Below are 53,659 nucleotides of genomic sequence, written 5' to 3'. Positions count from 1 at the left end.
ATCCAAGCTTTGAAGATTTCCTTAGATAGAGTCCTACAAGAATATGTAACAACCTTTTAGTAGAAAATAAACTCTATCAATACATGGAAATCAAATCATGATAATATCAAATTATATTTTATCAAATAATCACATTATCACGATATTATTTAAACTTTGGCAAATATATCTTTAACATATACGAGATATACATGGAATATTTACCAAATAATCTATCTTGTCTAGAATCTTCTAATTTCCAATTAATTGGGGCCGAAATATACAAGGAATAAAATTCCTTTCAATTTGGTTGTGGTCTTTGGTTGAGGGCCGATCGGACCTTGGGTTGAGGCCGTGAGCAGGGGCTCCGAAGCATGCGCAGGAATGGTTTCCTTAGGAGGGGCTTTCGGATCCTGTTTCTGGCCAAGTGGTTCGGTGAGTGCTGGCCCTGGTTTGGTGGCTCGATAAGGTCCCCAAGAGTCCTAGGTAGGTGGAGAAACGGGCTGGAAGAATGTCTGGCCGATGCTTCGTGGCTGTGTTGGTTGTTGGACAGGGGATGGAAGCGGCTCTTGGCCGAGCCTAGGTCTGTGCGGCTCAAGACAGGGGTCTGGGCTTAGGAGATCCGGCAGGATTTTGGGATGGTCCTGTCGGCGCGGCTCTGGTCATGGGTGGCCGGAGCTGGTTAGCCGAGATGGAGGAGCTGGTTAGCTTAGAGGGTGAGATTCTCGGGGGAGGAAATGGCGTCAGGTGAGTGAAGATGGGCTTGGGCAAGTTGGGTTAGAGTCCGGGCCAAGTCTGGGCTGGTTGGTGTTCGGGCTGGGTCAAATTTATTTAGGTCTCACGATATGGAGTATAAGTTTAAGTGTTTCTAAATCGGGCCAGGTAATTAGTTTAAGAGCCCGATTGTATAATAGGCTTTAAAATGGATATTTAGAATCGTGCATTATATTTCATTGGGCTTAAGTTTTTTTAAATAATTGGGCCAGACTTAGTTTAAGGGTTTAAGTTAAGGGGCAGCAACTCGAACCAGCCAAGACATAATCACAGTCTGTAAATATATATTTAATAGACGTATATGTAATATTTTGATATAAATATTATCTTTATAAAAAGAAATTAAATATATATTTACAGACAATGTTTTTTTAGGGAAAATAATATTTTTAATTCACGATTCATGCATATGTTTCACGTTAAATTGATGACATGTGCAGAAAAATAATTTTGGGATAATTGATGTGATTTGTGACAAACACGGGACTGGAGGTCGGGATACCGGGCCCGATGACCTTTTCACTTACGATTATTAGCCTATGGATCCCCAAAAGTTGGGTGAAGTGGCATAGGGCGTTAGGGGTTACACCCCACAGGCCGCCACCACGTACGATGGATTTAGATTGATCAATCGAATTAGGTTACACTTCACTGATATGACCCACAATAAAGATTTTATGATTATGACATGCCATATTTATGTTACGTAATTATGATATGATTATATTACGATTTATTATTACGCATATGATTTTACGTTCATGCATGCATTAAAATCCTCAGGTTATTTTTATATGTGTCACGTGCTTGCATGTGGTTTTATTTAGTAGTACTTGTTATGTATATTATAGAGCATGCTGGGCCTCTAGGCTCACTAGATCTAAATGGTGCAGGTGAGTTTGATTCCGTAGCTGATGTGGTCCCGACTGGCGGCGAGGACCTCTGAGCATCCACTGCTAGTTGGCGTGCCCGTGACCATTGCAGTATTTATTTCCGCACTTTTATGAGATTATTCTGAGGATTGTATTGAACTATTTACAGTGCATGTTTGCTATTTTACCACTCACGTTATGATTTGACTATGTTTTAGTATTTTTAAACTATGTATTTCCGCATTTTGCGTTATCGTATTTCGCGCGCTTGCATATCCTTTAATTTAATTAGGCGTCTTAAAATTTGCTAGAGATCAACCAATTTATTATATATTATATCACATGAAATAAAATTATTTTTAGTAAAGACGCATATATGTATGGGCATATATGTGGTATTTAAATTTATATTTTTTAAAAAAAAAAAAAACTTCCCTCGAGTTTTCGGTCGTTTCAATATCTTGCTAGAAGGTTGACAGAAAATGTTATATCTGGTCGAGTATAATTTGCAAGGTATGACAATGCACCAATTGCACTAAGATATGGTACTTCAGGACCAATGATATTTTCTCCATCTTCAAGTGGACGAAAAGGATCTTTATTAGTGTCAAGTGATCGTACGACCATTGGTGATACTAATGGATGTGATTTGTCCATGTAAAAGCGTTTTAATATTTTCTCTGTGTATGAAGATTGATGAACAAATATTCCTTCTGATAAATGTTCGATTTGCAATCCGAGACAAAACTTTGTTTTTCCCAAATCTTTCATCTCAAATTCACTTTTTAAATAATTGGCAGTTTTAGTGAGCTCTTCGGGAGTTCCTATAAGATTTAGATCATCGACATATACTGCCACGATTGCAAAACCCTCATCCGTCTTTTTTGTAAAAACGCATGGGCAAATAGCATTATTTGTGGCAGTTTTAGTGAGCTCTTCGGGAGTTCCTATAAGATTTAGATCATCGACATATACTGTCACGATTGCAAAACCCTCATCCGTCTTTTTTGTAAAAAATTCATGGGCAAATAACATTATTTGTGTAACCTTCTTGTAGTAAATATTTGCTAAGGCGATTGTACCACATTCGCCCATATTGCTTTAATCCATATAACGATTTTTGAAATTTAATTGAGAACATGGTCTTGGGATTTGTATCACTTGATTCTGATGGTTTAAATCCTTCAGGGATTTTCATGTATATGTCGCTATCAAGTGAACCATATAAATATACAGTGACCACATCCATAAGTCGCATATCCAAATTTTCTGATACAACCAAACTAATCAAGAATCGAAAAGTGGTGGTATCCATCACAGGTGAATATGTTTCCTCGTAATCTATTTCAGGTCTTTGAGAAAAACCTTGGGCTACAAGTCTGGCTTTGTATCTTACAATTTTGCCATTTTCATTTCTTTTTCGTACAAACACCCATTTGTATCCGGGGATTACATTTTTGGGTGTTTGAACTACGGGTCCAAATACTTTACGTTTTTCTAGAGAATCTAATTCAGCTTGTATAGATTCCTTCCATTTTGGCCAATCATTTATTTGTTGACAATCTTTAACAGATTGTGGTTCGGGATCATCAATACATTGCATGATATCAAGAGCCATGTTAAGTGCGAACACATTATCGATGTTCGTATTTCTGCGATCCCATATTTTACGAGATATCAAATAATTTGTTGAAGTCTCAATATTTTCATGTGGTTGTGATTCTTCATGGATCACATTATCCACATCTGTTTAATTTTGATGTAAGGTTTCTTCTTCTGGAGTTTTCAAACCTTGTTTTTCTTGTACCTTTCTTTTTTTGGATACTGTATCCTTTGAACCAATCGGTCGGCCATGCTTCTGGCGTATTTTAGATTCATTTTCGGTTAAAGTATTATATGGTCCTGCAGGGACATACTACTAGAAAAATTGGATATGGTGACACTTATGTGATGACATTTTTTATAAAGTGTTGTCAAAACTATCTTTTAATGACAATTGAGAAAAAATATTAATTTGATAAAATATAAATCATAATAAACCATCTATAGTGACATTTTTATCATAATGCCATTAAATATTAACTTTTTATTATCTCAATCCCTCCATTTTTTTCACATTTCCCACCATCTTTTCAATTCCCTCCATATTTTTATTTTCACATATTACACAATATCAATATATATCAATCATTATTAATTATACAAACTTAAGTCTTAACAGATGAAAAAAAAAAAGAAAGAAAACCCAACCCTAAGCCCCTTTTCCGTCGCCTCTCAATCCCAGCCATCTCCTATCTTTGGTTTTCACGGCGGCAGAGATGCCATCTAAGAGGATTTGACGATATCTGTTACAGAAACCCAAGCCTTAAAGCTTTCGATTATGTCCTAGATCGCAAGAAAGATGCTCGAATTTAGACCCTGTTTCGCGACTAAAGCTGCGCATATTCTTCCTCGAGATTTCGTCCACTTTGTTAACTTTTTTGAGAAGGTATCTCCTTTTATCCTTGTTTCTCTTACGCGCATAGATTGAGTTGGGTCTATGTATTCGGTTCTTCATATTTTCTGGGTTTTAACATTCACTCTCTGTATTGGTCTGTATAATCGATCATATGGAAATGAAGGAGTACAGGGTGGTAACTAACAAAATTGATTTCAAAGTTTCAACGTTTATGAAGTTTGAATATATGGTTAGCTTGAACTTAAGCATATCTTGGTCTACCCCAACACACATATCTTGAATGAGGCGTGTGCCTTGAGCTTACAGGGTGCACATCGGTGCACCTCAATGGCCAAGGCACGAATGGAATGCACCTTGAATGAAAGGATTATGCACTTTTATGTTTTAAGTTCAATTTTTACTCCAAGATTCTTCCCTATATTCCATGATGTACTATGATCTATCTTTGGCCTAGAAAATTAAAGGTTCGAGAATTTTACTTCTCCTAGAAAATCTGTTGGTTTCGAGGAGTTTTCAGGGGTCAGATCTTTTAAAACGAGCCTATAGCTAGCTAAAAGTTGAAAAAATACAGGATCGATCCATTTCTTCTTGATGATCGAAGTCTCTCCGATGCTAACTAGTGCTCCGTTTCTTGATTTTTGTTTTATAAAATTAGCTAGATGGGAATTAATAGTGTTTATATATAACATGAGTGTTCCAATCTGAAAATGAAGCATCATTGTATATATTTCTCAAAATAACTAGCTAGCTGCTTTTAGTAAATTAGCTTATATCTTTAACATGCAAAAGACAATTATTTTGATTGTATATAAACTATAGATTAAATAATAGACCCTTATAAATTTATAATGTCGTCTTTGGTGTGATATTTAGTATATGCACTCTTGCTATTTCTTAAGCACCAATGGCAGTTTGGTTTCCTAATTGTGATAGCTAGATATATATAATAGTCTTTTATCTCTGCTTGAATTTTTCCTATTATTTGTAACCTTCATACATCTATATTTCGAAATAGCATTGATGAGTGTGCTTCACTGAAGGTGCACACTTCAATTCTTTCATGATCCTCTTCTCTAGAGCATATATATGTGAACCTTAGTATGTGTGTTTTCTTATTAATTATGGTTAGCATTCTTGTCTATAATTCATGCTAATGGGGATTCTTCGATTTTGTACATTGATGAGGATTACCGATATGCTTTGGTTGGACAGCCTAGCAGGAATGATCTTTGGGTATGATTCTGAAAATCTTGTTTGTTATATGTTGTTTTTGCTTTGTTTGGTTTGACGGAAATAATCTTTAATGGAATTATGAGATTTTTTACTCTTGATTAAGTGTAGTTTAGGTTAATATTTGATTCTGAAGAAATATTAATTTTCATGTGTGCTGAATTTTTATGCTTTTGAAATAAGTGTTCTAATGTTCTCTCTCAGACATTTTTATGAAACATTCTGTTTTTAAATACCTATTTAAAGAATGTTGTTTTGAGCTTATGGAGTAAGAAGAAATGCTGACGTATTTGGAATTCGGCATCCAATTCCGATGGAATTCCTTTTGTCGATTGTGCAGAACCTGAATCTAGGACAACATCTGATAAGGAATCTGAATTCTCCAAAGATTCTTCTGGTCTAAATCAAACATTGATTTGTGCTGACAATAGCCTATTGTTCCTTTTGTATTTCAATTCTTGTTTTCATAGAATCGTCAAAATTTTATCTATATTGCAAGTTCGAATGGTAATTTTTACTTATATGTTTCAGGATGAAGTTGTTGTAGCTGCAGATTTGAAGAAAAAGTTCGGTGTTCACAAGCGACTTGACGAACTTTGTAAGTTGTTGTTGTGTTACTGCTACGTCCAATGTCTTAGTTAGGTTTTCTTTTTGATCATCCATTTCCATACCTTCAAAATTGTGCCAGATATTTTGAAGTTGTAAATTTCTAGAACCAACGAATAATGCTTTGAATTTATTTAGAGGTATTAGTTTATTTCATTCATGTTATTATTGTGCAGCACCATCATTGGGATTTTGGAATGATTTGTATTAATATTTGCTATGTTTTAGGACAGATGTCATTGTGTGTTATGTTTGCTTCGGATCATAACTATTATGAGTTGATATATTGTTTATCAAGTGTTGATTAGTTTTTTCAGTGTGATTTTGGGGTGATCTGTATTAATATTTGCTATGTTTTAGGACAGATGTCATTGTGTGTTATGTTTTCTTCGATAAGAACTATGATGAGTTGATATATTGTTTATCAAGTGGTGATCAGTTTTTTCAGTTGCATGAGCCAGTCATGGGTATTGACATATGTGAAATTGGTTTTCTGCAGCATCTGTCGTGGAGTTGGACCAGCAAGAACAAACTTCTTTGCTAAAGCCATATGAAAATGATTCTAATGTTAATGATTGTTAGGAATTTCAGGTGTGACCGCACAAGCTGAGAGACTTGTTTCCCCCGTCAAGGGCTGCCCTCCTGAAGAATCGATTTGCATACACGATCTTAAAGCTCAAGAAAAAACCCTTCGTCAGGTATCGTGCGGTGGATTTCTGCTAGTGTCTTTGATGTTTAACAATTTTGGTATTCTTAAAGTTACTTCATATCCGAAATTTTTGAGTCTGCTGCTTGCAGGAAGATAAAGGGGGATACTGAGAAAATTCGACGTGAAAGAGAAGAGCTCGAGATGCACAAAAAAGAGGTTAATAATCTATTTCTTGAAAAATATGTTGATAGATGAATTCAGAAGAAAATGAACTTGCAAGTTTTTACCATCAAATGACCAGATAAGGCTATTAGCCATGAATCTCATAATTTATTATTATTATATCATTTAATTTTAAACATATATCAATTATATTTAGAGTTGATGGTTGATAAGAATTTTATTATGTGTGTTTTACATAAATGATGATTTGTTCGATCAGTTATTACTTATTATGCACTTTAGATTTTTATTTTTCAGTTTTACATATGCAAATATGTAAATTGTGTTTGCAGGTAACAAGAAAAGAATATTAAATGTTTATAAGGACGCAATGTTTGAAGATGCTTTACGAGATGGCTGAAGATATTATACGGATCAGTTAACTGATTTTTTTCGCTAGGTTACACTTTGTTGCTGTTGTACTAAAACTAAATGGATTTGGTGCATAGCCACTTATATATAAGAATTTTGTAAGTTAGACAAATATGAATGATGTATTGTATATTGGTTTCAATGAAAGTTTTTACTTATATTTTACGTTAATTTGCTATTGACGATACTTGTGGTTATTTCATGATATGACAATTTTATTGGTGTTTTGATCGATGGAACATCAAAACTAATATGTATAGACATTACAACAAATATGTTAATTAACCACACTAAAAAGACAACGGTTTTGTATCAAAACTATTGTCGTTTGGTCTTTAACAACGGTTTTTACAAAATCCGTTGTCATTGGCCATATTTTAATTAAAAACGACAACGGTCTTCAAAAAACCGTTGTCTTATATATGTCAAAGACAACGGTTTTTAAAAACCGTTGTCTATGAGCGGGTTTTTCATGACCTAAGACAATGGTTTTAATTAATCGTTGTCTATGTGCGTGCTTTTTGGAGTCTAAGACAACACTTTTTTGTAATCCGTTGTCGTTGTTATTTTATATTTATTTTTATTTTTAAAATTAAAAAATATACAGATTACATAATAACCTACTACTATATTCTTGAGGCTTATTAAGTGAAGGAACGAGAAAAAAAAAACCAATCCCTAGCCCCCAACCCGTCGCCTCCTTCAACCCAGCTCTTCTCCGGTGCCGATCGATCGCCGGAAACTGGTCGTCCGACATCCTTGCAGCTATCCCAAGCTTTAGCAAGTCCAATCGTGTCTTCAATCTCGAGTTTACAGCTTGGATCAAAAAAATTATATACAGTTGTTCTCTCTGGGTTGAGAGAAGAGGAGAATCTCTGATGGGGTTAGGCAACAGCGGAATGCGCTCCAACCTATCTCCTCGGCCAGCTCCGGCCAAATTCAGGCGACGTTCCCACACCCACGCCCTCTCTTCCTTTATCATATGTGGCGCCTCCTCTTCTCTATCGCCGGACGAGGTATGTGATGTATTATTACGCTATATGACTGATGTGTTTCATTTTTGTCTTGTGGTTGTGTCTGTTTCCTTTTTTGCCTTGTTTAACCCCAAAACTGTATGATTTTTGTGCGTCTTGATGTGAACGATACGAATATTGTCCATTTTTTCGATTGATTTATGTAACATAACACGAGGAGATGTTTTGAGGAATATTTCCTGTCAGCTGAATTTTCTTTTGGAATGTTTAGTTTGTTATTTTGTCTGTGGAGGAATTCGCTATCAATAGGGAATGACCTAATTTCTCCACAAGGAGATCAAGAGAACAATCTTTCCAAGAGATTTATGATTTTTAACATGGATTTTTATTTTATAGGATATTAGTCTACCCTTAGCCGATATAATTTTAATGGCTCTTTAACCATTCTTTTGTAGTGATTGCTCGATATGGACTGCTCAACAGAAGCTTGGATGTTTTTTGGCCTCTGAATTTCGGAGAGAAATCTTTGGAGCTCTGCTTGGCTTTCAAATGATATAGCTTAGCATCTAGCTTATTCGATTATAATATATAGAATAATGTACCGGGAGATGTCAAGGTAGCCATTTGTATTTTTCTCATCTGAAGCTTCCACATTTGAATACACATAGGAGCTGGTATGATCTAGTGTTTATCCATACTTTCACTATGGTTCTTTTTCCAGCTGTTCTTTAAAACCTTTCACCTGAATGAACCTCTTCATACTAAAGGACTTGTATAAAATTTGTCAAAATCAGATAAGTGATCTTAGTTATCTTTTTTCTTTTCTTCCTTTAAGTAATTGCAACGATATACTTGAGAAATTGCTTCAAACACCCTCCGGCTGATTGGAATGCTTCAAAGAGGAAGCTTTCAATAGAAGATAGATACTTGAAAAGACTAAAAAATGGTTGGTTGCTTGGGATGAGGAATTGCTTGCTGGAGGAATATAATAAGGTCGGTTTTATAATGAATCTTTTATGTCTGAATGTTGGTTCATTACTTACATGTATTTCATACATAGGATGAAAATCGATAAAATCCTTGGAGAGGTACACATATTGTTCTAAAGCTTGCTGAAAAAGCTCATTCACTTGTCGATAAAATTTCAGGTACATGGTTTAATTTCCAAACTAGCAACTAATATAGTTGAAAAACTATGCTTAGTTGAAGGTCTTATGATAGAGCAGGTGATTACAATATGCTCAATGGTTTCTTATATTTGAGCATCAAATTATAAATGATGTTTCGATGGTTCAAACGATGATAATTTTTCATAAGTTTTTTTTTCTAAATGTGCTTTATTTTTTTTGACATTGTATTATGTTGTAATCCATAGTTTCTGTATTTTTTTTCTTTTGTTAGGTTGGTCTTATGTCCATGATTGTACAGTACTGTGACATAAAGCACTTGAAAGAACAAGAGCGTCAAAGGCAGAGGGTTGAGAGTATACTTCATATATGATAGTAATGACATGTCTTTGTGGGCTTTCACCCCATGTATATGCTAAAACATGGAATTTTGTATTTATTTTTGTCAAGTTAGGTTCAAAATAAACTACAGGGACAATTGGTAACAGAGCAAGAAGTGATTTTTGTGTGTTTCGAACAATATTTTCGACAACCTTCGGATGAAATTTCCAATGTGCTCACAGGGAATTTTTATCTTTTTCTTGGAATAGTTGATTGTATAGATTTGCTAGAACCAAATGAAGGAACTTTTGTTCTACATTCATAAGTGACTAAGGTAAATAATGTTTAATATCTGTACATATGAGGTGTTTGAATATATAGTAATTTTGAATCTTAATATGAAATAAGGTAATACTAATATTATGTGAACTTACTGTTTGGATAATGTAATTTGGAGTGTGGATTTGTCATCATGTTTTTTCCTGTAAAACTGAGATATTTAATCCCTCTGAAACATATTTCAGTTGCTCGGCATAAAGGAAAAATGAAGCCTATTCATGTTGTTGATGTTCCTGGCCATTCACGGCTTCAACCCAAATTATATGAGTTCTTGCCTCAGGCAGCTAGTGTAGTATTTGTGGTGGATGCTGTCGATTTCTTGCCTAATATCCGTGCTGCTTCAGAGTATGTGACAGTTTTATTTGTTTGTGTACTCATGCATACAAAACCTCGTGGATGTGAACCACTTAAAAGTTTGAATCTTAATGTCTAAAGTTATTATTTGTTTCTGCTAAGGTACCTACATGAGATTTTGACCAAGACAACTGTTATCAAGAAAAAGACTCCATTACTATTTCTGTGCAACTAAGGTTGATAAAGTTACTGCCCACACGAAGGATTTCATTATAAAACAGCTAGTGAAGGAAATGTAAGATTATTTATTTTCCTCGAGGCTTTCAATCTCCAAAATATTATGTTACATTCAATTATGTATTTCTTGTATATGAGCCAGTTGGAGGAGAGAGGTGATGCATCATGTATATAGAGATATAAAATGAGTGATGAAGCCAAACTAGATATTTGACTATTAAAAGATTGGGAAATTCCTTCAGGATTTTTTATTAGTATAATTCAGTTTTTTCCTTATTTTTTCAGATTCCCTTATTGGTGGATTTGCTTGCTTGGAACCTTCTTCTCACGTCCGGCCATATTTTCAGGTTACAAAAAGATTTATTCGTATTCTATATTTACATGGATTATAGATTAAGACCCTAAAAGGGATTCTATCAATTCTATTTTAATAAAGAAAATTTACGAGTATCTTACATTTAAATTACATGGATTATTCAACATCACGTGTGGGCATAAAAAATTCAGTAGTTACTGTCATATGTTATAGCATTTAATTTAGTTTTAATTTTTAAAAATATCGTATTTCTCATATTGGGCCACTACCAGATTTAAATTCATCCCATGAGTGATCTAGGATAACTCAGTAATTTATAATTAAATGGGCAAGTTTCTGCTTTACAGGTCAGTGATGAAGAAGTTGAGGCAATCCTCCCAACTATAGCTTATGCCCTTGCCAAAATACATATGCATCAGGTACACAGTGGGTATGACATTTGATCAATATCATCTTTAATTCATAAGCTTTGAATTTTTTCCTCCTGCTATAAAACTCGTGACACATTGTTTTTTTTGTATGTTGTGAAATTTATTCCTTTTCTACCTTTAGATTTTGTTACACAACACGAGGTGGTTTTTATTACGTCGAGAAAGACATATTCAAAGTTAATCTCTTCAAACCTTTTCAACCTTTAGATTTTTTTGCATAGCACGTGGTGGTTTTTTGCTAATCTCTTCAAACCTTTTCAACCTTTAGATCTTGTTTTGAATTGTTGCAAGAAATAATGGTGGATAACTCGATCTATTGAAGGAATGTTTCAAGTTAATTTATATAAATTAGTTCATAACTCGATCTATGTATTTTTTAGTGTAGATTGATTTAGAATTAGAATATTGATTTGTAATATTGAAAAATTGTATATTAAATTTTATTTTAAAAATTTTAAATTTTGTTTTATTTATAATATTGAAAATTTATATATTAAAATTAATTTTTTTTTGTTTTTTATTTGAGCAACCACAACGGATAAAATCCGTTGTCTTTGTCATTTTAAAACTGTTGTAATTTTTGGTGTTGTTAAAAATTTGATATACGACAACGGATAAAAACCGTTGTCTTTTCAAGGAAACAACAACAGATAAAATTCGTTGTCTTTTGAAAGCTTGTCGTTGGTTATACTTTTGACAACACCCAAAAGTACAACGGTTTTGAGACCCATACGACAACGAATTTTATCCGTTGTCGTTTTCCGTTTTTGTTGTAGTGAGATTATATTTGTTATTGTAAAACTAATAAAAATACATTTCAAAATGTCTTTAAAAATAGCAAATAATGACACTTTTCAATGTTCTTATAAATTAAAACAAGTGACATTTATATGTCATAATAGTAAAGTTAACATGACATTTTAAATTAACTTCATAAATTACTTGTGGTGACAATTTTTATTGTCATTATAAATAAAGGTATAAGACAAACATAAGTGTCGGTAAAAATAACATTTCATGACATTTTCTATTGCCTTGAAATCTCTAATTTGTGACACTTGTAAAGTCAACGTTGATATCTTATGCTAACATTACAAAATGTCACAAAGGCTAAGACGACATTAGAATAGAGGACATTTATTGCAAATGTCACCAAAACTTTATTGTCACCAAAAGTTCCATATAAGGACATTTATGTGTGTCATTAAAGACATTTTTTCTACTAGTGACATCGATCTTCACTGGGGTATTTTCTACTTGTATGTGTGACTTTGTTACATTTTTTGTATTAACAAAATCATCAGGTAATTGATTTGCAATTCTTTGCAAGTGAATGATTATTTCAACTTCTTGCTCACATTGATTGTTTCTGGGATCGTAATGAGATAATGTTTTCTCATTCCAAAAGATTTTTCGTTGTTCTTCAGGATACAATTTTGCTCCACCTAATGTTGGAAAATTTGTTTCATCAAAATGGCAATCGGAAAATCTTGCAGTAAACAAGTCGCCTGTTAAGGGTTCCAAATATCTAATGATAGACGGTGACTTATATCCCACATAAATTCCAAGTCTACGTTGGGGACCCATTTTGGTTCGTTGTGTAGGTGGGATAGGTACTTGTACCGCACAACCAAATACTCTAATGTGAGAAACTTCAGGTTCTTGACCATATGCAAGTTGCAATGGTGAATATTGGTGGTAATTAGTTGGTCTTACACGAATCAACGATGCAGCGTGTATGATAGCATGACCCCAGGCTGAAGATGACAGTTTTGTTTTCATGAGTAGCGGTCTTGCAATTAATTGCAGTCGCTTAATAAAGGATTCTGCAAGACCATTTTATGTATGGACATGGGCTACTGAATGCTCGACCGAAGTCCCCATTGACATACAAAAGTCATCAAATTCTTGTGATTTAAATTCAGCAGCATTATCAAGGCGAATTGCCTTAATTGAGTGGTCAGGGAATTGAGCTCGTAGTTTATTCATTTTCCCAAGTAGCTTTGCAAAAGCTATATTTCGAGTTGCAATCAAACTAACATGTGACCACCTAGTTGATGCATCAATCAATACTATAAAGTATCGAAATGGACCATATGATGGGTGTATAGGCCCACAAATATCCCCATGAATTCTTTCAAAGAATGTTGGAATTTCAACATCAATCTTCGTTGGAGAAGGCCTTATAATTAGTTTACCTTTTGAACAAGCCACACATGAAAAGTCACCATTTAGGAGAACCTTTTGATTCTTTAAGGGATGTCCACGTGAATTTTCTATTATTCTTCGCATCATTGAACTCCCAGGGTGACCAAGTCGGTCGTGCCATAATATGAAAGTTTTCTTGTCAACAAAATTCTTGTTTGTGACTGTATTTGCCTCAATTGCCTTTATTATTGTGCAATACATCCCAGAAGAGAGTGCACGTAATTTTTTTTTTATATGTTTTTTTTTACCACATATCATAGATGTAATACAAATGTATTCAACCTTGTTTACCTTCAATGTTTCAATATGATATCCATTTCTGCGAATATTTTTAAAGCTAAGCAAATTTCTACTGGATTTGCTAGCGTAGAGTGCATTTTCAATATATAGAATTGTCTCATTTGGCATAATGATTTTTGCCTTTCCATGACCTTCAATAATTTTTGATGCACCCGATATTGTTATAACATTATTTTCAGCTAATGTTAATTCCAAAAAATACCTTTTACTTTGAAGGATGATATGAGTTGTACCACTATCGGCTAGACATATGTCTTGGTATTCTTCTATTAATCTAAAAGAAATGCATAATAGATTAAGTTACAACTTCAATATTCATAAGAAGGAAATTATATTAAATAAAGTTCTCAAATCATTAACCACTATTACAACTGAAAATAAAATTGTACTGAATAAAACCAAAACCAAAACCAAAAAGGCAAATCTGACTATTATAGAAAAAACAACATAGATAACCAAAAGCACTAATCTTAGGGACACGAAAGTATTAAAGGCAGAACTTGATCACTCTATTTTTTCTAGCACACCACCCCCAATCAAATGATCAATATTTCCGTCTGGTTGTGCAAAAAAATCAGACACATCCAAGTGAGTTATATCAACAGGGCCATCATCATCAGCAAAATTTGTCTCTATTTTTCCCTTTCCTTTGATCGAATTTTGGTAGAGATCCACAAGATGCTTTGGAGTACGACAGGTACGAGACCAATGCCCTTCCGTTCCGCATTTGAAACACTTATCTTCATACTTTTTCATGTTTCTCCCTGTTTCTTCTTCATTATTCGGTTTCCACTGCTGGTGGTTTGTTATCTGTCTCTTTCCATCATGTTGCTGGTAATTTTTGTTTTGACCATGGCCACGCCACGCCCATGACCATACCCACGTCCTCTTCTAATATGGGGATTTTGAGTTGAGTTGGCATTCACTTCAAGGAATGATATTTCATTTGCTTCAGGAAATAGTGTAGAGCCAGTTGGGCATAATTGATGATTTTTCAATAGTAATTCATTGTTCTGTTCAGCAACTAGTAGACAGGAAATAAGCTCAGAGTACTTTTTAAATCCACGCTCACGATATTGCTGCAGGAGCACATTTGAAGCATGGAAGGTGGAGAAAGTTTTTTCAAGTAGATCTTGATCAGAGATATTTTCTCCCCAAAGTTTGAGCTTTGAACAAATCTTGAATAATGCGGAGTTATAATCTCTTACAGATTTGAAATCTTGTAGGCGAAGATGGATCCACTCATAACGGGCTCTTGGGAGAACTACACTCCTCTGATGGTCAAACCTTTCTTTAAGATTTTTCCAAAATTCTTGTGGATTCTTCACAGTGAGATACTCAGCTTTCAATCCATCATCGAGATGGTGGCGAAGGAAAATAAGAGATTTTTCAAGATCCTGCGGGGATTCATTAATTTTTTATTTTATTGTATTTTCAAGATCCGTAGAAACAAGATGAACCTCAGCATCCAAAATCCATGACAAATAATTTTTTCCACTGATGTCAAGAGCTTCAAATTCAAGTTTTGTAATGTTTACCATTGCGACTCTTAAAAAGAAAACAAACGAATTTAAGGATAATAATAAATTATATATATATATAAAGTTGAATATATACGTGTAGAAAAATGTACAAAATAAATAATTATGTTATTTACTAATTTATTAAACAATGTTATAAAATTAGTTAATAAATAATTATATATACGTGAAATATATATATATATATATATATATATATATATATATATATATATATATATAATTATGTTAATAAGCATCGAATCACACTATCATATTTACTAAATTTCCTAAGAATGATAAATCTTCACATAAATAAATATCAATTAATGTCGAGTAAAAATAAATGCATAAAAAAATATAATATCCCAATATAAGACACAAACATAAAAGTGTATAAAAGTCAATATTCTTCGGGAATATTGATAAACTTAAGATTTTGGATAATATTCTTCAGGAATATTAAAAATCTTATATATTTATATTGTATCCATAGATCTATTGAGATGACCAATAAAAATATTTTGTGTTATTTCAAGAACATCAACATAAAATTAAAATTAATGCTTCTTCAGGAGCATAATATGAACATAAAATATGAGATACTTTGAGAGCATCAATATTAACTTTTAATATTGTGCTACTACCAGATCATTGAAGCTATTGGCAAAAAAAAAAAAAAAAAAAAAAAAATAATAATAATAATAATTGTGCTACTTCGAGAGCATCAATATGAAAGTTACATATTGTGCTTTATCGAGAGCATCTACACAAAGATTACGAATGAAAATTATTTATGAGTTCTACCTTGAAGCTAAAGCACTCGTGCTGATAACATGTTATAAATTTAGTAGAAAAATATGAGAGAATAAAAGACAAGAGAGAATATAATAGAAAAAGATGAGTGTACAATATATGGACTAAACACCTCTATTTATAGGGTAGAGAGATTAGTGCATAAAAGGAAAATTACAATCAAATCAATCAACTATATTACATCTATGTATAACAATTTTTTAATTTATGTTTATTCTAAAACTATTTTCATATATGTATAACTCAAAATATTATTTTAATATAATTATACCTTTTTTGGTAATTTCGACAATAAAAAGATCTTATAATATTAAACAAATCAACATCTTTAAGTTATTTAAAATAAGTTTATCCAAACACTTTAACAGCTTATTTTTAAAATAAGTTCTAATAGCTTATAAGCTCGTAAAACAGCTTTTAAGCTCTAAGAGCTTATAAGCTCTTTTTAATAAGCTTAGTCAAATACTCTCTAAGTTGTTATTGCTCAATTCACAACGATTTACTGCTGAATGTTGTTCCCTTCTTTCACAAGAACTTACTTTCAAAGTTAGGTTTGTTAGGCGACAAGCGAATATATGATTGCTCGTACACTTGTTAAACAGTCAATTCTTATTTTAGTCCTTATTTTTCTTACGATGTTCGATGTCTTTATTTTCTGATGCTTTGTCTAATGACTCTACTTTGATTTGTTTGGTTTATTTAAGTGTCAGGAAAAAACACTAAATAGAACGAGGCAACAATGAGTTCCCTTGGCTCATCTAGTGTTTTGTATATAGGGATGACAATGAGATCGGTATGGGTTGGTTCAACTAGGACCCAAGAGCCGACCCTTATAATTTTTAAGGGTCTTCCCGGCTCGTTAACACTTAAACTCATACCTAACCAGGGCTTGAGACCTGGCTGTTAAAATTTTTAAGGACTCGTACCCGTCCAGATACGTTAAAACTTAAAAGTCATACCCGACCCGACCTATACCCGAAGTTTAAGGGGTTGGAATCGTTTGGGTCCGTAAGACCCATTGAAAAATTATATTTATACTATATTTTGACACATCTAATTATTAATTAACACAAAACAAACAAATTGAAGTAATTCAAATTATGACTCTTATTACATAATTAACTCAATCAAATTAAATAATAAAAAAAGATTCTTCTTGAAGTTCTTAGTTATCAAGATTCACGAAAAAGGATAGGATATGTGTTGTCAAAAAAAAAGGGTAGGATATGTAGATATATTCTTTACGCTTGGATTTATCTATAAATAAAATATTAAATAAATGTAAATAATGAGATAAAATTTGTTGATAGATTATAGTTTGTTTGATTTAATTGATTAAATTTTATATAAAAATGGTAAATTATCATTTTGTCCTTTTAAAAATTAGTAAAATATTAATAATATTATTTATAAAGGATAATGTAGTAATTTAAATTCAATGATTTGATTGATGTAAGATAAATAATTAATAGATAGATAAATAATATGACAAAAAAACGTAAAATTGAATAAAATAAGTTATACCTAGATTAATAATATATCATACCAAACAATTCTTAAAAGTATAATTAAAAATATATTTACCATTTGCATCGTTTTGGCTTTACAAATATAAAAGCACACATTTACGTAGATTACTAAATAAATATCAAAACCCTAACGGGTCGGGTATAGTTTGTTTCCTATAAGACCCGTTGCCCAATGTGTACCGTTAGAACTCAAAATTTAATACTCGACCCGATACTCATTTTTTCATGCCCATATCACATCATATGCCACATGTTTCAAAACATGTGGCAATATGATGTCTCAAACATAGGCCGAAAATTAAAATTGACAATAAATTGTGTCTCAAACAAGATAAATGAGTAAAAAAATACATTGATGATTTTTTTAATTGAAAACACAGGTGAATGAAATGTTTTATAACTGATTAATTGCATTTTATTTATTCATAGTGTTTAGTGTACTTAATTTTTAATAATTTGTGTAAATAAAGTTTTTTTTTAATAAAGTGTAGCACGGTGTGTAACACCAAATATAGCAGAAAATTTCGTCCGCGAGCGTCTTCTTCACCCCTTGGGGGTGCTCTTAAACTGGTTTAGTTACAAACGCTTCACTGGAGCCAAAATAACCCTAAATGTTAATATATTGATATTTTCTACCAAATTAATCCATCTGTCATATATTTATTTTTCTCAATGTGGTCATTCGGTCATTTTTTTGTGTCAAATAAACGTTAATTATAATTCAGTCCCCAAACCTAAACAAAAATTAATGATCAGTCCCTGTCAGAAAAAAACTTTGTTTAAACTCCCTGGGCCCACATGTTTTGTTTCGGATAAAATTCGGTACAAAACATGAAAAATATGGTACAAATACATGATATTTGAGTATCAAATGTGTTAGATCTAGTATAAATATATGATTTTCGAGTACTAAAAAATATTGATATTAATAACATATTTATCTTATTTGGATGAAAATCGATACAAAACATTGAAAATATGGTACGCATATGTGATTTTTGAGTACCCAATGTGTTAGATTTGGTACAAATATATGATTTTTGAGTACTCAAACACATGTTGCAAGTTCACGTTAATAAAGATGTTTAGATTTTATACTCAAAATTGTATTTTTTGTACTCGATCTTGAACAATTAGTGCTCAAATATCTTGTATTTTTACCATATTTTCAATGTTTTGTACTTAATTTTATCCGAATAAAATAATGTGGGCCCAGGGAGTGCAAACAAATTTTTTCTGACAAGAGACTGATTCTTAATTTGCTTTTGGATTTAGGGACTGAAAACCAATTCATCATTAAGATAAAAGGAAAGGCGGCACGTGATTGTTACACCTTTTTTATTCCAAACTCTCAAATTGTAAACTCTAATTTAATTTCCTTGGAAAAATAATAGTATTGATGATAACAACAACAACAACAATAATAATAATAATAATAATAATAATAATAATAATAATAATAATAATAATAATAAATTTCATTCAAGAATTTATCAAATCACACAATTCAAATTTCATTTCCTGGAAAAAAATTTAATTTCATTCAAGAAGTGATAATTTACATATAATTCATCAAAAATATATATGGACCATTAAAAATTAAATTAGAATAAATAAACTAGCACATTTAAAAGTTTCAATTTTTTTAATGGGGAAAGGATATTTTGTAACGATTGGAAATCAGACTCGAACACTTATCCCAAATTTGGAAGTTTGGTGTCGATGGCTTAACCGTTTCATATTAACCCCACTGTTTTACTCCCATTTTCGTGACATGGTGGACCAATAATAATAACTAACTAGTATCCATATAATCCTACGTATTTACATATATATATATATATATATATATATATATATTATCGTGATTTATTTCTCACCATTAAAAAATAGGTGGTTAAGAAAATAACATGGAAAATAATGTGAGAAAGTGGGGTAGTTATATGTTTGTGGGGTAATTTGGTACGACCATGAAAATGAACATAAACGGTTATTCTAGCACCCTCATGCATAATAATATAGAATAGATACGTTGTAGAAAATAAAAATATATTAAATCATGGTAAAAAAAAATTGTAAAAAAAATAAAAACAAAGAGGTCACACCGACGTATCAATTTGGTGTAGCCCCGCACTTAATATAATAGAAGAGATAATACTACTTCTAGTTCTACTGCTAATAATAATAATAATAATAATAATAATAATTACTAAGCCAGGGATCAAAATGTCGTTCTTGCTGATGGACAAATCCATACTATGAAGTTGGACTCTGCCGGAGCCATCGATTTCGTCCCCAAACCACGATTAGAATGTATAAATGAAGGGTATGGAGAAGACCAACCTCAATAACATGGCCAAAAATATCCACATTAAACTTTTAGATAAATCTATGTGGAATTGTTCGCTTTCAGATATGGCACACACCACACGTTTAGTAACATATCAACAGAACAGTCTGTTTACGCACACATATATATAAGCATAAGTTGAAAAAACAAACTTAAAATTAAAGGAAGTAGTGATGGTATACATGCATATCATGGGCCGGTTAACAAGTCGGTATTCGCATTATAGTCGGCCATGTGTCTCGGGGATATCGAATTTTTATCGGCCATTTCCATATTTGATATTCCGGCCTTTGGAGAATTGTCCGGGGAATCCCCGGGACTTCCTCCTAATTTACGCGAACGCGGTGTGTTTGGCTGAGGAGCACGTTCAGTTTTCTTCTTAACTTTGTTATGCCAGTTCATTAACGCCTTGGAAGTTTGTTCATCAAATATGGACTTCTTCATCTGTGATCCCATCTGAATTAAGATATATAAACGTTAATTACGGTTCCGTTATGTTACGTCAAGAAAATTTAAGAGTTCGTTTTGTTATCATATATATTACCTGTGTAACAAGTGCATAAAGTGGAAGTGTAATGTAGCTGCATAAAAACTGCACTCCTACCCTGTCATCACTTTCAAACTTCAATTCAATATGGAGTCAGTGACTCAAAACCCAGCAAATATCAAGACCTTACTCACCCTATGCCCACTCTGACAAGGGCAAGAATGAAATTGCGATGAAAGCATGAGTACATTCCAAATTCATACTGCACCACATTCATTACTATTAATTCAACTTCAGTCATTGATATCTATGAACATATATGGTCATATATAAACGTATTCATTACCGAAATCCATATGAAATGCGTGATCTCAAAAGCATTCTGATCAGAGGAAAACAGAACCAGAAATTAGGATGATTATAAGAATGCTCTCAATCTATAAAATTTGGTAATTGAAAGATTTGAAGGACGGAAAAAATTCAACCTGAAAGAGCGTAAGATGGATAAGATGAAGCACCAACTTAGGCCTGTTAAACCAAAAATGTCTATCCGAAACTTGAACGAGCGGAATGCCTTGGACTACTGCGTGTCTTTCTTGGATTTCAATAGCCATTTGTGTTATGATTGATTGAAGCTTTGTTCCAACTGCCAAAATCATCTTTTTCAAATGAAATAGTTAGTGCTAAAACTTTGCGGGATTAAGAAACTTTGGTCAAGGTGTGAGAGAGTCATACCACTAATGGCATTATTGACAGCCAAAACATAGCATGCCATCCTGAAACGAAAACGGAAATAAACGGATATAATTGCTGGAAATGGTATTACAAATAGGGCCAGGAAGAACATATATACCTTTAACATTTACAAGCAGATAGACGACTGTAGTCATCCATAACACTGGGCTGAGAGTGGGACAAAAATATGATTCTATGTAAGAAAAATATATACATATCATTTGATTTGATATTAAACTGGCCGGGAGAAATATATATCATACGGGATTCCAACGACGACTTTGAAGTCATCTTCCAATGACCTCTTGATATACTTCTGAAAATCGAACTTAGTACCGGGAGCCAAATGGACCTAAATGGAAGTAATATATATCAGAATTATGTGGATGGAATCTTATCCTTAACAATAATGTATCTAGAGAACTTACTGAGATGAATCCATGCCGTAGAGTTAAGTAGTCGGCTCTGCGAACTGACCATAATATGTGACGAAAGAAACAAACCTGTCGAATTGATTAATTGCATTTGCTGATCATGAGTTCACACATGTAGGAACATAGCTATGTATGCGTCGGAAAATGAAGAGATATGAGAATTTTACAGCATAGAACAGGACGGGTGTTTTCATCCATGAACTGGTATGGCCTCTTACAAAAGATGTTTCGTGTGTAAGCCTGAATCTTGAAGGATCTGTGTGCACAAAAACAATTGGCGCATATAGTTTAAAATGGCCGGAAGACAAGTTTTAATAATGAAAAGATGATAGATACCATTGGATACATCATATTCATGTACAATCTCTCTTTCCCAATCTTTCCATCCACGAATCTGAGACAATGAATAATAATTTGAATTCACAATATGCATGAAATTAGAGACTAAACCAAACATATATGCTATAGACAAAATACCTTCAACCTTCCCAGCATCATTGTTGCGGCACTGTAAATGACATGAAATACAGCCAAAAAGAATATGAAGATGTGGAGCTGATGTAGTCCATGCACAGATATTAGTGGCACATACCCCTAGCATATTGATATGAATAAAAATATGATTGTACGTGTTAAACGAAATGTTGTTCCTCGTATTTATAAGCTAGCTAGGTACGTACCTTTTTACAATCTTTGGCTGGACTATCGGCTGCCAAGATTCTGCGTTGCATCCACAGGAGTCTTCGGTGACTACTCCCATCATATTCTTTATCTAAATGACAGGGCAACATTGTGTTTGCCACCTTTTCAGGAATACAGAACTGGGTAATGTAGTTTTGTCCAAATGTTAGTAGAAGCGAGATGAACCCCAAAACCATAAGCTCTGCGCAAAATATTTTGAGTCAAAGAATGAATATATATATCATGAGGCTAGCTAGCTATTAGAGTTAGAGCTGTTGGGGCGGCAGCTGCTCTTACCCCCTTTAACTTTCTCCAGAGCTTCCACCAATGAATACTTTTTTTTCCTCTCAAAAGTCTACAAATTTAAGCATAAAATTAAATTAAATATATAATTGCAGTTTGATATATATATGGTTGCAGTTCTAAAAATTAAAGTCGATCGGAATGGAAAGAAAATAATGTTAGAAAAATCAACCAATGCATGCATATTTGTGTCTTAATTTTGTCTTCAACTTGTACATGCATGTTAATTTAAAGAATATCATTCATGATTAACAAAAACCATGCACGATCAAACCCCTAATTAATTAGTTGAATAGAGTTCCACAAATAATTTAGAAATGTATAAATTTATAGGTATACAAATATTAATTCGTACCTCTCCAACTTTATGCAGTGTTTTCTCCAGAATTATAGAGATTATAATAATGACGGCACAGACGAATGAAACGGCCCATGTCGGAGTCTGGTCGAGCTCCCTGGAAGCTGCATGCGTTCCTCCACCTCCAGCCATCTTCTTCTTCTTATATGATGATCAAATCAGAATGGATATTATATATATATATATATATCTATATATATTCTTCATGATATCGATTTCTATTGGAAATCAAAAAGTTTTTGGGATCATGAATATTGACAGAAATCATGAGATGGCAAGCTCCATTTTTGTTTTCTAAATTTTGTCTAGTTTTAATTAGATCTTGTAACGGAACTCAACCCGATGTTAGTTAATTGACATATTCAAAAATAGGCACTGAAAATAGAATTCGTGTCGAGTATGCCGCGGAGTGATTGTTGGTAGGGATTTTAGTTAGTTTTGGGACCGTAACCCCGCAGAATATATATATATATATATATATATATATATATTATATATATATATATATATATATATATATATATATATAATTTTGATCTCCTGCACCCTAGGATGCAGGAAAATTATGTGCGACCATTAAAACTCGGTGGTGGGTTTTAGTGGTGCAAAAAAAAAAACAAAAACAAAAACCACTAAAACCCACTACCGTGTTTTAGTGGTCGCACTAAAATTTCCTGCACCCTAGGGTGCAGGGGATCAGATATATATACACACACACGGAAAAACTGCAATTTTGGTCTTTTATGTTTGTAACTTTGCGATTTCGGTCCTCTATGTTTTCATATTTCAATTTTAGTCCAGCATGTTTCGATTTTTTGGCAATTTCAGTTTTTTTATTCGAAAATGATTACGTGGCACTATACACATCAGCTCTACATCACCACTGTATTGGTGCCATATCAGCGCCACATCAGAAAAAAAGACTAAAACTGCCAAAAAAATAAAGATAGCGGACTAAAACTAAAATTTGAAAATATAGAGGACTAAAATCGAAAAGTGACAAACATACGAGACTAAATTTTTTTTTTCCATATATATACTAATGGATGAAGAATTTAATTCTTGGTGTAAAGGTTACACTGAGATTTACATATGGGAAATTGCATATATCACCCCAGTAAAATTTCGGGTTTGCTGATAACTTTCTATGAAACTTGTTTGAACTAATAACTCTATGTGATTCTAGATCTGTAGCATACACACATCTTTCAACCAAAAATTAGAAAAATACCCCTACTTAAATAAAATACTAAATTAATTTTATTTTATAATTCTATATTTAATTGAATAACTTAATCAAATTTTAGTTAAATAACTATGAAAATTATATATAATTATTTTATGTTAATATTTATTATACGCGAAATATATTTTAATAGTAAATTATATTATTACATTAAATTAAGATAAGTTTAATTATTTTTAAAAAAAATTTAATATTTAAATTAATTAAAGTGATTGTATAAATAAACTTAATTGAAAATAAAAGTTAATGCATTGATGTTTAAATTTAAATTTTCAATAAATGGTGATAAAAAAGTTCATAAAAGTCATTTAAGTGTAGTTTAGTCATTTTTTAGTCGGAATGGGTGTGTATGCTATATATCTAGAATCACAAGGGAGTACTACTAGCTTAAAAAACTTTCATAGGAAGTTATCAGCAAACCCGGATTAATTTAACATGGGTGATATATGTCATTTTCCCATTATATTTATCATGTTAAATTACAATAATGATAAAAAATGATATTTAGATTTAAGGGTACGTACCTTAATAATGATTCTGAAAATAAACCCAGTTTACAATCTATGGCTTAGATATACACCATATCTAATTCAAAAATCATGTGCGCACTAACTTTAGATGCGAGTGTGACATGAACATATTGATATTAAATCTAATTCAAAAACTTTAATAAAAATAAAAGAAAAAATAAGTGAACATCATATCAATAAGCACTGGTAACCGACTGAACACTGATCCACCTCTTGAACAACTTGCAAAGTGCTCCGTTGAATATAGTGTCCATGATAGAAGTAGGGACGTGGGTGAAATCGCAAAGTACGTAATGTATGAGTACACATATTTATATGTAATGCATAAAAAATGACTACTCTGGTAATTGGGGATCAAACATTGGAACTCATGCTTACAATATAGCTAGGGGCCCCCAGTATGAGTGTGCTGCTTCAAAATTTCAGTGGGTGCCACACATACTGACCGTGATCTTGGACTAATAATGTCATGGGTAACCGCACGCGCTGCTCTATGTATCTAGTGGTTGTCATTCGGTTATAAGAAACAAGAGCTGAGCGACCGTACTCAACTTCTCAAGGGATACCAGACTCAAAGTGATACGCACATGTTCATACAAAACATGACATGATAAACATGCATCATATGATAGATAATAATGCAAGAAATGACATAAATACTCAGCTGGATATCTCAGTCAGTACTTACATACCTCTAAACAATTGATTTAGTAGCACAGGGTCTAAAGTTCAGCCTAAAGATAAGTGAACAACATATCACTATTTTTTTTTTATATCTAGAAGCATCTACTAATTTAATAACTACTCTCAATAATTATTAGGGATTCTGGACTATACTTTCATATGTCGTTAGTCCGCAGAAGTCAAAAGCCCCGCAACTTGAGCACAATTTTGTTACAACCTCGGTAGTACCTTGCTCCTGCAACCAACATTTTTTGTCGTTTATATTTATAAATTATTTGAATAAATTACGATAACAAATCATTTTGATATGTTTTTTATAGTTTCTAATTTTTTAATATGTAGTCCTTTTTCTTGTGACATTGACTAGAAGTTATATGTTTAAATAAAATTTTTACAACCAAATTTTTTTTGTGGTTTACATTTATAAATTACTTTAATAAAATATTGTAAAAGATCATTGCATATGGAATTTTTTTTGACAGAAAAATTTGTAACTTTATTTAATACTGATAAGATCTGAATTTACAAGCTTTATCAACCAACTAGAAAAATTTCCAAACACCCAACAAAAAGGTGTAGGGGATGACCAAGAAAATTTAGTTAAAGAGTGGGCTACTTCATTAGCCGATCTCCTCGCGTGGAATAAAGAAATATTTCCAAGCTCTGTAATACTCTTTTTAATATTCGCAACACACAGACCCACATAACTAAGATCTTCTTTTGGCGATGTAACTGCTTGCACTGCCAAGAGAGAATGCGAAACTATTAAAACTTGGTGAAGGTCTTTCTCTCTCAAAAACTCCATTCCAGCTTTTATAGATAATAGCTCACCTAGAACAACAGAACCCGACATCACCAGCTTTTTTCCATATGCCACCACAGGTTGTCTCTCCGGATCCCTCACAATCCCTCCAATCCCGCTCACATTATTGTTGTCATCAAAACTCACATCCACATCTAACTGAAGCTTCCCAGGGGGCGGCAAAGACCAGGAGTAGGGAGAAAGTAAAGGCTCTACAGGTTTAGCACACAAGAGTTCACGCCGAGCTCTTTGATATTCCATCAACATCGCCCTCCCATTCTCATAAACATCCCTCAACTCCCTCCTTACCTCCTACAGAGAAAAATTTGCTCCCCTAACTCCTTATACATTGTGACTGTAGTAGCCCGTACCCAGTTTTAGTAAGTAACTGTTATTTAATCCAATAAACATGATTAAGGGAACTCTTAATGGATTAACGGAGTCCGAGATTAGACTCGGAATGATCAGAAATGGTCCGGAGGGTCAGGTGGAACGGACAATGTGTCACTGCTTACGCACTTGATGTGACATCGGAAGCAACGATGGTGAACGGACACAATGTTCGTCAGGCAGAACAGACGCAACAATGAGGAACAGACGTTCCATTCGTGGTCTATAAATAGGGGTGCCAAGATTCACATTTGAGCACACCAATCACCTCTTCTCTCTCGTTTCTTCAGCCTTCTAGCTTAGATCTAGGGCATTCTAGGCGTCCCGTTGGGAATCCGGAAGTGGCGTAGCGATCCAGGCGTCATAGCGGAGCTATGGCCTAGTTTTGAGGCAATCGACAGTAAAGGGCTATCGACGGACGAAGATATAACTTTTGCTTCATAAAAATATTTAGGAGTATGCAATAGCCTAATTAAGGCTTTTAGGGCACTATAATGATATTAGTATCATTTGGTAGTGTAGTGCGGTTATAGGCGTGGACTTAGAGCTAGTAGCACTTGCCTAGTATTTGAGGTACGAAAGTACTGTTCGAGATATCCTGACTGAGTATGCATGTATTATGTGACTGCATGATTTATATGCCATGATTTTATGCTGCATACATTTGCATCTTGATTTATCTCTTTTGAGATGTCTGTTAGTAGGGTTCTACCCTATACTGTTAGTGGATGGACTTATATCGAATTGGGTCCGGCGTATCCACTAGTATTTTGGTATGGGAGCCACCTCCTGCAGCGACGGCACAGCGTGCTACATACCAGGGCCCGGTCTGTCTCTGTTATCTAATTCTTGACCTCTAGTCAGTAGGCGGTTCACTTGCATTCATGTATACTCATACTCTCTTGCTGAGCGTTTTATGCTCACGTCTCGTACTCTGTGTTTCTGGATACCCTATTCCATGGGACAGGTTTGCGATTGGATGAGGCGGGTGGATCCAAGAGGTGCTAGACAGTGTTTGGCCAGCTGGAGCTTCGCTTAGGTTTTTATTCTGTTGTTATTGGGTTGATACAGCGTTCGATTTGGTTGTATAAACTATTTGGGTATTTACAGATTCCTTTCCTTGGGATTGTATATTGTTTATGGTTTCCGCAGTTTAATTTTGATTAATGTTTTGATTAAGTTAATTGCATGCTTAAGTTCTGTTTAGTAGGTGATCTCGGTAAGGGTCACTACATTTATGGTATCAGAGCATGCATAGTATTCTTTGGATTTAGATTCTGCATAAGATAACCGTTAGGTATTTTTGTAAATGGCGGATCGCGATGATCGGAGTAGTCACGACAGTATTAGTGGACGTTGGGGCGATGCCGACCGGGAGCGTCATCGGGAACGCCATCATTGTCGTCATGATGAGCAGCGTTTCAGTGTGCGCCGATTCTTACAGATAGGTCCTAAGACCTTGATTGGAGGCAATTCTCCAGAGGATGCGGAGAACTGGTTAGACCGCATGGAGATGACTTTTCAGACTTTCCACTGTATTGAGGAGCAGAAGATGGAGACACTTGGCTATCTTCTGGATGGGCGAGCCTGTAAGTGGTGGAGGTTTACTTCTGCACCCTTTGTTGCGGCGAGAGGACTGGCCACCTGGGACGAGTTCCGCACAGCTTTTCAGAAGCTGTATTTTATGTAAGGACCCGATTTTATTATGTTAATTAAATTGTGTGTTAAAAATATGTATGAATAAATATCGGTTTATAGACGATATTAAATTGCATATTTGATTTATAAATCACACAGGAGTTGAATTAATTCAAACCGGGTCAAGTTTTAACCCCGAATGAATAAAATAAGACACACATTTAAACTAAACTATATTTTAATTATGGATATACATATAGATATGATACATATCATATTCTCTCTCATCACCATCATCTTCTCGGCGTCTGTATCGATTTTTCTTTCTTTTTCTTTCAACATTTATTCCGTCACTTTAAATGCCCGTATCTCCTTCGTTTTTGGCCGGATTTCAAAAGTAAATATAGTTTTGGAATCCTCACGACGCAAGCTTTCTTTTTATACCAATTTCGTAAGGTTTCGTCGTCGTCTCAAAAACCCAACTTCAACAGCCGCCGTCCAGCCGCCGCCGATCGTCGCCGGAGTTTAGGGGTAGGTTGTGTTAGTTGTTTAACCCTTTAATTCCAAGCTTTGAGGTTATTTTCAGTAGCTATGGTTTCGAATTTTGGGTAATTTGATTCAATTGACTTTCGATAATTGATATTTGATTTATTATTGGTTGTAGGTATTATATCGGAGTCGATTGAAGGTATTGGCTATTTTTCAGAAATTATTGGGGATTAATTTCGAATTTCCAGATTTTTAATATTGGGAATTTTTGAATTTTAGTGTGGATTATTCATTAATAGAGTGTTTAGATGCTCTAGAAAATATAAATGCGAATTTTCGAAATTTGTAGGAATTTTTGAAAAAATTCAGATTGTTTTAATTTCAGTATTTTGACGTTTTAGAGTCGTATATTCGATTTTTGGTCATTGATAGGATATTTTAATATGAAAATATGAATTTTAGGATTTATGAGCAATGTTTCTGGAATTACAGATTCTGAAAATTTGGGATTGGAATATCCGAGAAATACTTGAGATATTTTCTGTGGTAAATTAAGTGTTGGTTGAGGTACGTATAATGACATGTAATGATATTAAGTATTTTGTAATGAGTGATAACGTGCGTTATGTGCTTATGTGAATTATATGATTGCATTTACTCATTTACAATTTTACATAGCACTTTGAGCCTTAACTCTTTTGATTGCTATTGATATTGATCTCTTGAGATGTATTGAGTCATCATGGAGCGAGTGACATTGTTTAGTGCACTCCTGAGATAGCATGAGGCACGGACAGGTAGCTCCTGTCGCCCTCCGATGCTACGTACGACACTCCTGATGACAACATCAGGCTGGACGGGTCGCTCCTGTCACCCTCCGATGCTACGTGTATGGATTAGCAGTGATGATTCGAGGTCTGCTGCGTTCCTGGCACGGGTGGCCACTAAGATTATTGTGATACGATTATTTGGACTCCATTTGGTATCCCTTATTCCATTGATACCTGTCACGCATTACATTGCATTTCATTGCATTGTACTTGATTTTATTCATGTCTGTTATATTTGTCGTAATTTTTCTAGTTCGTCGTACTGGGGTCCGACCCCTGTTTTCTTTTTATGCTGTGGTTGTTTGTGATTCCATAGCAGGTTATCCAGGGGGATTTGACGCATCTGGTGGAGCGTCATCTAGTGGTACCCAGTGAAACGAGTGTGGAGTCGAGTTCCCAGATATATGTATATATCAGTTTAGCGAGTTTTATATTTACCGGGGTGATGCCCTGTGTATCTGTATTGATAGTTTTGGACTTTGTTTTGGATTGTTATTTGTGTGATCGAGTCTTGCCGGCTCTGCATGCGTTTAGTCCTGGCCAATGCGGCTATAGGTGTGTAAATTGGTATTTTGTCTCTATTTTCGAGTATATATTGCTGGTTGTGTTGTACAGTTTTTTTTTGGGATGTCCTATTTACGAATAGGTCATGCCAAATTTTTTGTAGGCCCAAAACGCAAATTTTTAACTCGTTTTCGCTGTTTACATTAATTAATCCTGGTTGTTTGCTCATTAAATATAAATTAGGACACGGGCCCTTTTATTTGGTATCAGAGCATAAACTGGGATATGCTCGAATTAAAGTCTAGGACACTCGAGTTTAGACACTAACAAAATGGTTGCGTATGGGTGTGACTACTTGTTCTTACGTGACTTACTTGTTGTGTTGATAATTTGAACTTATCTGATAGAACCAGTAGTTCTTGGCTTTAGAACTTAGTTTATGAATTTTTATTAGAACTCTGAGTTCCTATCATAGTTTTTTGTTCGTTAAGATATTTCTGCCTGTATTTAAATCCTTGTGTCTTGTAGAATGGCACCGGGAGGAAGAGGTAGAAAAGGAAAGGAAGTTGTAGAAGAGTCTGCAACAGAAAATATTAGAAATCTTGATGATATTGTCAGGGGAAGACGTGGTCGACCAGCTGTTCAGCTTCCGATAGATGTGGAATTATAGGTGGAACAACAACCATGGGTAAATCCTGACAAAGAAAAATCGATTCAGGCTGAGGCTGATCCAGTAGCTCAATTGACTGAGAAAATGGGAGGAATACGATTAATAATTTCTCAATTTCAGGAGTTGCGTCCTCAAAAGTTCTTTGGCAATGAAGGGAGTGAGAAAGCTGCTAGTTGGTTGAAAAGTCTCAACAATATGTTTAATGGACTAGAGTATCCTGATGAACTTCGATTGAGGTTAGTTCCTTTTCAACTTAAAGACCGAGCGCAGCTTTGGTGGGAAACGACAGCAGAAACACTTTCTGCTTCTGGTGAAAAGATCACATGGGAAGTATTTCGTACTCAATTTGCACAGGAATATGCACCACCATCATACTATTCTGCTAAAGAAGATGAATTTAATCTGTTGGTGCAAGGCAATAAATCTGTTGCTGAATATGCTTCTCAGTTCTCTGCTCTTTTGCCTTATGTTCCACATGTTGCAAAGAATGATAGGTCAAAGCTTTCACACTTTCTGAAGGGGCTTACACGAACGATCCACACATTGGTAACTACTGGAACTCCATCTAGTTATATGAAAGCAGTAGAAAAGGCAAAGAAGATTGAAGCGAGTTTACTCAGGGGTGAACCACAATCAATCCCAGCATCTGTTCCTCAAGGAGCTGGAAGTACTTCGCAAACACCGGTGGGTTTACCTTCATATCAGCCTACACAATTTTCTCAGCAAGCGAAGAAGCCTTGGTTTAAAGCTAGAGGAAAGCCATTTAAAAATAAGCCACAGTCTAGTTCCTCCAATTCTAGTGGTAGTCGTAGTGGAAGTTCAGTTGGATCGTCTGGAAGGGTGTACTGTGATAGATGTGGTGGTAATCATGTGAGTGCCAAATGTACAGGATTTCCTTGGACTTGTTATACTTGTGGGCAAGATGGACATTCGTCTAGAGTATGTCCAAATGCTGGAAGACAACAAGTGCAACCACAACAGTTTGGTCAGTTTCCTGGAAGACCATCGTTCAGGCCATATGCTCCTGTACCGCAATTTGTTCCTACACAGCCTTATATTCCGGTGCAGCCAACGCATCAGCCTAGGTATCCATCTCAGAGTCAGCAGCATTTTCCAGGTCCACAGCAGGCTCAAGTGCATGCTATGACTCAGGATCAGGCACAAGATGCACCTGGGGAGTTATTGCAGGTATTTGTTATATTTTTGAGTATCCTGCACGTATCTTGATAGACACAGGAGCATCTCATTCATTTTTATCTATTACATTTGCTGATGAGCATGAGATTGCTTTTACTCTGTTATTGGATACTGTGTCTGTAGCTACTCCTGCTGATGTTTTCTTGAGATAGTTCTGAATTGTGTGATTAGATTTGAGGATAAGATCATGATAACCAATCTAATCAAACTAGCTATGTCTGATTTTGATTGTATTCTGGGTATGGATACACTGATGAATTATAGAGCTACTGTTGATTGTTTTCATGGAATTTTGAGATTTAGACCGTTTTATGGCAATAAGTGGAATTTTTACGGTACTGATTCACAATCTCACATTCCATTAGTATCGGCAATGGAAATATTTAGATTATTGTCGATAGGAAATGAAGGATTTATGATTTATGCTCTTGATGCGACGAAGGAGGAAAAATTGAAAGTTTCAGATATTCCTGTCGTCAAGGATTTTCCTGATGTATTTCCTGATGAGATTCCGGGTTTTCCACCTCAGAGGAAAGTAGATCTTAGCATTGAGTTGATTCCAGGGACAAGTCCGATTTTTCGAGCTCCATATCGATTAGCTCCAGCAGAATTGAAAGAACTCAAGACGCAATTGCAAGATTTGCTGGAAAAAGGTTATATTAGACCAAGTGTGTCACCTTGGGGTGCTCCAGTCTTGTTTGTGAAGAATAAAGACGGAACTATGAGAATGTGCATCGATTATCGGCAATTGAACCAGGCTACTGTGAAGAATAAGTATCATTTGCCACGAATTGATGACTTGTTTGATCAGTTGCAGGGTACATCTGTGTATTCTAAAATTGATCTTCGTTCCAGATATCATCAACTTAGAGTTCGAGAGGAAGATGTTCCCAAGACAGCATTTCGAACGCGTTACAGACATTATGAATTCTTAGTTGTGCCTTTTGGGTTGACTAATGCTCCAGCGGTTTTCATGGATTTAATGAATCGCGTGTTTCGAGAATTCATAGACCGATTTGTTATCGTGTTTATTGATGACATTTTGATTTATTCTAAGTCAAGGAAGGAGCATAAAGAACATTTGACATTAGTACTTCAGAAACTCAGAACATCATAATTATATGCTAAGTTTTCTAAGTGCGAGTTTTGGTTGGATAGAGTATTATTTCTAGGACATGTGATATCAGCACAAGGGGTATCTGTCGATCTTAGTAAAGTTGAAGCTGTTCTTAATTGGTATAGACCAACCAATCTCTCCGAGATTCGTAGCTTTTTGGGCTTGGTTGGATATTACAGGCGTTTTATTAAGGGATTTTCTGATATAGCAAGGCCTATGACGACATTGACTCAAAAAGATCGACGTTTTGTGTGGACTGAGGAATGTGAAGCTAGTTTTCAGACTTTGAAAGAAAAATTGACTACGGCTCCAGTACTAGCATTACCTTCAGGCTCAGGTGGATTTGTTGTATGTACAGATGCTTCTTTGAATGGACTGGGTTGTGTTTTGATGCAAAATGGACGCGTGATTGCGTATGCATCTCGTCAATTGAAACCACATGAGACTCGTTATCCAGTTCATGATTTAGAATTGGCTGCCATTGTGCATGCATTGAAAATATGGCGTCATTATCTGTACGGTGAACAGTTTGTGATTTATTCCGATCATAAGAGTTTGAAATATTTATTCACACAGTCTGATTTGAATATGAGACAACGTCGATGGTTGGAACTTCTTAAGGATTTTGACTGTGATATTCAATACCAGCCAGGAAATGTGAATCAAGTTGCAGATGCTTTGAGCAGAAAAGTTCATACTAAGATGTTGGCATCTTTAACTATTTCTAAACTTCATGAGAATTTGGGAACTTCAGGATGGACTTATCGAGCTAAAGTTAATCATTTCATAGTTTCATCTATTCAAGTTGAACCACGAATAATTTCGAAAATCAAAGCAGCGCAGAAGACTGATCCATACATTCATCACTTGAAAGAATTAACTCCAGCAGGTCAGTCAGGGAAATTCATTGTTGCTTCTGATGAATGTTTGCGTTATAATGGTAGACTTGTGGTTTCGAATTTGATAGATTTGAAAGAAGAGATACTACGAGAAGCTCATTGTAGTCGACAAAGTATACATCCTGTAATTCGAAAGATGTATCATATCTTGAAAGCCCATTATTGGTGGGAAGGTATGAAGAAAGATATTTCTGACTTTGTGGCTAAGTGTTTGACGTGTCAACAAGTTAAGGATTAAAGAATGAGACCAAGTGGTATGTTACTTAGTCTTGAAGTACCACAGTGGAATTGGGAACACATTACTATGGATTTCGTGACACACCTACCTCGATCTAATCGTTGCTGTGATGCCATTTGGGTTATTGTGGATAGATTGTCTAAATCTGCCCATTTTATTCCATATGATCGTACTTGGACATATACGAAAATGGCGAAAATGTACATTGATCAGATAGTGCGATTGCATGGTGTGCCAGTTACTATAGTATCAGACCGTGATCCCAGATTTACTTCTGAGTTTTGGTCTATTTTGCAATCCGCTTTGGGTTCTAAATTGGCCATGAGTACTTCCTATCATCCACAGACAGATGGTCAATCTGAAAGAACTATTTAGACACTCGAGGATTTATTACGAGCTGTTGTGATGGATTTCAATGGTGGTTGGTAAGAATCTTTAGCTTTGGTGGAACTCTCTTACAATAATAGTTATCAAGTATCTATCGGGATGGCTCCATTTGAAGCCTTGTATGACAGAAAATGTAGATCTCCGATATGTTGGGAAGAATTAGGAGAACGACAATTGTCGGGACCAAAGTTTATTCAAGAGATGAAAGAAAAAGTTGAACTGATCAGGAAAAGAATGAAAGCAGCCCAGGATCGTCAAGCCAGCTATGCTAATAACAGGCGTAGACCTTTAGAATTTCAAGTTGGCGATTTTTTTTTCTTGAAAGTATCACCATTTCGTGGTACTATGAGATTTGGGCGTAAAGGGAAATTAGCTCCTCGTTATATCGGTCCGTACGAGATTGTTGAGAAGATTGGTATTTTGGCATATCGTTTGACCTTGCCGCAGAGTTTTTCTGCGATACATGATGTATTTCACGTATCTATGTTGCGGAAGTATGAACCAGATCCTTCTCATATCTTGAGGGCTGATGATGTGGAGTTGGATAGTTCCTTTAGCTATATTGAGTATCCAGTGCAGATTCTTGATCGTAAAGAAAAGAAATTTAGGAATAAGACGATTCCTTTAGTTATGGTGGAATAGAGTAGACATGGGAGAGAAGAAGCTACGTGGGAATTGGAGTCTAGAATGCGTCAAGAATGGCCTCATTTGTTTGACAATGTGATGAATTATGCCATGTACTCCGATTTCCCTGTGTACTATCAGCGGTAGATGTTTAATCCCTTTGTATATAAATTTGATGTGTGTTAATTTCGAGGACAAAATTTTCTTTTTAGAGGGAGAGAAATGTAAGGACCCGATTTTACTATGTTAATTAAATTGTGTGTTAAAAATATGTATGAATAAATATCGGTTTATAGACGATATTAAATTGCATATTTGATTTATAAATCACACAAGAATTGAAATAATTCAAACCGGGTCAAGTTTTAACCCCGAATGAATAAAATAAGACACACATTTAAACTAAACTATATTTTAATTATGGATATACATATAGATATGATACATATCATATTCTCTCTCATCACATCATCTTCTCGGCGTCTGTATCGATTTTTCTTTCTTTTTCTTTCAACATTTCTTCCGTCAATTTAAATGCCCGTATCTCCTTCGTTTTTGGCCAGATTTCAAAAGTAAATATAGTTTTGGAATCCTCGCAACGTAAGCTTTCTTTTGATACCAATTTCGTAAGGTTTCGTCGCTGTCTCGAAAACCCAACTTCAACAGCCGCCGTCCAGCCGCCGCCGTTCACCGCCGTTTTCCACCGCCGATCGTCGCCGGAGTTTAGGGGTAGGTTGTGTTAGTTGTTTAACCCTTTAATTCCAAGATTTGAGGTTATTTTCAGTAGCTAGGGTTTCGAATTTTGGGTAATTTGATTCAATTGACTTTCGATAATTGATATTTGATTTATTATTGGTTGTAGGTATTATATCGGAGTCGATTGAAGGTATTGGCTATTTTTCAGAAATTATTGGGGAATAATTTCAAATTTCCAGATTTTTAATATTGGGAATTGTTGAATTTTAGTGTTGATTATTCATTAATAGAGTGTTTAGATGCTCTCGAAAATATAAATGCGAATTTTTGAAATTTGTAGGAATTTTTGGAAAAATTCAGATTGTTTTAATTTTAGTATTTCGACGTTTTAGAGTCGTATATTCGATATTTGGTCATTGATAGGATATTTTAATATGAAAATATGAATTTTAGGTTTTATGAGAAATTTTCTGGAATTACAAATTCTAAAAATTTGGGATTGGAATATCCGAGAAATACTTGAGATATTTTCTGTGGTAAATTAAGTGTTGGTTGAGGTACGCATGAGCTATTTATATTACGACGCCTATAATAGCATGCAATGATATTAAGTATTTTGTAATGAGTGATAACGTGCGTTATGTGCTTATGTGGAATATATGATTGCATTCACTCATTTACAATTTTACATAGCACGTTGAGCCTTGACTCATTTGATTGCTATTGATATTGATCTTTTGAGATGTATTGAGTCATCATGGAGCGAGTGACATTGTTTAGTGCACTCCTGAGATAGCATGAGGCATGGACAGATAGCTCCTGTCGCCCTCCGATGCTACGTACGACACTCCTGATGACAGCATCAGGCTGGACGGGTCGCTCCTGTCACCCTCCGATGCTACGTGTATGGATTAGCAGTGATGATTCGAGGTTTGCTGCATTCCTGGCACGGGTGGCTACTTAGATTATTGTGATACGATTATTTGGACTCCATTTGGTATCCCTTATTCCATTGATACCTGTCACGCATTACATTGCATTTCATTGCATTGTACTTGATTTTATTTATGTCTGTTATATTTGTCGTAATTTTTCTAGTTCGTCATACTGAGGTCCGACCCCTGTTTTCTTTTTATGTTGTGGTTGTTTGTGATTCCATAGCAGGTTATCCAGGGGGATTTGACGCATCTAATGGAGCGTCATCTAGTGGTACCCAGTGAGACGACCGTGGAGTCGAGTTCCCAGATATATGTATATATCAGTTTAGCGAGTTTTATATTTACCTAGGTGATGCCCTGTGTATCTGTATCGATAGTTTTGGACTTTGTTTTGGATTGTTATTTGTGTGATCGAGCCTTGCCGGCTCTGCATGCATTTAGTCCTGGCCAGTGCGGCTATAGGTGTGTAAATTGGTATTGTGTCTCTATTTTTGAGTATATATTGCTGGTTGTGTTGTACAATTTTTTTTGGGATGTCCTATTTACGAATAGGTCATGCCAAATTTTCTGTAGGCCCAAAACGCAAATTTTTAACTCGTTTTCGCTGTTTACATTAATTAATCCTGGTTGTTTGCTCATTAAATATAAATCAGGACACGGGCCCTTTCAATTTTCCTCCTGCACTCCGTCAGATGAAGGCGGGTGAGTTACTGAGCTTGCGGCAGGGAGCTATGTCTATCAAGGAGTATCAGCAGAAGTTCTTTGATCTGTTGTCTTATTGCCCTGAGATCGCCGATAGTTATGAGATGAAGTACAATTTGTTCCTTTAGGGCCTTAACCCTGCAATCCATGACTGTGTGGCGGTCGATGATGACATGTCCTACGAGGGTTTGGTGAGCCGTTGTCACCAGGCGGAGGATAGCATTTGGCGGAACAGATATTTTTCTCAGTCTAGGCCTGCGAGTTCTTTGGGTCCCCGTGCTCAGTCTTTCAAGAAGTCTGGATCTACTGACAAGTGCGACCATTGCGGGAAGAACCATCCGATCGACGGATGCCGCAAAGCTTCTGGGGCATGTTTCCGATTTGGAGAGGTTGGTCATCTCCGGAGGGATTGTCCACTATCTGGGGGAGGCAGTTCTGGTTCTGGTTCAGGATCTGGTTTTCAGGCTACCGTTCAGCAGAGGTCGTAGGGACAGTCTGTTGGGAGTTCTCACTTGAAGCCACGAGCTTATGGCCAGGTGTTTTCCTTGAGACATGATCAGGCAGTGGAGGAGAATGAGAAGGTCATCGCAGGTACATTTTTGCTTTATGGTATACCTGCTCTTGTACTTATTGGCACTGGTGCATCTCATTCATTCATTTCTGCACGATTTGTTAAGAGGCATAAGTTACCATGTATTGCACTAGACGTAGTAGTTTCTGTTTCTACTCCGATGGGTCAATCTACTTTGGCCAAGCGTCTAGTGATGGGTTGCCCTTTAGAGTTCGAAGGGAACATTCTGTTATCGAATCTCATGGTCCTTGCAATGGACGATTTCGACTGTATTCTGGGGATAGACATGCTGACTACCTATCGAGATTCAGTGCACTGTTATCATAGATTAGTACGCTTTCATCCGGATGGGAGTGATAGCTGGTTTTTATATGGTAAGGGAGCGCGACCCCCGATGCCTTTGGTATCAGCTTTGAGAGCCTGTTGAGCTCTAGAGGTTGGCAGGGAAGGCTACCTTATCTATGCAGTTGATTTGTCCGCTGAGAGCATTGGGATAGAGAGTATTCCTGTTGTGGATGAATTCCAAGATGTATTTCCAGATGAGATTCCGGGTTTTCCTCCTGTTAGGGAAGTCGAGTTTGACATAGAGTTGATGCAGGGTACTTCGCCTATTTCTCGAGCACCACATAGTCTGGCTCCGTCAGTGATGCGAGAGTTGAAGAATCAGCTACAGGATCTTTTGGACAAGGGGTACATTCATCCTAGTGTATCTCCTTGGGGAGCTCCTGTTATTTTTGTGAAGAAGAAGGATGGGTCTATGCGGTTGTGCATTGAATATAGGCAGCTGAATCGAGTTACTGTGAAGAACAAGTATCCTTTGCCTCGCATTGATGAATTGTTTGATCAGCTGCAGGGTACTTCGGTTTACTCCAAGATTGACTTGAGATCTGGGTATCATCAGTTGAAAGTCCGAGATCAGGACATAGCCAAGACTGCATTCCGTACTCGCTATGGGCATTACGAGTTTCTAGTGATGCCATTTGGATTGACCAATGAGCCGGATATTTTTATGGATCTGATGAACCGCGTTTTCAGGGAGTATTTGGACAAGTTTGTCGTGGTCTTCATTGACGACATACTGGTGTATTTGCGTAATGCGGAGGAACATGTTACTCACTTGCGGTTGGTACTGCAGACTCTTTGGGATGAGCAGTTGTACGCCAAGCTAAGTAAGTGTGAATTCTGGATGGATCGAGTGGTTTTTCTTGGCCATATCATATCCAGGAAGTGATTTCTGTTGATCCGAGCTAGATTGAGGCTGTGCTTAATTGGTCGCCCGACGACGATTGCTGAGATCCGTAGCTTTCTGGGTCTAGCAGGATATTATCGTCTCTTCATTTTGAACTTCTCTCAACTAGATCGACCGTTGACGAAGCTTACCCGTAAGGGTATTGATTTCGAGTGGTCCTGCGAATATGAGGAGAATTTCTGTGAGCTTCGACGGCGGTTGACTTCTGCGCCGGTGTTGGCATTACCGTTGGGATCTGGAGGGTATGTGGTATACACAGATGCTTCTCTTCAGGGGTTAGGTTGTGTTCTGACTCATAATGGGCATGTGATCGCATACGCTTCTAGACAGCTGAAGCTTCACGAGGACAATTATCCGGTCCATGATTTGGAGTTGGCAGCTATTGTGTTCGCTTTAAAGATCTGGCGTCATTATCTGTATGGCGAGAAATTCGAGATCTTTACCGACCATAAGAGTCTCAAGTATTTGTTCACTCAGGCGGAGTTGAACATGAGGCAGAGACTTTGGATGGACTTGCTTAAGGACTATGCTTGCGATATTAAGTACCATCCGGGAGCTACTAATCTCACCGCTGATGCCTTGAGTCACAAGGTGCAACTATCCGCACTTCAGACTTGTTCGATATCTAGTACGATCGAGGAGTGTTGTTCTTCAGGGTATACCTTCAAGCACAAGAAAGGTATGCGGGGTATCCAAATGTTTGCAATTTTATCTGAGCCGGCTTTGTATTCTCGGATTCGGGATGCTCAGATGTCTGATCCTAAGACCCAGCATTTGGCTCATCTAGCCAACGAGGGTAGCACGTCTAGATTTCACTATCAGTCAGATGGCTTTCTTTGTTTGTCTGGTAGACTTGTGATTCCGGAGGATGTAGAGTTGCGAGAGGAGATTTTGTCTCAGGCACATCACACTAAGTTGAGTATTCATCCGGGGAGAAACAAGATGTACAAGGATCTACGTACTCGGTTTTGGTGGAAGGGAATGAAACGCAGCGCGTATCAGTATGTTTCGAGATGTTTGGCTTGTCAGCAGGTCACAGTCTGGACACCGATGACTTGGAGGTTTGCTTCACAGTCTGCCTATTCCTGAGTGGAAATGGGAGCTTATCACGATGGATTTTGTGACCCATTTTCCGGTATCCTCGAGGAATTGTGATGCTATCTGGGTTGTGGTGGACCGACTCACCAAGTCAGCGCATTTCATTGCCTATAGCCGAGAGTGCTCCGTGGAACGTATGGCTCGATTGTACATTCAGGAGATCGTTCGACTTCATGGAGTGCCTGTGAGCATTGTCAGCGATCGAGACCCCAGGTTTACTTCTAGGTTCTGGGGGAGTGTTCAGCGTGCGATGGGCACTACTCTCAGTTTGAGTACTGCCTATCATCCGAAGACCGATGGTCAGTCAGAGCTCACTATCCGTACTTTGGAAGATATGCTTCGAGCGTGCGTTATGGATTTTGGTTCAGCCTGGGAGGATCACTTGCCATTGATTGAGTTCGCATACAACAATAGCTATCATAGTAGCATTGGGATGTCACCTTTTGAGGCGTTGTACGGACGACGTTGTCGCACTCTACTCTTTTGGGAAGAAGTGGGGGAGAGACAAGCTGAGGGACCAGAGTTAATCCAGTAGGCAGCAGACATTGTTGATCAGATCAAGAAATGGATTAAGACTGCACAGGATCGTCAGGCCAGCTATGCTAATACCAAGCGTAGGCCTTTGCAGTTTGATGTTGGGGAGAAGGTGTTTCTGAGAGTGTCACCTTTCCGCAGGATTCTCAGATTTGGCCTTAAGGGCATGTTGTCTCCCAGATTTATCGGTCCGTTTGAGATCTTGGAGAGCATTGGCGATTTGGCTTATCGGCTAGCTTTTCCACCGTATCTGTCCAGTATTCACGACGTGTTCCAAGTATCTCTGTTACGACGGTATGTGGCATATGAGTCTCATATTCTGCAGCCATCTGAAGTTCAGGTGGATAAGGATTTAACCTATGTTGAGAGACCTATTCGTATCCTGGATCATAAGGATAAGGTCTTGCGGAATAAACTCATTCCTCTAGTTTTAGTTCAGTGGCAACGTCGAGGTACTGAAGAAGCTACTTAGGAGCTTGAGAGCAGGATGCGTGCAGAACATCCTGAGTTATTTTGATTTCATTTTCGAGTTGTATTCAGTTGTAAACTCTGTAAATTTTTCTTATGAATAAAATATGTTTCTGCATGTTATTTTACATTCAGTACTTAATATTTGATTTCGGGACGAAATATCTTAAGTGGGGGAGAATGTAGTAGCCCGTACCCAGTTATAGTAAGTAACTGTTATTTAATCCAATAAACATGATTAAGGGAACTCTTAATGGATTAACGGAGTCCGGGATTAGACCCGAAATGATCAGAAATGGTCATGAGGGTCAGGTGGAACGGACGCAACGTCCGGGGATCGAACGCAACGTTCGTGCCTTCAGAATGCGTAACTGATTACGCACTTGATGTGACATCGGAAGCAACGATGGTGAACGCACGCAACGTTTGTCAGGAAGAACGGATGCAACGATGAGGAACGAACGTTTCGTTTGTGGTCTATAAATAGGGGTGCCGAGATTCACATTTGAGCACACCAATCACCTCTTCTCTCTCGTTTCTTCAGCCTTCTAGCTTAGATCTAGGGCATTCTAGGCATCCCGTTGGGAATCCGGAAGTGGCATAGCGATCCAGGCGTCATAGCGGAGCTGTGCCCTAGTTTTGAGGCAATCGACAGCAAAGGGCTAACGACAGATGAAGGTATAGCTTTTTCTTCATAAAAATATTTAGGAGTATGCAATAGCCTAGTTAAGGCTTTTAGAGCACTATAATGATATTAGTATCATTTGGCAGTGTAGTGCGGTTATAGGCATGGACTTAGAGCTGGTAGCACTTGCCTAGTATTTGAGGTACGAAAGTACTGTTCGAGATATCTTGACTGAGTATGCATGTATTATGTGACTTCATGATTTATATGCCATGATTTTATGCTGCATATATTTGCATCTTGAGATATCTCTTTTGAGATGTCTGTTAGTAGGGTTCTACACTATCCTGTTAGTGGATGGACTTCCATAGAATTGGGTCCGGCATATCCACTGGTATTTTGGTATGGGATCCACCTCCTGTAGCGACGACACAGCGTGCTACATACTAGGTCCCGGTCTGTCTCTGTTATCTGATTCTTGACCTCTAGTCAGTAGGTGGTTCACTTGCATTAATGTATACTCATACTCTCGTGCTGAGCGTTTTATGCTCACGTCTCATACTCTGTGTTTTTGGACACCCTATTCCATGGGGCAGGTTTGCGATTGGATGAGGCGGGTGGATTTAAGAGGGGCTAGACAGTGGTTGACCAGCTGGAGCTTCGCTTAGGTTTTTATTTAGTTGTTATTGGGTTGATACAGCGTTCGATTTGGTTGTATAAACTATTTGGGTATTTACAGATTCCTTTTCTTGGGATTGTATATTGTTTATGGTTTCGGTAGTTTAATTCTGATTAATGTTTTTATTAAGTTAATTGCATGCCTAAGTTCTATTTAGTAGGTTATCTCGGTAAGGGTCTGTAGTAACCCGTATCCAAAATTAATTATTAATAGGTAATTAATCAAGTGATCATGTTTAAATTTAATAAAACATGATTAAAGAAATTCCAAATGAATTAACGGAGTCCGAAAATAGATCCAGGACACTCGAAAATGGTGGGCATGGATCGAGAAGTTTGGACGCTCCGAACTGGTGTTCGGAGGACCATAACGTGATCGGAGTCAGGATCGGAGCCCCGAGGAGTTCGGACGATCCGAAGAGGGGTTCGGAGGATCCGAAGAGGATCGGAGGCTCCGTCGGTGAAATCGGAGGACCCGAATAGGGTTAGGGCTTATGCCATCAATTACGTCAGCAAGGTTACGTCATGACTGACGTCACTGATGGGACTTCGGAGGACCCGAAGATAGGATCGGACGATCCGATTGTGTTTGGACGATCCGAAGTCATGATCGGAGGATCCGAACCAGTTCGGAGGGCCCGAAGCCTAGTTCGGACGGCCCGAACTTCGTCTATAAATAGAGGAGCCGAGGTTCATTTGTGACTCGCTCATTTCCTCTCTTTTCTCTCAATTCCTAGGCCTTCTAACTGAGATCTAGGGATATCTAGGCATCCTACGGGAAATCCGGAAGTGGCTTAGTGATCTAGGCATCGTCGCGGAGCTGTGGCCTAATTTTGAGGCTATCGACAGCAAAGGGCTAACGACGGACGCAGGTATAACTTTGGCATCCTAAAAATATTTAGGAGTATGCATTAGCTTAGTTAAGGATTTTAGAGCTTTATTGTTGATGCATGGATATTTTCATTGTACTAGCAGTAGACTGAACTATAGGCTTGGAGTATAGGCCAGTGGAGCTAGGTTTTGACCAGCAGTGTTAGAGGTACGTAAGTACTGACCGAGATAGCCGGCATGATATATTTGCATGTATGTTGCATGAGTATGTTCTATATGTCTTATCATGTTTTAGCATGTTTTACCGTCTTAGCACATACATGATTTTACGTGTGACTGCATCCGGAGAGATGTGAGTCATTGACAGTCTCCATAGGGAACAGTGATATCATATTAGACTCGAGTCAGGTATGACAGTTTTCATATGAGACTTGTATCCTATTTTGGATTCGGGTCAGGATGGGGTTGGCTCAGCCCTCATATGGAATATACGAGTACCCCGCGGAGTCACTCTCTAGCTGGTACTGTATATTCCCGGCGCCATGAGCAAGTGTTTTCACTTGAGTTTTAAATCATATTGTGTGCGCATATTTGTATTTATATCATTGCTTCGTATTGAGCGTTCTAGCTCACGCCCCTGTGTTTGGGTATTGTGGTGTACCTTGTGGTGGGGCAGGTTTGAGGTTGGACGGTCCAGGCGGCTCTCAGCAGGATTGAGCTTGGGAGAGTGCGAGGTTGTAGAGGGTAGGGATTTGTTTACCCTGAACCTTCGATTTGGTTGTATAATAATATTTATACACGATTGTTATTGTCGGTTGTATTCTGCCGATGGGATTTGTTGTATTTTAATTATCCGCTCTTTACGCTTTAAGTTTTAATTGCATGCGCTTTTATCGTAACTCTGATTAGTAGTGGATCCGGGTTGGGTCACTACATTTTTGGTATCAGAGCGCATTGCACTGGCAATTTCGTAAAGCAGATTAAGTTATTATCTGTTATTGTGTAAAAGATGGCAGATTACGATGACAGCCACGATAGCGGAGGCGGCGATCGTTGGGGCGATCCAAATGATCGTAGAAGTCGTCAAGGACAGCCTGAGGAGCGCAAGCGAGTGTGCATGCATAGATTCAAGTAGGTTAGCCTGAAGCCTTTGTCAGGAGGTGAGACGCCTGAGCAGGCCGAGGACTGGCTTGAGAGGATGGAGCAGTGTTTTCAGGAGTTCCGTTGCACAGACGAGGATAGGATGGAGATTCTTGCCTTCATGCTTGAGGGACGAGCGAGGAAGTGGTGGAGATCGACTTCCGCACCATTCATAGCAGCTATAGGAGTAGCCACATGGGCAGAGTTCCGTACTGCTTATCAGAGGTTGTATTTTCCTCCAGCTCTTCGTCAGGAAAAAGCCAGTGAGTTGCTGAGTTTGCGATAGGGGACGATGACGATCGAGGAGTACCAGAAGAAGTTCTTTGATCTGCTACCTTTTTGTCCTCATGTTGCTGATAGTTCTATGGCGAAGTTTGACCATTTCCTTCAGGGTTTGAATCCTGATACTCATCGGATGGTTGCTGTGGGCGGCGATGGGACTTATGAGGATTTGGTGGACCGTTGTCACCAGGCTGAGGACATTATTTGGAGGAACAGGGGACTTTACTCTTCTTCTTCCAGGTCAGCAAGTGCCAGTGCTTTGGGCCCTAAGGGGCAGTCTTTCAAGAAGCTAGGAGGTACTTCTTCTTCTTCATCTGGATCTGGTGGAGTGCATAACTTTGGCGGTCAGACGCCGAACCGTTGTCGTCAGTGCAGACGCAGACATCCGACAGGGCAGTGTGGTCAATCGACTAGTGCATGTTTCCAGTGTGGCCAGGAGGGTCACATAAAGAGGGATTTTCCGATGCTGATTGGGGCAGCGAGTGGTTCCGGAGGTTCTTAGGCATCTGTTCAGCCACCTCAGTACCAGCATCCACCTTTCCAGCAGCAGTTTTCGCAGCAGTCTCAGCGACAGCCTACTCAGACTCCTTCTCGGGGTCATTATTCTTTGAGGCCACGTGCCCAGGGTCAGGTCTTTGCGCTTAATCAGGAACAGGCAGAGGCTGACAGTGATCGGATGATTGCAGGTATCTGTAGTTTATGTGGTTTTCCTGCATATGTTTTAATTGATACCGGTGCATCACATTCTTTCGTATCAGCACGTTTTGCTAAGAAGTATAAGTTGTCATTCATTCCTTTAGACGTCTTGCTAGTAGTTTCTACTCCTATGGGTAGCGAGGTTTTAGCCAAAAGTCTAGTTGTGGGTTGTGTTTTGGATTTTGAGGGGCATCAGCTTAGTGCTAACCTGATAATTCTAGCGATGGATGATTTCGATTGCATCATTGGGAAAGATCTCTTGACTACCTACCGCGCGATAGTGGATTGCTATCAGAGGTTTGTTCAGTTTCGACCAGAGGATGGCGAGTCTTGGTATTTCTATGGTGAGGGAGCGCGACCCCCGATGCCAGTGGTTTTTTCTCTGAAGGCCTGGCATGCTTTAGAGTCTGGCGGGGAAGGCTACCTTATCTACGCCATTGACGCATCCTTAGGGGAGCCAGATATCCAGGAGATACCAGTGGTTTGTGATTTTCCAGATGTGTTTCCAGAGGAAATTCTAGGTTTGCCGCCAGTGAGGGAGATTGAGTTTGGCATCGAGTTACTGCCAGGGACTGCACCGATTTCCAGAACTCCTTATCGTTTAGCGCCATCAGAGATGAAAGAGCTGCAGAAGCAATTGCAAGATCTTCTTGATAAGGGTTACATTTGACCTAGTGTTTCGCAGTGGGGAGCCCCAGTGCTATTTGTCAAGAAGAAGGATGGTTCAATGCGGTTGTGTATTGATTACCGTCAGTTGAACCAAGCGACAGTGAAAAATAAGTATCCTCTTCCACGAATAGATGATCTCTTTGATCAGTTACAGGGTACTTCTGTCTATTCAAAGATTGATCTTCGATCTTGGTATCATCAGTTGCGAGTCCGACAGGAGGATGTTCCTAAGACAGCATTTCGTACACGGTATGGACACTATGAGTTTCTAGTGATGCCGTTTGGTCTGACGAATGCTCCAGCTGTTTTTATGGATCTGATGAACAGAGTTTTCCGCGACTTTCTGGATAAGTTCTTGGTGGTGTTCATCGATGATATTTTGGTGTATTCTCGCAGCATGGATGAGCATGCCTATCATCTTTATACTGTATTGCAGGTCTTGAGGGAGAGACAGTTGTATGCGAAGTTGAGCAAGTGTGATTTTTGGATTGACGAGTTGTGTTCCTTGGTCATGTCATTTCTCAGAAGGGCGTATCTGTTGACCCTAGCAAGACAAAGGCTATTCTGAATTGGTCGCGTCCGACTACAGCTTCTGAGATTCGTAGTTTCCTTGGTTTGGCAGGATACTATCGACGTTTTGTGGAGAACTTCTCTCAGATAGCTAAGCCTTTGACTCAGTTGACGAAGAAAGATGCTTTTTTCGTGTGGTCTGATGCTTGTGAAGACAGTTTACATGAGTTGAGACGTTGTTTGACGACAGCTCCAGTTCTTGCTTTGCCGTCTGGATCAGGTGGTTTTGTAGTTTTCACCGATGCTTCTCTCCAGGGTTTGGGGTGCGTGTTGACTCAGAATGGCCACGTGATCGCTTATGCTTCTAGACAGCTGAAGACTCACGAGGAGAACTATCCCATTCATGATCTAGAGCTTGCAGCCATTGTCTTTGCCTTGAAGATATGGCGTCACTATTTGTACGGAGAACGATTTGAGATCTTCACCGATCATAAGAGTTTGAAGTATATGTTCACTCAAGCTGAGTTGAACATGCGGCAGCGTCGTTGGATGGATCTGTTGAAAGATTATGACTGTGAGATCAAGTACCATCCAGGTTCTTCTAACCCCGTTGCTGATGCGCTTAGTCGCAAGGTCTATGTGAGTTCCCTTCGTACCAGTTCAGTTTTGAAGGCAGTGGAGGAGTGTTTTTCTTTGGGATTCACATTCCGTCATAAGAAAGAACAGCAAGGGATTCGTGTCTCTTCTGTGCTTGCAGAGCCAACATTGTATCAACAAATCCGTGAAGCTCAGAGTTTGGATTTGAAGACGCAGAAGTTGGCTCGTTTGGCTGAGGGTGATAATACTTCTGGTTTTCATCTACAAGGAGACGGTCTGTTATGTCTCTCTGGTCAAGTGGTGGTACCCGAGGATTTTACTTTGAGGAATGAGATCTTATCACAAGCTCACCGCAGTCGATTCTCTGTACATCCAGGCATCATGAAGATGTATAAGGATCTTCGCACTCGATTTTGGTGGAAAGGGATGAAGCGCAGCGTTTATTAGTTTGTGTCCCGATGCCTTGTGTGTCAGCAGGTCAAGGCAGAGTTTAGACGATCCAGAGGGTTACTTCATAGCTTAGAGATTCCTGAGTGGAAGTGGGAGCATGTGACGATGGACTTTGTCACCCACTTGCCTATGTATTCCAGGAATTGTGATGCTATTTGGGTTGTCATGGACCGACTGTCGAAGTCAGCGCATTTTCTTCCCTATAACCGCGATTATACCTTTGATAGGATGACGCAATTGTATATGCGGGAGATTGTTCGATTTCATGGGATTCCGTTGAGCATTGTCAGTGATAGAGATCCGATATTCACCTCGAGATTTTGGGGTAGTTTCCAACGAGCCCTTGTACTACTTTGAGCCTGAGTATGGCTTATCATCCAGAGACGGATGGACAATCCAAGCGTACTATTCGCACTTTAGAGGATATGCTTCGCGCGGCGGTGATGGATTTTGGCCCAGCGTGGCATGATCATTTACCCTTGGTCAAGTTCTCTTATAATAATAGTTTCCATCGCAGCATTGGCATGGCATCATTTGAGGCTCTTTATGGACGTCGTTGTCGTACACCTTTGTTTTGGGACGAGGTTGGCGAGCGTCAGGTTGAGGGTCCTCAGATGATTCAGCAGATGACTAATGCAGTGGAGTTGATTCGACGCAGGATTAAGGCGGCCCAGGATCAACAAGCTAGCTACGCGAACACTCACCGGAGACCGTTACACTTCGAGGTGGGGGAGCATGTGTTCTTGCGTGTGTCACCTTTTCGGAAGGTCATGAGATTTGGTCGCAAGGGTAAGCTGACACCTATATTTATTGGTCCTTTCGAGATTCTCGAGAAGGTTGGGGATGTGGCTTATCATTTGGCCTTGCCACCCGATCTTTCAGAGATTCACGATGTGTTCCACGTGTCCTTGTTGAGGTAGTACGTTGCGGACGAGTCGCATATTTTGCATCCGACCGAGGTAAAGGTAGATCAGGATCTATCATATGTGGAGAAACCCCTGCGGAGTCTAGACAGGAAGGACAAGGTACTTCGTAACAAGCATATACCGTTGGTGATGGTACAGTGGCAGCGCAGAGGTACAGAGGAAGCTACTTGGGAGTTGGAGAGTCGGATGTTAGCCGAGCACCCCGAGTTATTTTGAGATTTTTTACTTCTTTGTACCGAGTTTGTACTTGTTCAGTTGTAATAAAGGATATTCGTGTTGAATCCTGTACTTTTCCTCGGACTTTAATTTCGAGGACGAAATTTCTTAAGTGGGGGAGAATGTAGTAACCCGTATCCAAAATTAATGATTAATAGGTAATTAATCAAGTGATCATGTTTAAATTTAATAAAACATGATTAAAGAAATTCCAAATGGATTAACGGAGTCTGAAAATAGATCCAGGACACTCAAAAATGGTGGGCATGGCTCGGGAGGTTCGGACGCTCCGAACTGGCGTTCGGAGGACCCGAACATGATCGGAGTCAGGATCGGATGCCCGAGGAGTTCGTATGATCCGAAGAGGGGTTCGGAGGATCCGAAGAGGATCGGAGGCTCCGTCGGTGGAATCGGAGGACCCGAACAGGGTTAGGGCTTACGTCATCAATTACGTCGGCAAGGTTACGTCATGACTGACATCACTGATGGGACTTCGGAGGACCTGAAGATAGGATCGGACGATCCGATCTTGTTCGGATGATTTGAAGTCATGATCGGAGGATCCGAACCAGTTCGAAGGGCCCGAAGCCTAGTTCGGACGGCACGAACTTCGTCTATAAATAGAGGATCCAAGGTTCATTTGTGACTCGCTCATTTCCTCTCTTCTCTCTCAATTCCTAGGCCTTCTAACTCAGATCTAGGGAGATTTAGGCATCCTATGGGAAATTCGGAAGTGGCTTAGTGATCTAGGCGTCGTCGCGGAGCTGTGGCCTAGTTTTGAGGCTATCGACAGCAAAGGGCTAACGATGGACGCAGGTATAGCTTTGACATCCTAAAAATATTTAGGAGTATGCATTAGCTTAGTTAAGGCTTTTAGAGCTTTATTGTTGATGCATGAATATTTGCATTGTAGTAGCAGTAGACTGGACTATAGGCTTGGAGTATAGGCCAGTGGAGCTAGGTTTTGACCAGCAATGTTAGAGGTACGTAAGTACTGACCAAGATAGCCGGCATGATATATTTGCATGTATGATGCATGAGTATGTGCTATATGTCTTATCATGTTTTAGCATGTTTTATCGTCTTAGCACATACATGATTTTACGTGTGACTGCATCGGGAGAGATGTGAGTCATTGACAGTCTCCATAGGGAACAGTGATATCATATTGAACTCGAGTCAGGTATGACAGTTTCCATATGGGACTTGTATCCTATTTTGGATTCGGGTCAGGATGGGGTTGGCTTAGCCCTGATATGGAATATTCGAGTACCCCGCGGAGTCGCTCTCTAGCCGGTACTGTATATTCCCGGCGCCATGAGCAAGTGTTTTCATTTGAGTTTTAAATCATATTGTTTGCGCATATTTGTATTTATATCATTGCTTCGTATTGAGCGTTCAAGCTCACGCCCCTGTGTTTGGGTATTGTGGGTTACCTTGTGGTGGGGCAGGTTTGAGGTTGGACGGTCCAGGCGGCTCTCAGCAGGATTGAGCTTGGAAGAGTGCAAGGTTGTAAAGGGTAGGGATTTTTTTTACCCTGAACCTTCGATTTGGTTGTATAATAATATTTATGCACGATTGTTATCGTCGGTTGTATTCTGCCGATGGGATTTGTTGTATTTTAATTATCCGCTCTTTACGCTTTAAGTTTTAATTGCATGCGCTTTTATCGTAACTCTGATTAGTAGTGGATCCGGGTTGGGTCACTACAGGGTCACTACAGTGACACCCTATCAATTAAGTACCCAAACTGGAGCTTCTTAATTTTCATCAAAAACGTCGGCAGTCCCTTGAACCACTGGAATAGTGAGAGCTGATCTCGTATTTGGAGTGAATGAAAGAGCCGATTTTTCAAAATTAATAACCTGGCCAGAAGCTTTTTCATAAGCTCTCAGGCAGTCAACTACACACGAACAATCCTCTTTATTCGCCTTAAAGAATACCAGGCTATCATCAGCAAAAAAGAGATGAGTCATAATCGAACTTTATGAAGCAATCCAAACACCCTGTAGTCGTCCACTCTCCGCCATCATAGAGAACATCGCTGACAATCCTTGCGCACAAATGGTTAACAGATATGGAGAAAGGGGGTCTCCTTGACGGATACCCCTACTCGGTGTCAAATCACCCACCACGTGTGAATTTAGAGAGAAAGTGTATCAAACACTCTTAACACAGCTCATAACTTTACCAATCCAATCTTCACTGAACCCCATCTTAGTCATTACTGCCTCCAGAAAATTCCATTCCACTCTGTCATTCGTCTTACTCATGTCTAGTTTCAGAGCCACATACCCATGTTTTCCGTTCTGTCTGCTCCGCATCCAATGCATTTTCTCAAACCCAAGTATAATATTATCAGTAATCAATCTTCCCGGAACAAAAGCACTCTGAGTCTCATCAATAACAATTTCCATAAACGGCCTTAATAGATTTGTTAAAGCCCTAGCCACAATCTTATAACAAACATTGCACAGGCTAATAGGGCGGAATTCCTTCATTAGCAATGGATTAAAAACTTTAGGAATCAGAGTAATAATGGTACTGTTCCATTCTTCCATAGATGCTCATTCAATAAGAACTGCTAAAACTTCCCTCATCACATCCTCTCCAATTAACTGCCAGTACTTTTGATAGAACAAAGTCGACATACCATCTGGACCGGGTGATTTATTCGGGCTCAAATCAAACACCGCATTCTTAATTTCCAAGCTCGTGACGGGAACACTCAATTTAGCATTCATAGAACTAGTAATTGTAGTCCTTACAGAATCTATCACATGGCTCATCAAATCCATCGTCGGTAAAGAAGACTGAAACATAGAATCAAAATAATCCAATATGATAGATGTCGTACCTCCCTGATCATGCACAAGATCACTGTCACGCCCCAAAACCGGGCCTAGTTGACATCGGTGTTGTTTAACAATGTAACATTGAAACAACAAGCTTCATAGTACAAATCTTGCCAAAAACCAGTCTATTTCATAAATCATAATTGTTTTTACAGAGAAAACACAAGTGCGGAAGTGATAACGTGGTAAGAAATAAAACTGAAATAAATTCTTGAATCTTCGTGTATCAAGTTAATCACCAATCCCAAAATAGTTGTTGTTCATGATCCCCTTCTAGCTGATCTTCTTCATTATCTGAGGATGGAAGTAAGGGGTGAGTGTTTTGAGAAACACTCAGCAAGTGGGGGCTTATCGACATGATAAACACCAAAATATACATATGTACATATCATAATCTCGAAACGAAATAAGCATGCTGAATCTGACACAAATACAAACCAAACTTTGCACTGATAATTATCTCATTTTCCATGGTTTACTGATCAGTCCCCTATGTTACTCCTATAAGGGGCAAGGCCAAAGGAACGGTTATTATAACTCACCGCATCAGGGCCATATCAAATCAAATCATCGGAAATTCCTTAACCATTTCTAAATCGATTCTTAACAGTGCATCTCAAATACTTTCAAATAACTCAAACATGCTTCAAATAACAAAACGAATAGACAACAAATGGTATATCAAAGTGAAAAGAATATACTTATCATGCCGATCGAATTTTCAAAAGCATATGTAATTTATTTTATAAAGTTTAACTCACTCAAGAATGAATATAAGTGTAGAGAATTATATCACGCAAAAGAAAAAGCCCACTTACTTGTTTTTCTTGAATCAAATGTGCATGTAACTTTCTGGAATGATCGAACGTAAAGACTTTAAAATTCTCGATCTTGTGTAGAATTCGATGCTCAAAAGTTGTAATATCTACTCGACCTTGGCCAACGGATCTTCGATCGATTCTTGGACATAGTGATGCGATCATGGATGGCTCGCATGCTGATCAAGTGACTAAGGATCCGTTGGAGATACCACGAGGACCGGTTACGAGAGGCCGAGCTCAGAAGTTTAAGGAAGCACTTCAATCTTTGTTGTTGAAGACACAAGAGGGCGTTGGATTTCTTGATATTCAATTTGGAGGAAGTTATAATCTTATTGAGGTCAAAAGAGGTCAAGAAAGTGAAGAAATTGAAGACCCTGCTCGAAGCCAAGGCGCGCCCGCGCCCCAGACTCGCGCGCCCGTGCCATTATTTTGAGAAGAAGAAGCGCGCCCGCGCCATGCCCTTTTACATGCACCGAAGGTGTTTGTGTGTGTGTTCGAGATTTTTAATATTTTGGATTTACTTTGTTTATTTTAGGTCTTTTATTCCTACTAGGAAACTTTAGGAGATATCTTTGATATCTTTTTGATTTATTTTGCGTTATCTTTCAATATTTTGGGTTGTAATATAAATAATACAACATTCATTATTTTAATGATAACTAAGATTTTCAGATTATTGATTATTCAATACAAAAATTCTCTTTAGAATTTTATCAAAGCTTTTGCTTTACCCAAAATCAAACTTATCAAAGTTTCATAGCTTTGTGGCGTTTGTCAATCGATTTTCAATTGGGTTGTCAAAGACAGGTTCCTTTTAAGGTCTAATTGAATCTTTGATTGTTTTCTATCATGAATTCTCTGTTGCTAGTTACAGGTTCAACTAGAGGTGGAGATTCCAAAATCTGTTACTTGTTTCAAAGTCGGGACAACATTATTGAAT

General features: G+C 37.5%; 3 protein-coding genes and 2 long non-coding RNA genes across 5 annotated transcripts; 2 read left to right on the top strand and 3 right to left on the bottom strand.

The window, feature by feature from the left end:
* Positions 1-4,927: 4,927 nt before the first annotated feature.
* On the top strand, positions 4,928-7,197 carry LOC140865942 (uncharacterized). Its single transcript, XR_012144765.1, has 4 exons — positions 4,928-5,911; positions 6,419-6,617; positions 6,718-6,784; positions 7,084-7,197. It is a non-coding gene; the product is annotated as an uncharacterized lncRNA (long non-coding RNA).
* Positions 7,198-7,862: 665 nt separating this feature from the next.
* LOC140867653 (uncharacterized) lies at positions 7,863-11,422 on the top strand. Its single transcript, XR_012145219.1, has 7 exons — positions 7,863-8,178; positions 8,592-9,129; positions 9,197-9,284; positions 10,109-10,268; positions 10,380-10,512; positions 10,740-10,801; positions 11,118-11,422. It is a non-coding gene; the product is annotated as an uncharacterized lncRNA (long non-coding RNA).
* A 3,093-nt stretch (positions 11,423-14,515) lies between these two features.
* LOC140861975 (uncharacterized) lies at positions 14,516-15,250 on the bottom strand. The gene is made up of 2 exons (XM_073264974.1): positions 15,170-15,250; positions 14,516-15,106 (listed from the first exon to the last, which is right to left on the bottom strand). Exons 1-2 carry the CDS (start codon positions 15,248-15,250, stop codon positions 14,516-14,518), a joined length of 672 nt encoding a protein of 223 aa, XP_073121075.1.
* A 4,800-nt stretch (positions 15,251-20,050) lies between these two features.
* LOC140863726 (MLO-like protein 9) lies at positions 20,051-23,175 on the bottom strand. Its single transcript, XM_073267342.1, has 15 exons — positions 22,920-23,175; positions 22,559-22,616; positions 22,261-22,463; positions 22,058-22,174; positions 21,917-21,974; positions 21,748-21,836; positions 21,575-21,649; positions 21,410-21,498; positions 21,265-21,314; positions 21,147-21,187; positions 20,897-21,070; positions 20,758-20,793; positions 20,606-20,673; positions 20,469-20,529; positions 20,051-20,380 (listed from the first exon to the last, which is right to left on the bottom strand). The coding sequence occupies exons 1-15, from the start codon at positions 23,052-23,054 to the stop codon at positions 20,114-20,116; spliced, it is 1,521 nt and encodes a 506-aa protein (XP_073123443.1). The 5' UTR covers positions 23,055-23,175; the 3' UTR covers positions 20,051-20,113.
* Positions 23,176-25,878: 2,703 nt separating this feature from the next.
* Positions 25,879-26,451, bottom strand: LOC140861974 (uncharacterized). Its single transcript, XM_073264973.1, has one exon. The coding sequence runs from the start codon at positions 26,449-26,451 to the stop codon at positions 25,879-25,881; it is 573 nt and encodes a 190-aa protein (XP_073121074.1).
* Between the last annotated feature and the right edge of the window lie 27,208 nt (positions 26,452-53,659).

Source organism: Henckelia pumila, chromosome 4, assembly GCF_033568475.1.
Source record: "Henckelia pumila isolate YLH828 chromosome 4, ASM3356847v2, whole genome shotgun sequence".
Classification (NCBI taxonomy): domain Eukaryota; kingdom Viridiplantae; phylum Streptophyta; class Magnoliopsida; order Lamiales; family Gesneriaceae; genus Henckelia; species Henckelia pumila.
Note: the sequence above shows the minus strand (reverse complement) of the source record. Positions and strands in the feature narration are given on the sequence as shown.

What these genes read in the sequence shown, in the direction of transcription:
- LOC140861975 (XM_073264974.1), bottom strand. Translation starts at nt 15,250, where the DNA reads ATGGTAAACATTACAAAACTTGAATTTGAAGCTCTTGACATCAGTGGA. An exon ending in CATGGATTTTGGATGCTGAG is followed by an intron (nt 15,107 to 15,169) that starts GTTCATCTTGTT and finishes GAATCCCCGCAG; the next exon opens with GATCTTGAAAAATCTCTTAT.
- LOC140863726 (XM_073267342.1), bottom strand. Translation starts at nt 23,054, where the DNA reads ATGGCTGGAGGTGGAGGAACGCATGCAGCTTCCAGGGAGCTCGACCAG. An exon ending in CACCCGTCCTGTTCTATGCT is followed by an intron (nt 21,650 to 21,747) that starts GTAAAATTCTCA and finishes TCAATTCGACAG; the next exon opens with GTTTGTTTCTTTCGTCACAT. An exon ending in AAAGTCGTCGTTGGAATCCC is followed by an intron (nt 21,315 to 21,409) that starts GTATGATATATA and finishes TCCCACTCTCAG; the next exon opens with CCCAGTGTTATGGATGACTA.
- LOC140861974 (XM_073264973.1), bottom strand. Translation starts at nt 26,451, where the DNA reads ATGTTGATGGAATATCAAAGAGCTCGGCGTGAACTCTTGTGTGCTAAA.